Source organism: Chenopodium album, chromosome 24 (genome assembly GCF_948465745.1).
Source record: "Chenopodium album chromosome 24, dcCheAlbu1.1, whole genome shotgun sequence".
In the NCBI taxonomy this organism is placed as follows: Eukaryota; Viridiplantae; Streptophyta; class Magnoliopsida; order Caryophyllales; family Amaranthaceae; genus Chenopodium; species Chenopodium album.
Window position 1 is genome coordinate 22,213,337 of NC_137857.1, and position 72,089 is coordinate 22,285,425.

The 72,089-nt window shown below is 36.1% G+C and overlaps 4 protein-coding genes across 4 annotated transcripts; all 4 read right to left on the reverse strand.

Moving 5' to 3' along the window:
• Positions 1-1,553: 1,553 nt before the first annotated feature.
• On the reverse strand, positions 1,554-10,896 carry LOC145610651 (uncharacterized). The gene is made up of 2 exons (XM_081665957.1): positions 10,405-10,896; positions 1,554-1,559 (listed from the first exon to the last, which is right to left on the reverse strand). The coding sequence occupies exons 1-2, from the start codon at positions 10,894-10,896 to the stop codon at positions 1,554-1,556; spliced, it is 498 nt and encodes a 165-aa protein (XP_081522083.1).
• Positions 10,897-21,882: 10,986 nt separating this feature from the next.
• Positions 21,883-42,403, reverse strand: LOC145610360 (obg-like ATPase 1). Its single transcript, XM_081665697.1, has 13 exons — positions 42,266-42,403; positions 41,555-41,663; positions 40,822-40,989; positions 37,409-37,532; positions 35,214-35,305; positions 32,467-32,565; positions 31,903-32,016; positions 30,972-31,036; positions 27,946-28,062; positions 27,457-27,532; positions 26,569-26,661; positions 24,162-24,212; positions 21,883-22,259 (listed from the first exon to the last, which is right to left on the reverse strand). Exons 2-13 carry the CDS (start codon positions 41,639-41,641, stop codon positions 22,161-22,163), a joined length of 1,185 nt encoding a protein of 394 aa, XP_081521823.1. The 5' UTR covers positions 41,642-41,663; positions 42,266-42,403; the 3' UTR covers positions 21,883-22,160.
• A 21,027-nt stretch (positions 42,404-63,430) lies between these two features.
• On the reverse strand, positions 63,431-65,129 carry LOC145610652 (uncharacterized). Its single transcript, XM_081665958.1, has 2 exons — positions 64,899-65,129; positions 63,431-64,786 (listed from the first exon to the last, which is right to left on the reverse strand). Exons 1-2 carry the CDS (start codon positions 65,127-65,129, stop codon positions 63,431-63,433), a joined length of 1,587 nt encoding a protein of 528 aa, XP_081522084.1.
• A 180-nt stretch (positions 65,130-65,309) lies between these two features.
• LOC145610653 (uncharacterized) lies at positions 65,310-66,155 on the reverse strand. The gene has a single exon (XM_081665959.1). The coding sequence runs from the start codon at positions 66,153-66,155 to the stop codon at positions 65,310-65,312; it is 846 nt and encodes a 281-aa protein (XP_081522085.1).
• Between the last annotated feature and the right edge of the window lie 5,934 nt (positions 66,156-72,089).

The window sequence follows — 72,089 nt, forward strand, 5'->3', positions numbered from 1 at the left end:
ATAATATATCTTGGGGAAGTGGGGGTAGAACTGCATAACTACACTTTTAATTGGTTATATTCAACAAGGTTACCTAAATCGTTTAGAACCTTGAAGCTAAGAGTAATAATTAAACATGCGATGGTTAATTATTCAACCAAGAATTACAAGAGTTGTAATCAGTAAAGAGTTTACTCACCTTGAAAATGTAATGGTTGATGCGGAGCTTCACTCTGGTTAATTATTGCACGAATAAAGGATCTTGGAATCATTTTATTCAATAGGGGTCAATTTAAAATTGAATAAAATGCTTTAAAGTTACCAATAAATTCTAAATTACTTATGGTACTTTAAATTTATTAAACATAATTATTGAATTTTGCCTCGTTTTGTTTTTGTTTGTAGATGAATAACTTATATGACAACACAGATTTACCAATGAAACTCAATTTAAGGCTTAATCTCAGAAACTACAGGCAATGGGAGGGCGAATTGAGAAATGTTCTCACAAGCTTCAAGCTTGATGCTCGCTTATATGTACCTGTTGAGAACAAGTGTGCTCCTGGTCAGGACCCTGAAATGCATGCAAAATTAGTTTTGGATGCAATAAAGGTCAAGAACCTAATACTGGAATCTATTCCAAACTGTTGGTACAATAGGTTCAGACGGTATGAGGTGACCAACTTATATCAATGTCTTCGTGCTATCTGTAGGGGTGGCATGGGGGCATTGGGTAGCGGAGGTTCAAACGATCCACATGTAAGAGAGATCGTTAACTCGATCCCTCAGATTTACTATTCCTGGGCTGACAGTTTAAGGTATGAGACTTACCGGATTCATGGTAAGATAATGGCAAAGAAACTCTTACCTGGTCAGTCAGTGAGGAACCATGTCAATGAATTGGTTGATATGATCAACCAAATGGATGTCCTCGGGAAACCGATCGATGATGACTTTGCGCGTGACATTATCTTGTTCTCGCTCCATGCTGGTTTTGACATTGTGAGACTTTCTCATAATGATGAGGGATCATCAGCGAATTTGATCAATATCTTACTTAACCATGCTGAGGAGTACCTGATTAGGAGAGATTGCCAGTGCTTCTATTGTGGTGGATGGCAAGTCCATACACCAGGGTGTCCCCATTATACACCAGTGAAAACAGAAGGTAAGGTGTTACTTGATGTTTTTGTTGTAGAAATTAATCTTACTTCATCTTCCACTTGGGTATTTGATACCGGTTGTGGTGCTCATATCGTTAATGACGTGCAGGGCTTGAAAGAAAGTAGGAGGCTAGATCCAGGAGAAGTGACACTTCGAGTAGGAAATGGAGCAAAAGTTGCTGCACTTGCTATTGGGAGTTATCATTTGAGACTTCCTTCTGGATTAATTTTAGTACTTAATAACTGTTATTTCGTTCCCAGCATTACTAAAAACATTATTTCAATTCCAGTTTTAGATACTGAAGGTTTTTCATTTGAAATAAGAGACAAACGTTGTTTTATTTCGAAAGAAAACATGTTATATGCTAATGCTAAGTTAATTAATGGTTTGTATGTTTTGGAATATACAACTTATGTCTACAACATAGATCATAAAAAGCAGAAAACAGATGGTTCAAACCCAACTTACCTATGGCATTGTAGGCTTGGACATATTAACCAAAAGCGCATCCAGAAATTACATAAGGATGGACTCCTTTCTTCTTTTGATTATGAATCATTTGAAAACTGTGAGTCATGCTTGCTTGGGAAAATGACTAAGTCACCCTTTACGGGTGTAGGTGAAAGAGCTAGTGACCTTTTGGGACTCATACATACAGATGTGTGTGGACCAATGAGTTCAAAAGCCAGGGGTGGATATAATTACTTCATTACTTTCACTGATGATTTAAGTAGATATGGTTACATTTACTTAATGAAGCTCAAGTCGGAAGCCTTTGAAAAGTTCAAAGAATTCCAGAATGAAGTACAAAACCAGCTTGGGAAGACAATTAAGGCACTACGATCTGATCGTGGTGGCGAATATTTAACCCAAGAATTTGATGAACATCTGATTAATTGTGGAATACTTTCACAATTAACCCCTCCAGGGACACCTCAATTAAATGGAGTGTCAGAAAGGAGAAATAGGACTCTACTAGATATGGTTCGGTCCATGATGAGCTTTACTGATCTTCCCATATCCTTTTGGGGATATGCATTAGGAGAAGCTTCCCGAGTACTAAACAGAAGCCCATCCAAAGCAGTTGAGAAGACACCATATGAATTATGGAAAGGAAAAGTTCCAAATTTGTCTTATCTCAAGATTTGGGGTTGTGAAGCCTATGTAAAACGTTTACAAAGCGATAAACTACACCCTAAATCAGACAAGTGTTTCTTTGTGGGCTATCCTAAAGAAACACAAGGGTATTACTTCTACAATCGCGAAGATAACAAAGCGTTTGTTGCTCGCAATGGTGTCTTTCTAGAAAAGGAATTTCTATCTAGAAAGCCAAGTGGGAGTAAAGTGGTTCTCGAAGAAATTCGAGACGAGCAACAAATGGATGTGGATAACACCACATCAGAGGCGAGGGCGCATGAAACGATTAATCATGCGTCGGAGCAAGCTAATTCCACCAGCGAGACTCCTATCGTCCCACTTGAATCTAATTCATGCGAAAATCTTCAAGGAGTTGGAGAGAAAATTTCTACTGTCGCTCCTACCCCACGTAGGTCTACCAGAATCAGAAACAAACAGTTTGTCGAGGTTCTATTAACTGAGGATTCTGAAATCTTCTTATTGGAGAATGAGGAACCCACAACCTACAAGCAAGCTTTGGTGAGCCCCAACTCAGATAAATGGCTTGAGGCCATGAAATCCGAAATGGAGTCAATGTCTGAAAATAAAGTGTGGACCCTAGTTGACTTGCCTAATGGGGTAAAACCCATTGGTTGCAAATGGGTCTACAAGATTAAAACAGACAAGGATGGAAATGCCTACATCCATAAAGCAAGACTAGTTGCAAAAGGGTTCAGACAGATTCATGGTATTGACTATGATGAAACTTTTTCCCCAGTAGCAATGCTTAAGTCCATTCGGATTCTTCTAGCGATCGCCGCATTTTTCGATTACGAAATATGGCAGATGGATGTCAAAACCGCATTCTTGAATGGGTTCTTGAAGGAGGAAGTGTATATGACACAACCTGAGGGTTTTGAAGATCCAGAAAATCCTAGAAGGGTATGCAAGCTTGAGAAATCCATTTATGGATTAAAGCAGGCATCCAAGAGTTGGAATCTTCGTTTTGATGAAGCAATCAAAAGGTTTGATTTTGTCAAAAGTGAAGAGGAACCTTGTGTATACAAGAAGTTTAGTGGGAGCAACATAGTCTTCTTAGTCTTGTATGTGGATGACATACTTCTCATGGGAAATGACATACCAATGCTTGAATCAGTCAAGGAATGGTTGAAAAGTTGTTTTTCCATGAAAGACTTAGGAGAGGCCGAATACATATTGGGGATCAAAATCCATCGAGATAGGTCTCGAAGGATGATTGGACTAAGTCAAGAGACTTATATTGATAAGGTTCTTGACAGGTTCGAGATGACAAACTCCAAGAGAGGTTTTCTCCCCATGTCCCATGGCATTACGCTCAGTAAATCTCAATCCCCGGTTATGCCAGATGAGATGAGACGTATGGCTATCATTCCTTATGCTTCTGCAATAGGATCGATAATGTATGCCATGATTTGTACAAGGCCGGATGTTGCATATGCTCTAAGCATGTGCAGCAGGTTTCAGGCAAATCCAGGTGAAGCACACTGGACAGCTGCCAAGAACATCCTTAAGTACTTGAGAAGGACGAAAGGAATGTTTCTAGTGTATGGTGGCGAAGATGAATTGGTTGTCAAAGGTTATACGGATGCGAGTTTCCAAACAGACAGGGATGACTTCAGATCTCAATCTGGATACATTTTCTGTCTGAATGGAGGAGCAGTGAGCTGGAAGAGTTCGAAGCAAAGCACTGTCGCAGACTCTACGACAGAATCAGAGTATTTGGCTGCTGTTGAAGCAGCTAAGGAAACTGTTTGGATAAAGAAGTTCCTGACTGAGCTGGATATAGTACCAAGTGCTCAAAAGGGTATCGAAATATACTGTGACAATAATGGAGCCATTGCTCAATCAAAGGAAGCTAGGTCACACTTCAAATCCAAACATGTAGAGAGGAAATTTCACCTCATTCGAGAGATCGTTGACAGAGGAGATGTCAAGATGAGCAAAATTCACACGGATGAGAACATTGCTGATCCGCTTACTAAACCCCTTCCAATGCCTAAGCATGAGAAGCATACTAGTGCAACTGGATTGAAGCGAATGGTGTAATTAGAAGTTGTTATTTGTTTTGAGAAAATAAATTACATATGTAATACATTCATTTGCAGAATTATGTTTAATCAGAAATTATATTTTCTCTTATTTAATTGTGGTTTCAATATTAAATAAAATGTCCAAAATAATTATGGATTGATGGGCTCATCAGGTTATCTGTTTTAGAGACCTGGTGTATGAAACCCCACAGGTGAACAAAATCCACATATTATTTAAGTTCCTAGTTCGAAATCATTAAAGTGGACATAAATGATTTCAATGAATGGACTAGCATGTAAGATTGATTGGATAGCTCGGTTTCATGGGCTATAGGAGCATAGTGATAATGCTCGGTCAATCACATGGATATGCATGAATGATGCAGGATCGAACTATAGACCTACTTTGAAGTTCAAGTATAGAACTTCCGGATATATTAGTGGATTCCTTTGACATGAGTGGAACATTGGTTTCATTCAATGGATGATATAACTGTGGTACATTCAAACGTCTTCCCGTAACTGGAGATTATAAAGGGTGTTTCCTGGTTATTTCAGAAGTTGAGTGGGAGCTTTGGTTGCCACAAGATTGGATAGAGTCTTCCTATTAAATTAGGAATGTGTCATGTTTTGGCCTCTTGAAGAGGGAGAATTCAGAAAATGCATGGTCGTGCTCAAATGTGTTATATAGTAACCATTTGTTTTGTAATTCTAACTCAGATTTCAAGAAATGATTTGAGGATTAATATTGATTACATATGATGCAATCATATTATCAAATCGACACAAAATGACTTAAGGAATTTGAATATTGCGCACTTGTCTCAGACAAGTGGGAGATTGAAGGAATTGTGTCTTCGATAAGTGCAATTACTAGATATATCAAGGATCACTATTATGGAGATAATAAGTTCATTCTATTGGGGCGTCATCATCTGTTGCTAGACTATGAGAGATGATCTTTGGGCTAGTCAAATAGCCCAAAGCCCTTTAGAATGGATCCTATATTGGTCACACACAAGGGTATTGGGTTAAGCAAGTTAGAGGCCCATTAATGGGCCTCATGAGCAATCAATTAGTCATAAGCATGAGTGGGCTAAGTATAGTTTGAGTGGGATTAGGAAGTGGGCTTGGATTTGGACTTGGGCTATTATTTAGAGATATGATCTATAAATAATAGCCTTGCCTAGGGTTGAATACACAAGTCACAATTGACAATACAGTGAATTGTGAATCAAGCAACCACCATCCAAAAGCCCTCATCCTCCCTCTCTCACACGCACGCCTCTCTCCTCCCCTCTCACCCACGGCCGGCCACCCCTAGTGGCCACGTGGTGTTGCGCGGTGGTTCTTGCCTGGTTGATCGTTCGTCCATCTCCGTAGAAGGTCGATAGAAGTGTTCTTTCGCGACTAACTAGCATTAGTGGAGGTCTTAATCTGTGCCCGTGGACCAAGTAGAGGAATCGCATTTGAGGTTCTTTATCTCCCCATTGTTCTTGCTCGATCATCGTGGAATCACGCTTCAAAGGTATAATTCTTACTTCTTTATGTGTTATGCATGAGATCCTTGGTTTGGTGCTATATGAATATGATTCATGTTAATTCCGCATTTAGTACCTATAATCTCCTACACCAGGGCCCTCGGGCCGAGTTTAGCCCTTCCTCCCACCTATTTCCCATTTTTGATCAAACCGAGGACGGTTTTTCGTTCAAGTGTGGGGGGGTGCTTTTTCATTGTTTCATTTAAGGGCTTTGTTCTATGGGGCATATTCATGGCCAATAGGTGTCTCTTGCATGCCTTTTTTTTTTCTCGATGTTGGTTGATGCTCACCTTCTATGTTCTCTAAAAAAAAAATTTTGATGATTTGATGATAACCTTGTGTTGTTTTTGCTCCCAATTTCAAAAATCCAAATTCCCCTTTAATCCAAACCTTTTCTTCTTTTCTTTGTTCTTTTTCTTTAGTAGTTTTTTTTTTCTTTATTTTGCTTTCTTTTCATTTCACTTTATATTTCTCTTGCTACTAACCGAATATTTGCCGAGTTGTGTTGGATTTTGACATTTTGTAGGGCTTATTGGCGCATTCCCCAAATTTTTCCAAGCAATGGAGCTTCATTGATAGTGGACTTGCGTTTTCTAAGCATATTTGGGTGACAAATTCCCCTTCTCAACTCTTTAAATATTTGAATGGTTGCATAGTTTAGTTTAGATTAGGAAGAAGTTGAATGGTTCGAGGTTGTTTGATTTGGTTCTAAGGAACCTGGGATCGTTGATGTTGTATTCAACGATCATTGTATGTCGATTGGGATTTATGTGATTTACATGCCTCTCTTATGAACCGTTTTGATTTCTTCCTTTTTCCTTTGTGTGTTGCTTTTCTTCTTTCCTTTTTGTGACATTCATAATCATGACAAGAGAAAATTTTTGAAAATTGAGAATTTGCTCGTTCATTTGGAAATGTGGACCTATATGCTTTTGTTATGACATATTTTTGAATGCTTACCTTCCTAGTTGAAGAGGGTCTTCACGGTTTGAGAGTGCTTAGGGTTGAACTAGACACATTTTAAGCTAAGGTAGCCCGATTTAGAACTCTTGAGGACGTTTGAACCCCTAGTTCACGGGAAAGTGGTAAGATGGTGTTGCTCTCCGTAGTGAATAGGATTCCCTTGGTTGGTAATTGCTTACTTTCATATCCCATGTGAGCGTTTATTGTTCAAGCCCCCATCACTTTTGTCGAGCGGCATTTTGGATCCTTAACTATGCATGTCTTAATCCTTGTGTTGGTATCTAGCTCCCAAGACCGTGATCATATAACTCTAGAGGAGGAAGAGGGCATCTCTTCTCATTTTTCTTTGTTTTCCTTGTGTTTTGTTACAAATTTGTTTTTTTTTTATTATTTTACATGTACCTTCTTGCTAGCCATGTTGAGCCTTATTTCCCCCTTTCTTGGTTAAACCACGTTACAAACCTAGCGGCCTATGTTCTACCAACCCTTGTAGTTAGTGAAGCATCGGCTTGTGAGGTTCGGGTTTGAGAGTTTTTATTTTAGGAAATTTTTACTTTTACCACCAAAAAATTTGGACAAATTGTTTTTTACCACCTACTCTTTTAAAAGTTGTATTTTACCACCAAATAAAGTTCTAAATATTGTTTTCACCACCTACAGTCAAGAAAACCGTTAAATCTAATGGTGTTAAAAAAAAATTCTTCGATTTTCGTGCCCAAAATATGTTTTTTATAGGTTTAGGGGGGCATTTTGGTCCTATGGGTCCAATTTGAGGTCAAAATTGATAAAAAATGATCCGAAATACCTCGTTTTGCGTGTTCACACAATTCGATGTATTTTTAAACACGCAAAACGAGGTATTTCCGATCATTTTTTATCAATTTTGACCTCAAATTGGACCCATAGGGCCCAAATGCCCCCCTAAACCTATGAAAAACATATTTTAGGCACGAAAATCGAAGACTTTAAAAAAATTCCGTCAGATTTAACGGTTTTCTAAACGGTAGGTGGTAAAAAACAATTTTTTGAGTTTATTTGGTGGTAAAATACAACTTTTAAAAGAGTAGGTGGTAAAAAACAATTTGTCCAAATTTTTTGGTGGTAAAAGTCAAAATTTCCTTTATTTTAAGCAAGGAAGTTGTGCAATTTGGTTCGAATGAGGTCTTGAAAGTCTATTCGTGAAAAAAGTGTACAAAAGGTTTGGCAAGGAAGTTGTAATCAAAAAAAAAAAAAAAAAAAAAAAAAAAAAAAAAAGGGGGAAAGAAAGAAAAGAAATTGAGAAGGAAAAATTGAGTTAAATGAAAATCTTGCAAAAAAAGAGAGTAGTATTGTCATGTAATTTGTATTGAAGGTTGTGATTTGAAACTTAGGTTAGATTCCTATGTTGTTATTGAGAGATGGCCACTCTTATGCTTCACTTAGGAGTTTCCACCAAAGTTTTCAAATTAATTCCCTACCTTAACCTTTAGCCATGACATTGCAACCCTAACTAAGACCCTTGGACTTTAGAGGGGCGTGGTCAAGGAAACGGTGGAGGGAGATGGATTTCAACCCTATGGAGAGAGTACGCATAGTTTAGATGTCAGGATAGCCTCATTGTTCCACATAGAATTATTTTTTTTCGGTTCCCTCGCGGAATCATGAGGAGCCAATTAGGGGATGAATTGAAGCTAGCGGAGAGAACGTGGACCGTCTTGGATGGGGCTAGGGTGGAGGATGAAATCATTAGTTCTCTATGCTTAGCTTAGGTTTGTCTCTTTCAACCTTGAGCATCTTAAAGCGTGTTTTCCCTCTTGAATTGAGAAAGGTAGGTATTCTTTGATCAATGTCATTATATTTGAGCCCGAATTGAGCATTTATCACCGTGGTACTTGATTGATTTTCATAAGCCTTGTCATGTTATGTTTGTTGTGTTTGCTCGTTGTTTTGATTCTTCTTGCTTGAGGACAAGCAAGAGGCAAGTGTGGGGGATTTTGATGAGTGGTATTTATACCACTCTTTTATCCTTTTCTTTAAGGATTTTTCCCTTCACTTGGCACTTGTTTGAGCTTTTTCAAGCACTTTGTTTTAGTTTGCTTTGCCTTGTTCCTTTTTGTGTTTTCCCCTCCTTTTTCCTTTGTTTTTGGCCTTGCTTTGTCGCTTTCCCTCTTTTCTATACTTATGTTTGTGTATGAGTGTTTGAGTAGGTTGAATGGAGTGCTCGTGTGATTCTGCTCGAGGCTTAGTCAACCTTTTTGAGTGCATTGGAATAGCGGAAAAGAGGAGCATGGATTTGGAGAAGAGTCCGGAGCTTTAAAGAGGAGCGGCCGCTCACCAGAGAGGAGCGCCCGCTCCATTTTCTCATCTGATCCCCTGTTTTCCAGACTTTTGGAGCGTCCGCTCCACCAGAGAGGAGCGCCCGCTCCACACCTGGAGCGCCCGCTCCTGTCAGGGAGAGCGCCCGCTCCAGTAAGGCGGCTGTTTTGATTAATACCCTCTAGAGCGTCCGCTCACCCTCGATGGAGCGGCCGCTCTCGTGGGTATTTCCGTGCATTTTAATCCATCTTTAGAGTAATGTGAGGGGCATATAAAGACCCCTAGGTTTGTAATGAGTTTATCATGTACATTTTAGCCCTAATCTAGTGAGAGAAACTTCATTAGTAGAGAGAGAAAGTGTGGATTTTCCATTGATGAACTTGGATATTGAAGAAGGAGCTTGATTGAATCTTTGTAAATCTTCATCTTCAATTAATGAGCAATCTCTTACTCTCTTTCTTTACTTTTGTATTTAGTTTCATTTGCTTATTTTGATTTTTCCTTCATTGCTTATTGATCATGTTGATGCTTATTGATTTGATGATTGATATTGTTTTCAATATGATTTGTGAGTAGTCACCTAGCCAAGGGTGTGGGGATGGTGTAGTTGTTGATTGATTCATGCTTATGATGTTGGGGTTTTGTTAATGGTGATTAAAGTCTTTGTATGTTTGATATTCTTTAATCTTCTTGCAAGTGCACATTGTTAGTTGATTAAAGGTGAATCTTTGCTAACAAGAAACGGAAGTTGACTTGGTTAAGGTTCATTGTTATCGATAGTTCTTTGATTGCACCTTCTAATATATGGTTCTAGTGTGGAAACATGGAGGCTATGTTAGGAGAAATTGATTAACCCCGGAAGGCGGTTAGATTGAGCTTTAATTCGATATTCTTGCATGCTTAGTTTACCATTGCTTTGCTTCCGTGTTATTGCATGATCAATTGGCAACTACATCTACCTACTTACCTTGGTGCTTAGTTATATTGATTTTTAATCATTCTTAATCTCTAGTTTAATTTCTTAGCTTTTCACACTTCTCGTTCCGAGGTAGCTTAAGTATTAAGTAGTGAATGTGGTGTTTATGCATGTCTCCTTGTGGTTCGACCCCTATGCTTACCTTATACTTGTATTAGGTTTGTTTAGGTGTATAAATTATATTTGATCTAGGGATAGACAATTGACGACACGTTTATTCCCTTGTCACCCGCCCATTTTTTAAGCCACCGGTTTTCAAAAACCGGTGGCCATAGAGCGGTGTTTTTTTGTATTTTTCTACTAGTGTCAGTTCCTCAGTGGGTACTACTTCAGGTGCAAACCTAGCAAGTGCCATAAACTTATTATAATACTCGGAGATTGTCATCTGCCCCATTTCCAGGTTTATGAACTCCTGAGCTTTTTGTTTCTTTAGGAAAGGAGAGTAGAATTTGTCTCTTAAAGCGGTTTTGAATACCTCCCACCCAAAGTTAGGCTTGGCTTTCACTAGCTCACAGTTATCTCTCCACCAAATGTCAGCTTCGTCCTTAAGATACATGGCTGCCTGATCCACCTTCAGATTATCAGGGCAGTTCAGTGCCACGAACAATTTGTCAAACTCGCGTATCCAGTTCTCTAAGAAGGTGGGGTCAGCACCTCCTTTGAACACTGGGGGTCTTACTTGTGCTAGTTTCTTGAACATTTCTGCCTGGGGGTCAAGCTGATCCCCTCGATTTTGGTTCAGATTCTCTGCCAACATTCGGATGGCCTCAGCAAGGGCGGCGTTATTGGCCATGGTAGTTTTACGCCTGAAAATATAGGGACATCATACTCTAGTTCAAATACCATACACATATACTCACAGAATCATCATAATAAATATCACATATATTGGTTCAAAAGGGCACCTTGCTTTGCACCCCTTTGTCCCAAGTAGAATCATACAAATATAAACACAATTCACACGCGAATTAAAATAAAGTTAAGAAAATATTCCCCATACCACGTCACTCTTACTAGCTTAATCATACCCAAAGGAAATATCCTAAAATCTTTATTTCACAAACTTTAACTTTCTTTGGCTCACAAATATTAGTAAAATGAAACTTTAATATAAAATAACAAGAATAAGAGAAGGAGAAATAAGAGGAAGGAGAAGGAAGAAGGCAAACTGCGTGGCAGCAGGTGGCTCGGCTGGCGGCAGCAGCGGTGGTGGACGGCTGGCGGCAGCAGTGGTGGTGGACGGCGGCAGGGGCAGCAGCGTTCAGCAGCAGGTTTGTGTTTTTTTTTTCTTTCTTCTCTTCATGAAAGCAGTAGGAGGAAAGGAGGAAGAAATTATGAAAGCCCCTTTTTTTTTACGTGAGAAGGAGAAGGGTTTGAGGGTTTTGGGGTTTTTATTTGGGCTTTAGTTTCCTAAATAGATTAGGAGTAGTATTTCTAATTAGATTAGAATTATTTGTAAATCAATAAAAATACACTAGTTTATTTTAAATCCTTCCATAAAATAATTTATTTAATGAAATTACCATTGCATAAATATAATTACAAGAATAATATATAAATAAATTATAATTAAATTAAAATATGGGGGATTACATTTGCGATACTGTAGACACCCATTTGTGTCTCCCCAAAACCAAACCCAGTGATGAATACCTGTCACGTCGAAACATAATCGAATGAGGTGAAAGTGTGAAAAGTCAAGTGTTGCGGTTAGTTTTTATCCTTCTTTCTGTTTTCGAAAACATGCTCTATTTTATGAAAACGTCCAATTCAGTTTATTTTGGTCCATGATAAAGGTCCAATAATAGTGTAGTTGGATGGGGCTTGAAAAGACCTTTCCAACGATATATTATAAGCCCAATTCCGATGAATAATGAGGAAGTTATGGCCAAAATACTAAACTGGGCCCAAACCGGATTTTACCTACGACCCAATGATCATAAGGAGGGTCCAAAGGTTTAATCCTATTCCTAAACTAATTAGGATTGATTAGAATCTTCTATAAGTTTCTAAAATATCTTAATTATCCTTTTTTGAAAAGATAAGATCATAGAATTTGATTTGAATATAAACTTTCCTTTTTTAAAACTTTCCTAATTCTATTCGGATTTAAAGATGTTCAAATATAGTCAGATATTATTTTCGTGCCTCATAATTTTTATCCAAATTTTATATGGCTGGATAGATCTTGAAATTATCTTTCCAATGATATATTATAATACTAAATCCGAGCTATAACGAAAAAGATATTAAAGATATACGAAACTCTATCCAAAACTGACACCCTTTCACTATTTCGGCTATATCTTTTTATCTACAAAATATTTTAATCTGATTCTAATTGCATTGGAAAGTAGACTTCAAGAGCTTTTCAACGACATATTATATGACTTATTTGGACTTCTAGATCAAAAGATATGATAAAAAAAAATCCGCAAAAACTGTTTCTGTCGCCAAACGACAGGTTTGTCGGCGACAGACTCTGTCGCTTGGCGACAAGGTCGGTTTGATTAGCGACAGAGTGGAGTTTTATTCCTTATCAAATTCTATGATTTTCCGGACTGTTTTCTTATAAATAGGGTCCGAACCTCTGTTTTTATTCATCAATTCTCCCAATCAACTCTCCTATCAATTATTATCTTTCATCAATTCTCATCAACTATCAATTCACAATTCCCTCTATCAACTCTCATCATCAATTCTCTCTATTCTCTCTCTAGCAATATAGCTTAATTCTTTCTCTCTCTTTCTAAACCAACTTTTTACAAACACAATTCCGCATTCACAAGATCTTGAATCTCTTAGCCAAGTTCGAAGTTGCCTTCGCCCTAGACGTGAAAGGTTGATATTTTCTGAGGGTTTGGTCCAAAACTAGTCAAAACTTTATTTAATTTGATTTCAATTTGATTCTTTAATTGTTCTTTATTATTTTCATTGAAGTTTACTAACTTGTGTATTTTGTTATTAGAAAGAGGTACGAGGCTTCAAAGTAAGTAGATTAGCTTACTCCCTATTTCTTTCACAATGTAGATTGCATGCTTATTATTGTTTATGATTCCTAGTATCATGTTAGGATGCTTTTAATGCTTTCTAGTATCATGTTAGGATGTTATTTTATGCTTTCTAGTATCATGTTTAGGGTGCCTTTATCCTTTCTAATAGCATGTTAGTACCATGTTAGGTTTAAAGCTTTGATCTTTATTGTTTAGTGACATGCTAGGATTTGTTATTAATCTTATTAGTATCATGCCTAGGATCTTGCTATTATTATCAAGCTTTATTATTGTTATCATGATTATTATTATTATTTAATATTGTTTATTATTATGTTGCTTGATATATTTTATTGTTATTGCTTGATCACACCTTTTATGATTGTTAAAGGGAATTTGTACTTGAAATCACGCTTAATAAGATAATTATTAATTTGGTTTAGGCTAATGTGATTTTAACTCAATTGATCGCCAATAATAGTCTTATTTGTACATTAATATTCAACCAACATAGATTAAACAGGGTAGGTTCAATACAATGTTTGTATGTTATTCGAAAAGCGCGCATGAATACGAGCAGAACAAAATAGAGGCCTGTTTTATAGGGCGGGTCCTTTCTTTTGTAGATTGGATTCGTACCCTCATCCCCGGACCTTGTTTGGTTCAAGACCTTATGGAGTAGTTGATGGTCCTTTTGGATTGTCTTTTGGGTTTACAAGTTCCTAAAACTTGTTGGCGACTCTTTTTGCTCTTTGTCTTTCCCTTTGGAACGCCACCGTACTTTAGTGTATGATCATAGTGGGGTTCAAGTTTGGGGTTATCATAATGCTTGAAATATTCCCTACAGATACTTACTTTCTACCTCATCTATTCATTCACACACAAACTAGTGTGTAAAGTAACTAACTTACTAACCAACTTACACAAACTAGTGTATAAGATAACAACTTTACTAACAAACTTACATAGAATAATGTGTAAACTATTAGACTATCTAACAAACTCACACTACTATTAGTGTAAGATTCAACTTTGGTAATAAACTTACACATCCTTGTGTATAAGACAAACAAACTAAATAACAAAATCAGTGTAAACTGACCAAAAAAGCACTTAAAATGCCAAAATTAAGGGAAAAGCGCCCAATTCTATTGCAACTACTCTCTCGCAGCTGGGTCTAGTGATAAAGGGAAAGTCAAAGCATAAAGCTTAGGGCGAACTCCTTTTAATGCCATGGTGCCAGTAAACACATTAAATGGTTTTGTGGATTAATGGTCACCTTAAATATTGGCAAGTCCGTAGCTACGAACTTTTCCGGTAAAGCAAGTGCTGCAGGAGGAGCAAACTTTTCTACGTCTAAGTAGTTGTTCCCCATTGTAGATTAAAGAACTAGTTCTCCAACAACTTTTCCTTGATGGACAATTGTTCCATCTTTTGTTGCAAGGCTAAGGCTTCAGCATTTTTCTTTTCAGCCTTTTCGAGTTTCTTAATTCTTTTTTCCTCGGCTTCTTGAGCCTTTTCCTCTCTGAGACGAATAATCTCCTCTTGAAGCTCTTCAATGGTCGACATTGTTGTTGGACTAGGACTAGTTGTTGAGGGAAGGTGGTTTGAAAGGGGTTGATTATTGGATGGTAAACGTAGGATGCGAGTGCCCGGGAGTCTTCGTTCCCAAGCTTGAAAACCGGCCCTAAAAGAAGTACGAAAGAATAAGTAAATCGATACGCTTGTTTAGAAGAAAGAAAATGAAACGACGCAAGATATATTCGACGGATAGCATCACCCTTAAACAATTCTTCAATTAAGATAGTTTTTGAACGAGCCAATTTGTATTTTAAAAAATCGAATTGACTCGTAACAGTGGGCGCAAGTAGGTGAGGTGCGCGCGGCTGGCGCAAGCATCCAAATCTCTTGCGCTGGTTAGGGTCGCGCAACTCAATGAGTTGCGCACGCCACCTGCTCGAAGGATTTTTTTTTAAATTCGAGCGTTTTTTATTTGTATTTATTTTTTTTGATTTTTTTTTATGTTACCCTTCAAATATGATTCAAAATTACGAAAGGACGACCTCATAATTAGGAACCTAAACCAAACTACAAAAAAAAAAGAGAGAAAGACTATCCTAACATGTCGCACATAGTCACATAATCACATAAACCATTCCATAAGCCAAGATTCACATAATGCCATTCTAAAGGTCAAAGGGTGTCTGCGGGTACCATATCTTAAGAAACGATGCAAAAATCAATCACTCAACGAGTTGACTCATGACATCGCTCTCCCAACTTTTTGTCGGCGATATGGGTTGGATGATTGTTATTGATTTCGGGATTGAAGCCTAGTGTTGGCAGCCCTTGATCAATGAGCCAATCCCCAATGGTTAAAGTGTGCTATGATTATACATGATACAATGTTGCTTGTTTGGTTTTTACTTTTGCGAAAAATGAAGATATTCTGCGTTCAAGTCTCACTCTCTAACTAGAGATTATCCAAGTTAATTCTCGGTACAACCCATAGGCAACCTGGTGTTGGAAACCTTGGACCATAACTACAAACTAATCCTGTAACCTCTAAGTCCCCAGTGGAGTCGCCACTGTTAGGAGGGTGTTCCCATCGTAGGGGATCCTTTTCCTTAGGTGCCCATGGCTCTTTAAAAGCCTAGGATTTTACACTTGTTAGGGTGTATTAGGATTTGAATTCCTGACCGTTTGGGAGACCTTGAATTAGAAATGATGCTTTCATCACGCTTTTTTTATAAGGAACAAGTAGGAGTCGCCAATGAGTTTTAGGAAAACCCATAAACCTCGTTCATGCCTTTCTCCCAAGTAGAGTTCAAGGGATATTTAGCATGAATCATAAGTTCACCCATGCCCAAATTGGTCTACATTAGCCAGAAAAGGGGGTCGGGAGCGAGGGTACTAAAATACGTTTCCTTTAAGGGGGAATCGCTACTTTAGCCCAAGTGCGGCCTCTATTAGCTCTTCCTTTTTCACAATTTCATTAGAAAACAAATATGCGCAATGTGATACCTAAAACTAAGTTAGTTAATTTTATTTACACGCATTAATCACGTAGGAATTACATTGTAACGTCGTTATTTTTTATTTAATCAAATTCGTGAAAAGGACAATAAATAAAACAAGTAGTCGCCTTGGCTTAAGTGATCAAACTACAATTAATTATTCAATTCTAATCTTATTTAACGCAAGATACTATGTGAAATTAATTAATTAATCATTTTAGGTGATCAAACAACACTAATTAATTAATTAAAGTTCTTTTAAACAAGAAAATAAAGATTATTTAACTAAGTGCTCAGGAATTTACCACTTCTCTTTGCTAGATCTCCGTTTAGAATACTTATGGACTCCTTCTTGTTCGGGAATCTCCACTGTAGTAACAAAATATCAAAGGGGTGAGTGTTTAGGACAAAAGGGGTTTGGTAGCACAAGTTCACAAGTTTTCTGCTAAGATTTAGGTTAATTTTCAGTGTCTTTAAGCCTCGAATTAAGCCTCTATTTATAGGGAATGAGTAGAGTTAGGGTTTTGAACATTCTTCCGTAGCAAGTTTCCCGCGCGGCAGTCGCGCATAAGTGAATTGGGGAAAAGCTCGAATGACCTTCAACAAAAGGGGGTGTCGTGCTCGCGGCATTATGGTAAGATTCAATTTTATATTTTTATAAAATTCTGAATCCTTCACGAGCGCATCTCTATCAGTTGCGCTGGGTGTCGCACGCAACTGTATTAGTTGCGCGCACCTGCCCAGCGCGACTCCTTGAGATGTGCCCGGCAGTTTTTCGCGGCAGTTTTTTATTTTAACCTAGGCACTTTTAAACCGTCATTATTGGGTTTTAAGCGCGGGCTTAAGCCTAATTATGATCGGATTTAGTTAGTCAGACCTTTGTTTTTTGGGTTTGGGCTAGTCTTTTGTGTTGATATGTCCATTTTATATAGTATTTTACCCCCGTCCCTTGGTCATAATTAGTAGTGTTTTTGGTTCTTTAGAGCCACTTTTGTTACTAATATGCATTTTCTAGTGTTTTCGTAGTTTCGGTTGAGTTTTGTAGGGAATTGCACCTTTGGAGTATTTTCCCGGGATTTTATGAAGCTAATACGAGCATTGGAGGAGTATGACCGTCATTGAAGCCCAAGGCCGGCTAGATCCATCGAGCCGGTGATTAAGGGCTCAGTATTTGGAATACCGAGGTTTGGACCGAGTATTCAAGACCCAAAGAGGAGATCCGGATTGGGCCGAGGAGTCGAGCCCAATCGGAAGTCCAAAACCTTGAGGAGCCACAAGGGCCCGATCGGGCAAGGCAAGGCATCATAGGGCCAACGTACTAGGCGCGCCCGATCGTGCGATGCTTAGCACGATCGGGCGAGGTGCGCAGCAAAGGACTACGAGCAAAAGGCGCGCCCGATCGGGCGGCCCTTAGCCCGATCGGGCGCGTGTTTCTGGAGGAGCTTGTTAGACAAGTACTTAGTTTCTATTTAGGAATTTTGATTAGAAGTTGTTTAAGTACGTTTTTAGGATAATTATTTTGATTACTCTTTTCCTTTCACTTTCTCTCTCTACTTAATATTTTCTCTCTCTAGACTTTTCTCTCTACCTTACTCTTGATCTTGACTACTTTGTAATTTCGCCGTCTTGGTACGATTTCTATTTCAATTAATTTGAGTAATTTCTTCCTTTCAATTCCTTACGGCTTACTTTATTATTATGCATGTTTTGGATTTAATTATATGTGAGTAGTTTAATTCTAGGGTTTATGGGGATCCATAATTAATATGAAGGGATAATTTATTATTGTTGATTATTGATATTGCATGATAATTTCTTATTGAATTGTTTTAATTCTTTGCAATTAGATTATGAATCGAGCAGATGTAATTTGATTGTGAATGTTTAGCAATATTGAATTGATGAATCGAGCAGATGTTAATTTGATATTAAAGGCTATTCTCAATAGGAACTTAGATCTAGTAAATTGCGAGAGCCTGTTAGATCTATGTTGGTTAATAAATTGCGAGAGCCTATTAACCATGTTATTGTGCAATGTTAATTAATTATTGATTGTTATGTTTTATCCCGGAATATTAATTATTGGTGAACCTGTGACCCTAGGCCTTCTTATTATTAATTTTCTCCCTAAACTTAATTTCCGTAGTATAGTTTCATATTAAACACAACAAATTGGTTACCTTAATAGTTTAGATTATATTAATTAATTAGGAGTAGAAAGACCAGTTTTCCTGTGGATTCGACCCTACTTCCCTACCTACTTTAGTTAGAGGACTTAGGTATTACTTTTGATTAGGGGATACGACTTTACCTTGTCATGTGTCTTTGCGGTTTAACCAGTTATCCATATGTATTCTTCACTTCGATTCAACACGAAGATGGTTTAATTATCTTCATTGCACAGCCTGTCGGGACAGGAGGCCAATACACCTTCCCACCCTAAGCAAATAGAAAAATGTTACTTGTGGTCCAAAATTGTAGCTAGAGAAAGTCTAGCTATACCTGATATTGATAAAAAATACACATGAAACCAAAATCGCATACTTGAAATAGAGGTGTTTATACGGCGGGATGGGCCGAAGAAAAAAAAGGCCGCAAATTTTTGGCTTACGTCGCGCCCAACTAGCGATGGCTGAGGTCACGCTCAGCAAATGATCATTTACTAGAAAAAATTGAACATTTATTATTAAAAAAAATGAATATTTTTTTCTGAGCACATTATATAAAATGAACATTTATAATAAAAAAAAAAGTAAAAAAAAAAAGATATTAAAAAAAAATTGTACATTTGATATAGACATATAATATGACTGAGCATTTCAGTTGTATATAAAAATGAACATATGATGTTATTGCTTATTCATCAATATTTTTAAAATTTCAAGCATTTTTTTATAGATACTACTATTTATTTTAAGCTACAGACTAAATGGTGAAGTTTCTCCATACTTAATGCCAATTCAGAGTTCACATTCATGTGAAAAGAACTGATAAAAAAATGAGCTTTATAAATGCTTTGTGGTAGATTTCACTTGTATCTTTGCTAGTTGACATATCAGACTATTCTGTTTTCTTTTTGGTTGATTTAGTTTCTCGACGGTACACTTATTGAATACTCCGTATGAGCATTTGCTAGACTCAAGAGCACCAAATGGAAAAAAATATAATTGAACATAATGCTAATGTTAATTGAACATCCTTTATTATAAAAACAAACATTTTATACAACTGAACAAACACAAAATGTATATCATCTGCATGAAAATGAACATTCAATTATTGAGAAGTACAAAATTATTGTAAAATATGTTCGGAAAATTTGCAAATTGCAGCCATTTAAAAAAAATTGCAAATTGCAGCCCGATTCAAATGTTTTATCGGTTTACATGTCGAAAATCTTCGGCTAAAGTTTTAGGGATCATTTTAGGCCTGAAGGAACCGAATTGAGCTCAAGGTTAGCAAAAAAAATAACATAAGTATCTCGTTTTTACATCAAAAAAAAGTTGCCCACAAATCGATACATTTTTATCACGCAAAACGAGGCACTTGCGTTATTATTTTGCTAATTCCGAGCTCAATTCGGATCTTTAGGGCTAAAATGGCCCCTAAAACCTTAACCAAAGATTTTTCGACATGTAAACTAGTGAAAAAGTTGAATTGGACTGCAATTTACAATTTATACAAACTTTTGGACTGCAATTTGCAATTTTTTTTTTAAGTGGCTACAATTTGCAAATTTTTCAATATGTTCAGTTAGGATATGTTCATTTTGGTTATACTAAATATTCATTTTGGCAGCAACCCCAGCCAACAATGGTTGAGGTCGACCCCAGCCATTAACAGCTAACAAAAGCCCACTTCCCGGGTTAAGTCGGGTTGGGCCAAGCTTTGGGGCAGGATTTTTGTGCCAAAACCAGCCCATAAATGGTCGGGCCTTGTGATATGTCTGTTTTATATAGTATTTTACCTCCGTCCCTTGGTCATAATTGGTAGTGTTTTTGGCTCTTTAGAGCCACTTTTATTACTAATTGGTGTTTTTTAGTGTGTTTCGTAGTTTTGGTTGACTTTTGTAGGGAATTGCGCTTTTGGAGCATTTTCCCCGGATTTTGTGAAGTGACTACGAGCATTGGAGAAGCACGATCACTTTTCATAGCCCAAGGCCGGTTAGAGTCATTGAACCGGTGATTAAGGGCTCGGTATATGTGATACCGGGGCATTTGGACGAGTATTCAAGACCCGAAAAGGAAATCCGGATTGGGCCGAAGAATCGGGGCCCAATCGAAGTCCAAGCTTGCCCAAGTGGCCTTGCCCGGCCAAAGGAGCTCTCACCCGAAGGCGCGCCCGACCGGGCGGGACTAATGAAGAAAAAGGTCTCGCGCCCAAGCTTGCGCCCGGCCGGGCGCGAGAGAAGACCCCTGATGAGAAAAGGCGGGCCTGATCGGGCATTGCCTCACCCGATCGGAGCGTGTTTTGAACAGTTAATTTCGGCGTTTTTTACTTAGTTTCTAATTCGGATTTTAGGAGTTTAGTATAAATACGTTTTAAGTCGTTTTGATACGATTATTCTTTCTCTTACACTTTCTCTCTCTACTTAGTTTATTTTCTCTCTCTACAACTTTACAATTTGTTCTTAACTCAACTCTTTATTTTCGATTACTTTGGTAATAATTTCTTCTTCTTTAATCTCAGTTATTTATTTTATTTCTTCTATCATGACTTGTTTAATTGCTTTGATTAGTTTAGATTTAATTATGCGTGAGTAGTTTTCTTTTTAGGGTTTATGGGAATCCATGAATAATATGAAGGGATAATTTATTGTTGTTGATTGTCAATGCTAGATTAATTTCCTATTGATCGATTTAATGCTCTGTAACAAGATTAGTACTGGTCTTTTATGCATGAGTTTGGCAATATTAATTCGAGATTCGAGAGATGAGAATTAATATTTAGGCTTAGTTTCAATAGGCAGGTTAATTTATAATTGGTGAAGTCGAGATTCGAGAGATGAGATTTAATACCGGTAGATTAATTCTGTGATTGTAATACATAACGAAAGTCCTTTATAATCTGGTTAATTGATGCATTGATGATTGACTGTTATTGGTTATTGATATTAAACGATAATTTCTTATTGAATTGTTTTAACGCTTTACAACCGAATTATGAATCAACCAAATGTGATTCACTTGTAAAAGTATAGCAATATTAAATTGATGAATCTAACAGATGTTAATTTGATATTAAAGGCTATTTTCAATAGGAACTTACATCTAGTAAATTGCGATAACATGTAAGATCTATGTTATTTATGCAATGTTAATTGATGATTGTTATGTTTTACCCTGGAGCATTATTTATTGGTGAACCTATGCCCTATGTCTTTTATTCATTGATTTTTCTCTATCCTTAATCTTTCCTACTTTACTCTCCTTAGATATCTGCTACAATAATAATTTGATTACTTAATAATTTAAATTATAATAAATAATCAGTAATAGAAAGACCAATTTCCTTGTGGATTTAACCCTATTTCCCTATCTATTATTAGTCAATGGTTTTAGAAATTACTTTTGATTAGGTGATACGACTTTAGCTTGTCACCTTGCGAGCCATATTCAGATCAAGCATAAAAAAAGCTACTAAATATGCATAAAAATGCATTCCCAAACCCGCTCAAAAAAATAAATTTTCGGGCCGGGTCGGGCTAGGCTAACTTTAATCACCTCTAACTTGAAACCAGTAATTGATCAAAATCAAATACTAACAGACTTCTATGGCCACAATCTTCTCAAAACCAATTCCATTCAGAAACAATACTTGTCTTCTAATAATTTATGTCACAAAGCACATTCGCCCACCTCAGCATAGGTAGTCAATGAACAGATCGTGAACGATTAAAGAAAAAACCTATGATGTGCTAGGTAATTTTTACTTATGCATATCAGGAAATGTTGCGTAAACAAATTAGTGCCATGATAAACCAGTTTGTATCACAACTAAGTTGATTTGCATATTCTCTGTTCTCTAAGATTATAGCAATCACAGGCTCACTTCTTTCCACCACCAGAAACATTGAACTTGAAAAAGATTATATCACCATCTTGAACCACGTATGTCTTACCCTCCTGCCTATACTTCCCAGCGGCCTGTACCATACCAACAAATTCGAGGCATTAAACTACAAGGAAAAGCAATTCAACAAGGGAGTAAATAGAGCCGCCTTCAGCAAAATACAAAGTAAATATCCATCTGTACGACATAATAGGCGTTGAACCCCCAAATGACAGCTACATGGTAAGCATGAAGAAAGTCCCCACACCCATCAAATGCAATTACATATATTGCTTGATGTAAAGCTCAGGACATGTCGAGGACAAAAACATACTCTCTTTGTCCCATAATTCTTGACACAGTTCACATTTTTCATCCGTACCACAATACTTGACACGTTACTAAATATAGAATAGACCACAAATAAAATAACATATTCCCACATTTTCTCTCTCCTCACAACCCCCACCCCCAATTGTTTTTTTTTTACAATATAAAAATACAAAAGAGAATCTTTTATATAATAAATAAATGTTTTAAATGGATCCACTTGTAGTTTTCTCAAACTACATGTCCACCTCAACATCCCAAGTATTGTAGGACGGAGGGAGTAGATGATAGTTGTGAAGCTTAGAAAATTAGAACACGGTTTACTTAGTATATATCAGAAATTAAAGTGGATCTACATCACTGAACACATCTATATCTATACTTAGTATTTAAAAACTATAACCAAGAAACAAAGAAAGACACATGTCCCCATCCATTCTATTACACTTCTCTAACCATAGTGCCACATGTCATTTTACACTTAATTTTTTATAGCACCATTTTTTTTTTTAATTCTTTCATTAAAGTTGTATTTAATCTTTCATACACACTTTATCTCTTAATCTTCATCTCTCCCCTTTAATTCAACCTTTTCCTATTCTCTCTTTAATTTTAGCCCTTCCACCTACCTCTCTTTCGATTAAAGTTCCATAATTTTAATTTCTTTAATCATGTTTCCGATTACATATTATACCCTATAATGACTTGCTGATATTTCCTCACTTATCTCTCAATACAATTTTATATGAATAACCCGTGCATTTAGTTAATAAAATAATGTAACTAGCAATGTTAATTGGTGAAAAATTATGGATACTGCACATCTTTTCACTTGTGAATAAATAAAATTGTGATACAAAAACAAGTATAAAAATCAACTTTCCAACTAAGGCAAAAACCCCGAGACCAATATCATCAATACCGTATTCTAAAACATGGAAAAAAATCATTGACCTGTCAAATTCTCTATCGAGCCGTGAAAAAGTCTCAACAGAAGAAAACCTTACAATGGTTTTTCAACCACTTTGGATACTGATCATGAATTCTATTCAGTTTTTAAGACCCAAGGAACAACATAGCAGATAGCAAGATAATGACTTCAAAACTCAACCAAATTGTATCTGTATCACATGCAACTTCCAGAGTTTGGACCCCACATCAGAATCTTAGAATAGAGCTCTAAAATCTATATGACTGACATTGATGTCAAGGGTGAAATTGAAAAATAATATAAAATAAATAATAACATAACATCTATGTTCAAGATCCACAATCCCCAACCACAAAATGACTTCATTTCTGAAAAAAAAATATATATATATACCCTAGATATATGGACAAAAAAGTCACAACTCAAGACCAACATAAAAATAAATTTCTTAGAATCAGATAGCATAAATGGATGAAAACTAGCATGATTCCATGGAATGCACAAAATATATTCTTCATTCAGCAAGGTAAGTAGGATTTTTTCGCCAGCATGGTAATGCAAGTGACGGTCAAATCTTCACAACTTGGGACCAATGTAGAAATAAAATTCATCAAATCAGAAGCATAAATGAATGACGACTGCCATGATTTTATGGAATGCACAAAATATATATTCTACATCCAGTAAGGTATGCAGTATGTTTTCTCCAGCATAGTAATGCAAGTGGTGCTTATACCTTTACAGCTGACTCACTGCCAAGTTCCTTTAGATCCTCAAATTTCATGACCTGTAAACAGCAAAATACATAATCACGTAATTGAAAAACCATGCCAAAGTCTCCCATATTTGTGGTGACAGAGAAAAGGAGAGAGAGGGGGGGGGGGGGGGGGGGGGGGGGGGTTGGGGTTGAGTACAAAACAAAAAAGATTAAAAGAACAAACATATACAAGGAAAGACTAATACAATGGGTTTGGCCATGGTTTATACTTCCTCCGTTTCTTATTTCTTGCAACAAAGGGGGGTTGCACATTTCCCAAGTCAAAAGTTTTTAAGCATAATTATTAAAAAGGGCATGTAAATAATGTAATTAAGGAGAGAGAGTGAATAATTAATTAAACAACTAAATGTTCAGCACCACCACTGATCACCGCACACGCAACCAGAACCACCAGCAACGACCAGCTACCACCTAGAACCACCAACAAAACTACCCGAAACCACCTAGAACCACCAACAAAACCACCCGAAACCACCTAGAACCACTCGAAATCACCCAACGAAACCACTTCTACCCGAAACCACCCAGATCTAGAACCCACGCCACCCACAACCACCACCCAGACCCACCACACCAAACCCACGAAACCACCAAAATCTCTCCTCCACCCCTGCGACACCACCAACACCACCAACACTACCAGATCTAAACCCACCGACACCACCAACACCATTGAAAACCACCAGCTCAAGACCCACGCCGCCAAACCCACGACCCTCCTCCACCCCTGCGAAACCAAAAACCAAAAAAAACCACCTTTACCACCGATCCACAAAAACCCATTGACGACCCACGCACCAGAACCACCCACGACACCGCCAAAATCACCGACGACCTACCAGAAACACCCACGACACCTCCTGCAAAATCATCGACGAACCACCAAACTCACCAACAATCAGATTTGAAACCCACTAAAAGGTGGTTTGAAATTTGATTATGAAAGAGGAAGATGAAGATGAAGATGATGAAATGATAGATGAAGGAGGAGAGAGAAAGATAATGGGTTTGATTATTTGGGGGTGATTTCATAGATTATTAATTTAGATTAAGGTTATAATGGATTGTTATTATGTGTAGTATTATGTGTTAAAAAATTTTAAGTAAGGGTATATGGGTCATTTTGACAGAAAAAAGTTTCCAAATAAGGAAAAAAATAAGTTTGTTGCAAGAAATGTGAACCACCCCAAAATGGCAAATGTTGCAAGAAATAAGAAACGGAGGGAGTACTAAATATACCCCACATGAAGGAACCTCTTTATTCAGGTAATGTTTCTTAACTTACACTTTCAATTGTTAAAGGATCAGAATTCCATGATAACAGCAACATGATTAGAGGCTTAGAGCAACATTTAAGCTAATGAAGATAGGTGAAGTTCTTTTTGCAAGAGACGAGGCAGAGATGCTCATAAAAAGATATTCAACTACGTTCATTTTACTAGGTGAGAATCTCACGAATCCTGAAAAATAAGTTGGAGATGCCTATCTATGAGATTTGAGCAGAATGCTTGTTGCCCACCTTTTTATTAATATAAGGGAAAAAAAGGCCTAATCAGCAGATTCCTAAGCTTTACTCCAAGAGAAAAGCCAGTGAAAGTTGGTAGCTTAGACATTTAGTCACTGGTGCAGTACTAGGATTTCCGAAATTCACTAGTTTCCATCTATAGTTGTTCCACATATATACTACCTCCGTTTCATATTATTTGCAACAATTTGACATAAAGTAAAGAGGAAAAATGTCTAATCGTTGCAAATAATATGAAACGAAGGTAGTATATGTTTTCTTATTCACACATATACTCCCTTTTTATAATAAATGTCTCTATCGCCTATGGAATCCTATGACACCTTGAATCCCCTACAAGTTGCAGTAAAAATAGCAGTGGAAGTACAATATGATGCAAGTCATACTACTTTTGTGCTGAATCAAAAGGGAAACCAAGCGCTTAATAAAGTCTACAAAAAAACTACTCAACAATCAAGTATTGGAGTTGAACATAGATCGTCTAGCCTAAAAAGAGAACCTGTAACAGAAACAAATCTAGAATAAACGACCAACTCTAAAATTCAAAGCAGAGAAAGGAATAAAAGAATCAAAAATACATTTCACATAATACTGAAAGTTTTGAGAGTTTTATCTTAGGGTATGCCAAAACACAATTTATGCTCGCACTTTCCCACTTGAAACATTAACCTGATTTTTAGGGTTCAGCCAAATTTGTAATTTTTGCTACCTTTTCGAGTACATTTCCCAGATATTAGAGTTTTGCTATTCAAACTTTAGGGATATGGTAATATACAAGCCATAAGGATTATCAGACTTCATAGTCCATCATGCAAGTTAAGAATTGCATAAAAGAGTTACCTCAGCACAAATAAATCCTCTCTCAAAATCAGTATGGATTGCCCCTGCAGCTTGTGGAGCCTTTGATTGCCTTCTAATTTGCCAACACTTTACCTGAAATGATATTCAGTCCAATAGTTGGAATGAGAATAAATCAAATCTGTTATTTACAAAAAAATATTATTTCTTGAAAATCAAATGAATTGTACACCCTATACATCTAAAGTCAGGAAGTAGAATTTTTTCTAGCAAAAGTAATTTGCCACATTATTGTACTTCCTAATAAAGCTCATTCTCTTTACCTTTTTAATATTAATCAAAGTCTAGCAAAAATAATTTAAGTTCAACCAAAATAAGTTCAGTTTAGTAAAAAAATAAGTTCAAATCAATAAAAATCAGTAACTTCAAAGAACAAACAGAATATAATAAATTTGGTTCAATAAGGTGAATATTAAAGGCCTTAGTGTTAAGCATGGAATTAAAAATCAGTATCTCAAAAAAATCGTTATGTAACGGGTTTTGGTCTTCCTTTTACTGAAACTCCATTATCAATTATCATCATGACATATGAACATCAATCATGTTGTGTTATAATGCTTTTTTAACTGTCTTCCTTTTATTTATTATTTTAAAATTAAATTTTTAAGAATCAAGATTGTTTTTTTAACCACATAGTTAAATCGGTACAGAGTTTACATTTTCAAACATAATAAAATGTTAATACATGAAAATTTCTCAACCTAATATGATTATTATACCAACTTCTTAAGACTCATATTATTGCATGAAAATACATTTGCAAAATGCATTACAGGTTATAATTATATACAACTAGCCAGCATCCAAAACAAGATAGTCACAAGCTGTAAACGTATCATATAAAGCAATATGTGGATAGAAGATGGTTACCTCATCTGGGCCTGCAGTAAAGAAGTAAATCAGATTAATAGCCGTGAACCCAGTCTTAATAATCTTTGGAATAGCACTGCAACAACACAAATGCAACCACAACCAAATGATCATTCTCAAAATTACCACTTCTACTACAGATGATTAATTATAAAAATAACAATAACATTAACAATAACAATAATAAATATAAAAATATTAAATAATTTTTAGAATAAAGACAGTATCAATTCCATTGACATAATTTTGTATGGAAAAGAGAGATATACTACTTAGAGGTCAGAAGTAGCGTAATCTCCATATAATAGAAGCTTTGGGTAATGAAGAAGGGGTTTTTATTCAATATCTTGAAGAGAAGCCTAAGTGGGGTAAAGCAAAAACTCAAGTAACGGGAAGTTTTTTAATTCCTCCAAGTTATATCTAGGCAATGTGTTCAACCAATTTGTTTCTCCATTACTTAAATGAGGGGGACTCAGTACTAAAACTAACCTCTGAACCATATTTGTCTCACAGTATTTAGCAGCTTCATCTTCTGGCATGTCACAAAGATTTTTCTCAAAAATGCCACTGAACGGGATAATCGGTTCACCTCCATGTTCTTGCACCCTGATTGCCGCAACAACAATGAAAGTGAATAAATTAATAAATTTAAGTGTATGAGTTCATGCATACACAACATGTGGCTTATGCATGTATGCACAGACACAACTATACCCTTGCACAAGACAATAATAAGACCAACCAAAATCACAATTACAGAAAGAGTAAGAATAAATTTAATCAAAGAGCATGTGCACTTGAGTGAGCCAGCAGGCCCAGCACTCCAAAATCTCGGAGTAACAATTTCCAGAATGACGCAAAGATCTGAGTTCATTTATCCTAACTGAAAGAAAGTTAAACTATTTTGTGATTTATAATAATTAATGAAAAAATATAGTCATATGGGATCTTGTTAGATTCGTTTCAATGTCTACTTTATTAAAATCTAATTTTTATAATTTGATATAAATGATTAAAGTTATGCATTGGCAAAAATGACCAACACATTATGACCTTCTTAAGAGAGGTATTATCGAGCTTCCATTTAATTAAGGTTCCAGTCCTGACTTCCAATCTTAAGAAGTTAAGATATGACTAGGGCTATGTAACTAAGGCTATATCTTAATAAAGTAATTTAAATCCATGAAATATAAGATCTACTATAATAACAATACTACAAGAAGTTGGTGAAAAGGTTACTGTATTTCTGAATTACGAACCAATTTTCAGAGAAATTACTACATCAAGATGCTTTAGTATAAATGATCCAGAATCTTTAATTACTTGCCTTCAGTAAATATTTGGTTGTAGGATGAAACAATTATTACCAACACCCAAGCAACTTACTTTCGCATGAAAATCTCCCAGTAGTATGTTTTAAAGAATTTGGAATTATACGGAATCGATAAAAGTTTGCACTGATTTGGCATCAAACCTACTCCCTCTTAACGATCGATAATAATGTTTATTGACCAATAATTAAGGCATTCGAATCATATAGAAGCTCGCAATTAAATCCTCTCATTTATCAAAAACAAACACACCAGTATGTCAACATCATATCTTTCAACATAAACCCACGAACCATAGATAAGATGAATATACCCATTACTTGTGAAATTACGCCCCTGCTAAAACTTGAGAATGGAAGAATTAAATAAAATCAATTTCATTCCATAACCAAACTATTGCAAATTCCTAATGTCCTTGATTTAGAATTTTCTTTGTCTGGCCCTTGGGTCCAAACCCGAGTCAGATACTCAAACCCTATCTCCTAACCAAGTTTTCAAACATTTATTTCTAAAATCATAGGAAAAGATCTATAACCAAATGGATGGGAGTTTTCATGAATTCTTGATACACATTACATTTAACGATTTGGAATTGACTTTCAGAAAATCAGGACAAAAAGAGAAAACAAGAAGACACCAAATAAAGGAATGTGAAAGACAGTTCACAATAAGGTATATGAAATTTCGGGAGCTAATTCCTATGACATGAATCGATAGATGTTAAAAACGAATAAGTTATTTGCTCGCCAGTGATCGATCTATAATTTCCTGCACATATATTTCATCCTTCAATAAGATTGATGTATCTTCAGCCTCCACAATTTATAATAAATTGAGTGAGTCTAGAATAGAATAAGTTACCTTAATTTATTTTTAATAAAATGAGTGAGTCTAGAATAGAATAAGTTCTTAGTTTAAAAAAGCGCGCCTAGGCGCAGTTGAGGTGCAAGGCGACACGAGGCGCAGGCCAAAACGCCTTGGCCTTCCTAGGCGTCGCGCATTCAGACCGCCTCCACCAAGGCATAAGGCGCAGCGCCTGAGCCGCCTTACATTTAGAGGCGTGAGAAAAAGGGGATTTGGATTAATTTTTGTAAAAAAAAACACATTTTTTTTCCAAATTAAAGCTTACCCAGTCTTTAGAGAGATAATTCGAGCAAAAGCCCCTTGTTAATTGAATGAAATCACCTCAATTTGACCCCAATTTAAAAGCCCTAATTTTTTTAAAAACCTTAATTTTCGGGTTGCTTTGCAATTGAATATTGGTGGGTTCTGCTGCGGCAGACAGCCGGAGATCAATCCCCATTTCTAGATATACCGGCGGCCGGTGAAGCAACCCAGGTATGTTTTTTTTATTTTTTTTTTTTTGCTTCTATTCTCTCTCCTCGATCCAGACTCTTCTCCATTCTTTCTTTTTCTGCTGTTCTTTTTCTCTCTCCTCTGCGGTCTCTGACTCTCTAATCGCTTTTTGGTAGTATTATTATTATTACCAAAAAGCCTGCTCCTCCTTTATTTTCTGTTAATCACGTGACCCGACCACCTTCCCTTTTTTTTACCAAAAAAAAATAGTTTAATTTATTTACTATGCTTAAAATTAAGTATTTTAAGAAAAATAATAACAAAAAGGCTGTAAAATTTCTTCAAAACAGCACTACGTAAAATAAAATAAAATAAATATCATTTTAATTTGATTTTTAAATACATTTTTAATGTCAATTGTCAAAAATGAAGTTAAATAAAAATAAATTCACATTAAAAAATTTGCGCCTCATATATAAGAGGCGTGCGCTTTCGCTTTGCGCCTAGGCTCCAGGGACCCTCTGCGCCTCGGTGCGCCTCGCGTTTTACAACTAAGAATAAGTTATAGATACACATTACAAGCATAAATTTGCTCCTTCGGATGAACATTTAATTTGAAACCTTCAAAACTGCATTAAAGTTTGGCTGTGTATATGCATACATGAACAGGAATTTAAAAGTATATTAATCATTAACGCATCCATGAAATTTGGGAATTTAGATTATGTTTAGTTTGTGACTATTAGTAATATCGACTAAGGTGACTACAGAAAAAACTATATGTCTGTATTACATACGTAGTTTGCTATGCATAATAGAAATGTTACCAATATAGATAGACAAAAATAAGCAAGATGCACAACACAAAAACAAAATAATGCTACATACCAGGCATGAATTTTTGGGAGAAACTTGTTCTTTTTTCTTTGGTAATCTTTCTCAGTCATATTAACCTGGCCATGATAATAGTCAGCACCAGGAAAAAAAAAAAAAAAAAAAAAAAAATTGTTAAAACCAAAGCTTCATAAATTGCTGAACAGAAATAGGAATGGGGATTGCTAATTTTCACAGAATGACAAAGACTATGTTTGTCAACTTTACAAAAACCACTGCTCAAACGTTTATAAAAACCAGCATTCTTCTATTCTATTCGCAAATATAATGTAGCGTCCATTTCATTTCACGTGAACCACTATCCACCCTACCTTCTTCCAAAATTCATAACCTAGTTTATAGATTATCAAAATTTCTAAGCTTGCTCCCAATGATGATCCACGTGATAGCAATCAAATAAATATTGACAAGACTTAAACATGATATTCTCAACCATGGGCATATTCTGGCGACCCTTAACAATCTCACAATTCAACTCATTTCTAGAAATAGTTCAATGTGCAAGACACCTAGTCCAATTTACCATTAAAAGGGAGTAGTGAAATGCACTTGGCCTTTTGCATCCATATCTAATGGATCCACTCCTTTTCATATAATCATATTTTAAAATTGTCCAACAGGACAAGAAACTCATAAGATTTGTGTAAGATGAGCACTTTACCAACTACGGTGACCCCGCAGAGGTATATTATCACCAGTTTTAAAGTCCAAGTTCCAAATTTTACTATATGGGTGGAGAAAAAGAATCAACAAAGAATCATAAATGCACTGAGAGCATTATTTTTTAATTTTTTTGCTACTTTCTCAACAAATGAACACAGAAGTGTAGCCAGCTGAGCTCAGAATTTTTTTTTTTTTTTTTTTTTTTGAGCCAATAGTACAGCTATTTAGATCTTACATTCTATGGCAAAAAAAAATTGCTTACCAAATAAACAACAGGCTTTGCAGTAAGCAACTGAAAAGTATTCAGGACCTCAACATCAGCGATTTTCCAGTCCCCTAAACGAATATCTTTCCCTTCAAGAAGCCATGCTTTAATCTGTAAAACCAATTGCACAATGCATAGATTCTCATATTTTCCCATACATACACAGAAATGTGCTTCAGTAGAGCTAGGTAGCATATGAGATGGCAACCGAGAATGCACTTGCCCTAGTAAGGAAACATAATATTTAAGAGCAAAGGTTTGGCAAAACTGTTTCACAATCTTCCTTCCAGAGAAGGGAAAGAGTGACAAGAAGAAGATAGGTTCCAAAAGCATATAAAAAATATTGCAAACTCTACACAGGCAATTATTTCAGTTAGGAAGAATCCACATCCTTAGTCTCTAATTAAATTGTGGTGAGTCTGTTAACCACATATTTCTCTAAACAAACATATTCTTACAAAGATATATAACTCAGAAGAAACAAAGTCAATTTAGCACAATGCAACATACTGACTAATAACACTAAGAAACAGTATGACTAGAGTAAGGAAAGACTGACACCTTCATACAGATTTCATGCTCCAATTTTATCTGCTTGTCAGTGCTCCTCTTCATGCTTTTCTCCAGATCCTCAATCTTTCTTTCCACGAATTCAATATCCTGTCATAAGATAGCATATGATGTCAGTAACAAAAATAGAATTCATCTTGTTGGATTTGAATATTAAATTTTTCAGCAGTTATACATGCTAAAAAATGCCTCCTTTGAAACTCTTGCCCGATTATCCTACACTAAGCAGTGTAAAAAGTGATGACAGAGAACAAGGCCCAAACTTTGTACCCAATAGAGCCTAACAAAGCCGGCAAGGGTAAGCATTTGCATTAATAGTTCCAAGGCTGGAAGGAGACAGATTGCTTTAAATTACCAGAGTAATCTCCCCTTTGTCTGCACAGTTTGGGCCAAGCCAAATAAATGAGAACTGTTACAGCTTATAACGACGTTCTACTCTTATTGAGGAGCTTCATGCAAACCCATCTATATTCCCCCAATTTACGAAGTAATACTTCCTCCGTTCTTATATACTTGACCCGCTTTGACTTTTACACTATTCATCATCCCTCCTTTGACCGTCTTTTGTGAATAATATGTTGGGAAAAATAAATGCATGTAGGATCTTTTTGAATTCATCTCAATAAGTACTATCATAATATTTAACTTTTATAATTTTTACTTATGTAGAATTAAAGTTATTGATCGTTAAAGTTTTGTATTGGCAAGCGTGATAAAAGAAACAAGTCAAGTAAAAAAGAACCGAGGAAGTATGGGGGCATTTTCAATTGTTTTCGGGGAAGTGAATATATAAAAGTAATGCATGTGGGGTTAGTGAGAGAAAGAAACAATAAAAACAATAGTAGTACATGCAAAAATTGGTAGTTTTGTAAGTATTTAGAAATTGAGGAAAGAGGCAACTACTGCAAGTATCCACAAACAAAATGAGTAATAAATAGACACAAAAATGTAACAACATCAATTACATTTGCAATTACAATAATCTCTATTATAATTCTTGCGTTCATATCAGTTGCAGCAGTTTCACTTTTACACTATTTAGACAAAAATAAAATAATGATTCATACTTTAAGAGGGGGACAAGCGATGAGGTAGTGAGTTTAGAAAGGAAGGATTTGACCATGAGTGACTATTTTAAATAACTTGGGTCGATCATCCAAAAGAATGGTGACATTGATCAAGACGTGGCCCACGGGAGAAAAGATGGGGTGGCTGGTTGTGTTATGTGACCGAAGCATTCCTTTAGAATTGAAGGGAAAATTCTATAATATCATAAGACCGATGTTGCTTAATGGTTCAACATGTTGAGCTTCTAAGAAGCACATTAAAAAGATGTTGATAAAGGAAATGCGCATGTTAAGGTGGATATGTGGAATACTCTAAGAGATAGAATTAGAAATGAAGTTATTCGCAAGAAATCAGTGTTGCAAGCATTGCAAACAAACTAAGGGAAAACCGCTTGTTGGTTCGGGCATGTAAGACGAAGACCCCCACCGGTACAAAGAGTGGAAGAGTGGGATCACCCAGAGGTTACACAAGGTAAAGGGAGACCGATATTGAATTGATTGGAAGAAGTTAGGAAGGACATGAAGCATATGAATTTGCATGAGAATGAGATATTTGATTGTAAGGGATGGAGGAGGAAGATTTTTGTGGATGACATAATAATCACTTTTGGTTCATATAGCCTATCCCACTTATGGGATTAAGGCTTGATTTGATTGATTGATTAAAGAAAAGTATAGTTAATTCTTCTCAATTTATACTGTTTCAAAATATCAAATCAATAAAATTCATACATATTATTAATAAGAATTACGTGATTGAAATAACGGGTTAGAAAAATGAGAATTGTTACAACTAATATCAATAAAGTATAAATGAAGGGGGAAGGGAGTAGTGTCCATCTAAAATTCCTGAATTGTCCACAGAAAATTACAATCATAGCCCAAAATCTTCAACACAAATAGGCAAGTCATGTTAAAAATAAGAACAAATAAACTAAAGCATATAAAAAAATAAAAAAGATAAAATATATATATGCTCAGATTTGCCCAATAATTAGAATATTATACCTATAATATATATTGATCTTAGCTAAACTAATATTATGTGGTCTGCTAGTCTGATCTCTTTTTCCTTTTTTTAATTGCGACATTGGAGTTTTCACGCTAGCCAATGTACATTTTATAACATTGACATCTTTAATCATACTCCCTCCGTCCCAGATTGCAAAAGAGATTCCTCAAGTTGAGTTAAAGATATCTCATCTATTCAGAGTATTAAATTTTGTGTTAATTATTTATGATTAACTTTACATTCCATCGACCAATATTCCATTGACTCATTTTCATCCACCATTGGCATAGCTGGTTAGGCATAAACATATGTTTACCAATGCATACATGTTCAATAGCTCAAACAAATCCATAACTGCCAACATCAGATATTATTAGAGGATAACCTCTTCCTGAGTTAAAAAATATAGCTCATATTTCTATAGTACACAACAATTAGATTTGACATCATTCTTTAGAAGGCAACAAGAAGAAGAAAGTGCATGCATAAACATTTTACATAACTGAGCACGATAATCTGTCATAAGATGCAGTACTAAAAAGCAAAGTGCTTCCAGATGCCTAAAAAGCATTGAATTGAAGCTTTGAAGCTCAAAAACCAATTTAATCAAAAGCAAACAAAAATACCAACAAAAGACGGATAAGATTGAGAAAATATACCTTCAGCCTTAGTTCTTCGCTTATGGTCTCCAAGTCTCTCACAGGATCCACAATATCATCAACATGAATTATATCAGGATCATCGAATGCACCTAACAACAAAATAAAACCAACAACCAGTTTAAAAATTGAGTTTGGCACCCTACTATAGTTTGATGCCTCCATAATCTCTCTCCTCATACTGAAGACTGATTAATATTCATATACCATAAAAATTGCATTCATAAGTAGGTATGATTGGTCACTAAAAAGCTTCATTATTTTGAACTAAACTAAAAATAATTTTGTAAGTAGGGCAATGAAGACACTTGGTAATTATATATTTTATCTGTTGCTTTAGTTGAGACGGTTGTGACTTTAGCACTGTTCACACAATCCCTTTGACCATTTATTGTGGCTTATATATAATGAAAAGCATAGTCACACAAGGTCTTGTTAGATTCACCTTGATAAATAAATTCAAAACATCAACTTTTTCAATTTTTTGTTATTAAAGATAGTAATGATTGAATTTATAATTTGGTAAACGTGACTAAGGAAATATATCAACTAAATACAAATGGAGAAAGTATAAGCGTAGCAAAAAGAGGATAACAACACTATCCTGATCCTGCTGCTAATCCGAACAAGAAAATACAAGATAACATTTAACATGTGAATGATGTGATCATAGGATGACCATGCGATCCCACGGGAGAAGGGAGAACCTACCCGATGGCTCTATAGTTAACTATGTGAGCATGCCTTGTTAATTTGTTATATCTTCATCAAACATAATTATAGTATTATACGTCTTCTGATCCTTACTACCACCAAACTTCTGATCCTTACTATCACCAAACTGGACAGAGAATCTGGAGGCAGAAAAGCATGTTTAATAGATTAAAAAGAAATTCGCCTCTAACATAAAAAAATACCTTAATCAATGCAAAAATTCTATGTATATCATATTGCCTTTGAAGGATTGTAGTTTTGCAAGATTTTACTAATTTTAGCTTATCAAGTGCAAAAATCATAACATTAAAAACAGAACCCTTGGCCTAGTTTAAGGTTCTAGCCTTCTTCACAACCCAGCTGCTAATAAGAATACAATATGCAACATAAATAAGGATCTAACAAAGGAGATACAAGAGAATATGTCAAATGGTTTCAGCTTATCCAATGCGGCAATCCAAACAAAAACCTAAATGTTCATTATAATTTAAGCCTTCTAATCAGATAAGAATAAAGAAAGCGAGGAAGACATGAAGCTTTACAGGTTTATAGGAAGGATCTACAAGAAAAAACACTGGAGGTATCAACTTCCACTCATACTCTCACATCAGAGTTACGGAATGAGAAGGTCAATAATCCATGAAAACCAAATTCCCACTAAGAGCACTAACTAGGGAGAAGAAATCAAAATAACAATCTATCTGTTCTTTTAAAAAGGAGTTAAAAAAGGCATTTTTCTCTTATATACCCACTTAGAGCACTAACTAGGGACAAGATTGGAATCTTGTACGAAGCAACAGGTTCTGCCAACAAACACTCATGATTCCTATGAAGATCATATAGCTCAGACCAAACTTCACAATAAAACAGCCAAAGCCAATTCTTCAAGACGAGGATTACAACCCCTAACACTAGGAACCCATTTAGTCGAATAAAATACCTCCATAAAGGGTCTTACTCAAGAAACAAGGATGGCAATGGAAAACTGGAAATCACCTCCAAAGCATCCAAGGCTGTCTCAGAAAGAGTTTCAAGTGTTTTTAGCACTTTAGAGATGACTTTTTTTTTGGTTCATGGTTACAGTTTTAATCTATGACAACTTAATTTTAACAACTCATGGTTCTTAGGGTGTTCACAGGACATCATATATCATGGGATGGAACAGTCAGCAACATGTACTGGGAAGTGTGGAAACAATATGGAAGACATATTTTATTACAGGGATCACGGTTACAGATGCATCTTATAAAGCAACAAATCACCCTTTAGAGTATTTCGACTGACATATACCTAAACAGAAGCAAAAGGATAGAATTCCCTAAATCATGATGATATATAGTATGGTCTAGAGTGCTAGTCACACACGCACGCACGCACGCACGCGCGCACACACACACACACACACACACACACACACATATATTTCATACTAATATCACAATGCTTGTTCCATATATAGGTGTAAAATCTTAACATCTTACGTAGAACATGAAAAATTCCATCCACCGCTCGAATATGGGATAAGAAATTGTTTCCCAACCCTTCCCCTTGATGGGCACCTCGAACAAGTCCGGCTATGTCATGAATTTCCAAAAAAGCCGATACCTAAACAACACCAAAATAAGGAACATTGAAACACAATAAAAGGGACAAATGAAAAAGAAAAAGAAACAAATGTATAAAATTTAAAGCTAATCATTACGAAGTGAAATTGTGTGTGTGTGTGTGTGTGTGTGTGTGTGTGAGATAGAGAGCAAGAGAAAAGAGAGATAACAAACAATGAATATAGCTTAATGCCAAATTCCTAAAGAAATAATCGAGTATTATAGCAACTAAATCAAAAGAGATAATATAATTTCTCAATGATTGAATAAAATCTAGTTTAAAAAGCACAAACTATCACCCTACACCCTGGAGTATACGCTTCCTCATTTCTTATTTCACATTTGCCAACAAATGAGTTCAACAGTTAATATTTCTTTTTAATAAATAAGTAAACATTATAAAAATTTGATGCTATAAAAATATACATTGAGACCATATTTTTAACATAAATATAAATCAAGAAGATCCTCCTCCTCCAATACTTTTATTTTTGTTATGGGTTTTTCATCAATATGATGCAACTACGGTGGAACGATAGATTGTTTTTGATTTGGCAATGCTTGCTCACATCATACAGTTGGTTCTAATATGCCTTTTTAGAACTATAATTATTCATCCCTAGTTCCTAGTCCCTAGTCCCTAGACCTCTCAAGAGCATTGATGAAGCATCTGTATCAGCTACATATGTTTACCTAAGGTTGCCTATAAACAAATAGAAAAGATTATATGGTTTGGCTATTTGGTAGAGAAGGTAATTTTCCATGAGAAGATTACAACAGAAGTATTTTAGCCTTGCCTATCTACATCTTTTACCTAAGGTTGCCTAATGCATGTTTCTTTGCCTAGCAACTATTAGAAAAAGGAAAAAATTACAACAAAAGTATTTTAGCCTTGCCACAACATTTAGCATTAAGTATCAACAAGTTATAAGAAGATTCTAACACTTTCTATTGTGGCAATTAGCACTAAGAATTGTTTGATCAAACAAAGTAAAATGAAAGTTGTTTTAGTAGCTTGAAAGGAAAGGTAGTTTGTAAAAATGTTGAAGTCAGTTACTTTTTTAACTCCTTGACAAGTGTACAAGGAAACAAAAGCTGGCAACATTTGAGAAAAAATTTGTATCACTCCAAATCCCTAAATTCTACTTTATATAAAAAAATATATTGTGTAGTCAAAGTCAAGCACTTGGTAGTTTGTATAAATTAAAGCCCATATTGTGGTAGTAATTGAAAAGGGAGGCTAAAAAAACAAAAGTAATTGATAAGGTGGATAATAAGGGGTGGGGATAGAAAAGGTGGTGGGGTCAACTGGTAAGGTCAAAATTTCAAAGGAAAAATTAAAAGTGGTATATAAAAAATTTGGAAAAGTAAGAGAGAGAAATATGAATGGGGGACCACTAGGTAATATGTGAGGGAGAAATATTATAAGATGGTAGTGAATCAAAATGAAGAGAGAGAAATAATAAACAATGTGAGTGAGGTTTCTAAATTTGGAAATGGGATACTTAAAAAAACGGTCGCTTTTGAAAAGTAAGTCACTTGAAAAAAAACAAGGGAGTAACTTCTAGTAGTCATAAAGTCAACCCCATTAATTCTCACATACATGATATCATTGATGCATCCTTGGAAAAATAGTAATGTTATCACACTAGATTTGAGAAGCTTTTATCACATATAAACTAAAATGTATCTTGGCATTACTATTTTTTTGCTGTTCAATCACATCATTTTCCTTTTACTAATGCTAGTGATTAATTTCTTTAGTCATATTCGTTCTAGCTTCACTTTAATGTATCTTTGCCCTCACAAGAATAGTCAAATAATAAAAAAAAATTAAAAAATAAAAAATCCATAAAAATCAAACCTACATAATATTTTATGGCAGCTTCCTAACAAACATATTTATTATAATGTTTGAAATGTCATAAGAAATTGAAGCTCTTATCAACTTAATAGAGTGGTTGTCCATTTCATTATGGGATGTTTTAATTTAAATTTTCTAATTTTTCATTCTTTTCTATACATTTAATACACTATTCAATATTCTTATTGTTGTCAAGTAGGATAATTATCATATAATTGTAATGATATTTTTACTTTTACCAACTTTAAAAGGCACGGTTATTATTTTAACTGCCATAAATATATTTTATTGTACCACCTTAAAAATGATACGGAGTAAAAATAAGATATTGTCACTACTTACAATTTGTGTGATAAACTGTTAAGTGGTGGCAAATCCAAAGAAAAAAAATTAAGGTAGTGCTCCCTATATTCTGTTTGTTTTAGGTCATTCTTTCATGTTTTACTCACTTTGTTTTATTTTTTTATGACATCTCTTTTACAATCTTTCCCCTCTAGCTCCACAATTATTACTCCTTTTCATACTCTTTCTCTCTCTCTCTTGAAATTGTTTTAATGTTATTACTACCTTAAAAGGTTTGTTTTTACCACCAACTAACAACTTCGTCCATAAAGATGTTAAGTGGCGGCAAAATCAAAAGTTTTCATTTTTAAAGTTGGTAAATAAAATAAAACATTATTTTAAGTAGTTAAATTAAAATTGTGCTTTAAAGGAGGTAAAAGTCAAATAGTCATGATTTTAAAACAGTTGAAACAAAAATGCCCACATAAAAGATTTGCTAAGATACATCCTAGAGACGTTAAAATAGTTAACTTTACATTGATGATGGAACTTGGTAATTCTTCAAATGTAAGGAAAAATTGAAATTTAAAAAGCCTTAACAATTGATCATGGGTATATGGATCAATGAACTAAATATAAAGGTATGTTGGGATTAAAGATAATTTATTATAAGTTTAAAATTTTCAAACAAAATAAAATGAAGGTCATAAGAATTGATTGTAAGGAAGATGGAGTAATGAAAGTGTAATGAGAAAGAAGAGAATGGGAAACTATTATCCTAATAATTACTAACATCCTTCCCTCTCCTGCATACTAACACTGCCTTATTCCCTAGGCCACAACTTCATCTCATTAATCACCACCTCAACTCACCAATATTTTTAATTGGACTTTTTAAAATCCCTTAATGTATTACCCTTGATGAAAAAATGCCCTAACAAGTAACACAGTATGGTCTAATGTTTGTAAATTCGCCCATAATAGCACAAGGAGAAACTTTACACATCCAACCTGATGTGGGTTCTTACCATTTAGGCCATTATTGCAAATTATCATAGAAAACATCAAAAGAACAAAATCGAGCAATAAATAAGGTCAAGACATCTAATAAAAGCTACAGGGAACAGAAATTTTATTCACAAACCTCGCTCTTAGGCTTGAACAATTGTACAAGCCAATCAAATCGTTCATCGGGAATATTAACACGAGCTTCATTAGGCTCAATGGTACAAAATGGAAAATTTTCGGCTGGAATTGCCAGCTTTGTAAGCGTATTGAAAAGAGTCGACTTGCCAACATTTGGCAGCCCAACCTAAAAACAATAAATCAACAATATCATCAGCAATACAACCATGAAAATATAATAGCTCAACAGCTTACAATGACATAATGATCTATAAAGTATACAATGTTACAAAATCAGATTTAAGTGAACTCTATCAGCAGTTCTAACTCAGTAGGGGAATCTTGATGACAAATATCTTATTTATTCGCATGAAAGTATATAAATCACTGCGACATCTGAGTATCAACTACATAAATTATTTTGAAACCATCCAGAAAATCCAATAGTTCAGATTTCAGAATTTAGATGATAGTTGATATTAGAAGTTAAAATTGTCTTTTAAGAAATCAGTTTGTATATACAGTGTCACAGTAATACTAAAATTCAGCTACTAAAATCTGAAAATAGCATCAAAATCCTTAAAATGAAAATAATTACAGTCGAAAAGATTAAAAATGGGGAGAATATATAAAAGAATAAATAACAGGGAAAAAATCCTATATTGAAAATAAAAGGAAGCATCAGGAATGAATCGAATACAGCAAGAAGAGATGCAATTGAATATAAATGATAAGCAAGATAAAAATCTCACAATTCCCATCTTAAGGTGAGAAGAAAATCGGCCAAGAATGGGTCGCTCAGCTGGGGCATCTTTCGATTTGGCGGACTTTGGAGGCATCTTCCTTCCGATGGGATAGCAACTGAAAAGTAAGAGCAGAGATGGAAGAAATTACAGAGAGTCAATTACATAGGGTGCTCCCACAAAAATATGGCAATTTCCTAACTCTTAAAAATAACCAATGCAGTACAACCCTGCACAACATGGACACCATAAGTCCATACTCCATAATAACAATAGGTTGGTAAAAATTACTACTTCGTATTACAACACTATCCTGCCAACTAAGCCAAACAGCTTTGCCTTTCATTTTCAAAGCCAATAAACTTCCAAATTAAAAATTTATAACCAAACCAATACAATTACACATTACATAGACATCACAAGAGTTATAATAGTATGTAGTTTTCAGCTGTATTATAACCACAAAGCCAGTAAGCTGGGACATACAGGTAAAGAGATTTGATTTCATATTGAATTATCTCGACAAATACATAATTTTAGGGATATTTGATTCAATAATCAAATTACGCTCATAATTTTCTTATCTTTTGGATATGATGTTTCATAATCTAAGAATTTAGGAACCCTAAACTTAAAGCACTGATAGTTAAATTAGATTAGATCAAAGATAAACCCTAGATTGTGAAATTGATATGATGATGACAACAACAAACTACTAACCTTAGTTGCTGCTTCAATGGAGGATACAAGGATAAGATTCAACAGAGAAAGCTTCAATGGAGAACGTTGAGTGCGCTTCAACGAATAACTGAGAGACTGAGAGAGGTAGGAAATAGGAACGGAGGCCTTTAAAAGCCATGACCCGCCATAGTTATAATATGGGTTAGGGTTAGATCCGTCTGATAAATAAATGAGCGGGTCTTTAGGGAGGACCTGTGTTTGATCTCCGCAACAATAATTTGGGGTACTTAAACCTAACCACTCAGAACTAATCTCCGAATCTGGATTAGCCCAAAGGGTGAACCGGGTAAAACACCAAGAAAAAAAAAATCAATAATCAATCAATAATCATCAATCAATAAATATAAAAAGTTGGCTTAAATAATTTTTATCCTGGTATGTCCTTCAATAATTTTTTTTATTTCCTTCTCGAAAATCTTTTATAAATAACGACTTTTATTATAATAGATTAATTATTGTGTAAATCTTTAGTTATAGAAAGAAGAATAAACAATCACATCTTTAGGAAAATATCACATAGATTATCAACATAAGATTTATATATATTATTTTTGCCAAGCAAATTACCTTGATAATCAATATCTATGTAGAAAAAATCAATGATTGATTATCTATAGCTATATACTAAATGTGAAACCAGAAATGACACGTGTCATCCATTTATTAAAAAAAATTTCTCCAAAGCTTTTTCTTTTCTCTTTTTTTTTTGTTTTTTTTTAATAATAAGTTATTTTGTTTTTACTAGATTATATTTAATATGGAGTATTATACTGTAATTAATCCCTTCCTATGAAGTAAGTATATTTTACTTATACACATTCCACAAATATAATACTCTTTTATTTAATACGAGTACTATATACCATAAAATAATATTTTTCTATGTATAACTTTTTGATGTATGTAATTCATAATTACTTCCTCCATCCCTTAATTAGATTCATATTTCCTTCATTTATTACTAACATAATAGAGAGAAGTAGAAATCTAATAAGGGGACGAAGGGAGTATTTTTATTAGTTGTGTATGTAATTGATAAGTCTGTTTTATATATATTTTATTCCCCGTCCCACGGTCGTATTTGTGCTAATTTGAGCTCTACGGAGCTATTTTTATTACTAATATACGTTTTCTAGTGTTTTTGTAGAGTTGGTATTATTTTGTAGGAATTTGCAGATTTATGATAATTCCCGAGTGTATATATTGAGCCACTACAAAAATATTGGAGTCAGATCGTATTTTATGACCGATTATCTAAAGTCCAAGGCCGTGCTAAATAAATTGGAAAATTTGTCAAAAATAAGCCAACCTTTAAGCTGTTAGCTCAAAATAAGCCAACCTTTTAATTAACTAAGAATAAGTCAATCTTTTGGAGGTATTATCTTTAATTGAGTATTCACCTGTTTAAAACTGGTAAAACAAGTTAAAATGACATGTGTTTTGATTTTATTGGTTTGGATTTTAAGATTTTAATTTTGATTTTTTACTTACTTTCAATTCAGTTTTAGTTTAATTTTTTAATTTTCTTACCCCATTCTCTGCCTCCTTCCTCCTTCCTCCTTCCACCGTCCCCTTCTTTCTCCTCTCCCAACACCACTCTCTTCTCTCTCCTTCTTAATGCCAATATTGACCATAATCCATGGTATGTGAAAGTGTAAGCCTTTAGGTTTTTTATTTTTATTATAATTTTTTTTTATTACCCAATTCGTGCCCCACCTTCCCTCTTCAACAAACCCAAATTAAAAAGTTGGAAGTGTGGAGTGGAAAGACAGAGAACCAGAGACGATTGTATTGATTATCTCAAGGAGTTTGAGGGTGACGCGTGCGATGAAGAGTTGGAAAAGTTAATGGATTTCTAGTGGTTGATTGATGATTTGTTTTGTACTTTTGTGTGTGTGTGGGTAAAGTAGTTGTTTTGTGGTGGTTGCAGAGAAAAATGGTGAGACAGTGGGCGGCGGTGGAGGCAAGGTTGCGCTTCAAGGGGGCATGTTGCTATGAGGCGATTGGGGTGATGGGGTAATTGGTTGGCAGACGGCAATGGTGGTTGGGTGGCTTGAAGATGGTGGCTGTGTAGATAGTGGTTTTTGGGTGGAGGATTTTTCAATAAAATAAATAAAGTGACTTGTTGTGAAGGTTGTAGGTAATTTGGCCTAATTAAAAATAATGTCATATAAAAGTTGACTTATTCTTAGTTAATTAAAAGGTTGACTTATTTTGAGCTAACCGCTTAAAGGTTGACTTATTTTTGACAAATTTTCCAAATAAATTTAGTTCGGTGATTAAGAGCTCGATTAAATACGAAGGTCCAAGTTACTACCATGAGTTATAAACAAGTATGACGGACCAATTATTATTATAATGGACGAATTAGTGATAGGCCCAAGTGAAAAATGGCCCATTTGCAAGAGACGATGCGCGCCGTGAAAGAAGCGGGCCCGATCGGGCGGCTCAATGCCCGATCGGTAGAGTGTGCTACAAATAGTCGGTTATGTGATGTTTTTGACTGCTATAAATACTCGAGTGGGGCAGCTTTTTAGAAGGGAGTCAGATTATCTTTTCTTTTTAGTCTTTAGAACTTTGTTTTTCGTAGATTCGTTTTTAGTGATTTCTTAATTAGTACTTCCTCCGTTCTTTTTTACTTGACCTGCTTTGACTTTTACACTATTCACCACCTCTCTGTTGACCGTGTTTTGTGAATAATATGTAAGGAAAAACATATTCATGTTGGATCATTTTGAATTCGTCACAATAAGTACTATCATAATATATCATTTTTATATTTTTTATTACGGAGAATTAAAGTTATTGACCATTAAAATTTTGCATTGACAAGCGTGATAAAAGAAACAGGTCAAATAAAAAAGAACAGAGGAAATATTTATCATGCTTTTTGATTGTTAGTTTGGGAACAGCTTTTCTTTGTTTCAAGTGGACTTAGTTTTAGTTTTATTTGTTTCTGACTTTCTTGGGTTCGTTTGGCATTGCTGTGGTTTTCTGTTTTCTGGTTTTTTGTTGTATAAAAGTATATGATATATGTCATATAATAAATCAAAAGTTGTTTAAACTTATTAAAATCATAATCATTTTGAAAACTGACAACAAAAAAGTGGAAACACCTTTTTGGTTTTTAGTTTTCAAAAAAAACTGAAAACCGAAAACCAAAAATGATGCCTTAGCTTTTGGATTTCATGAATTATATACTTCGTACTACGTTACTTCTCACTATTTGAGTTCTTGAGTTCTTTAATTGAAGCTTTTCTTTAATTACAATATTTTAGATCTTATTAGTTATTAGCTTTAGAATTATTTTCGTCCAGCTTCGTAATTTTGTAGTCTCACTGCTATTACTTTTATTAATCCCTTTGTTTTTACTTTTGTTTATTTCTATTGTTTCTTATTTGTTTCGTTATTATTGTCTTTATTATGCTTTATTTAATTGCTTTGTTTAGTTTAGTTTTAATTATGCGCGAGTAGTTTAATTCTAGGGTTGTGGGGATCCATAAATAATATGAAGGGGTAATTTATTATTGTTGACTGTCAATGCTAGATTAATTTCCTATTGATTGATTTAACGCTATGCAACTAGATTAGCGTTGGTCTATTGTATGAGTTTGGCAATATTGATTCGAGATTCGAGAGATGAGAATTAATGTTTAGGCTTAGTTTCAATAGGCGGACTAATTTATAAATGGTTAGGTCGAGATTCAAGAGATGAGATTTAATAGCGGCAAATTAACTTTGTGATTGTAATACGTAGCGAAAGTCCTTTATGATCTGATTAATTGATGCATTGATGATTGATTGTTATGTTTTACCCTATAATATTGTGATTGGTGAACCTATGCGGGCTATGCGCTAGGCCTTTTATTTATTGATTTCGTCCTACTTTTATTTCTCCCTACTTTTATTCTTCAAGAAAATAAAAAGAAAGCGAGGAATATAAAGAAAGAAAAACTATTCTAGAGAATGAAAATCACGGGAATCAGGTAGCATAAACCATGGGAAAGATAGCATGAGTGAATCGGAATCAGAGAATCATCAGAAAGCAATAGAGCAATGATCGAGAGAAACAACCAACGACATAAAGCATAAACAGACAAGCATCAACAAGAAGCCGACATCAACGGCGCAGACCAACAGAGAAGCATGAAACATCAACCATCAACACTGATAAAGAAAAGAGACAAAGAGTGAATCATAGAAGCAAAGGGGGCAAGTAAAGCCCACATCACATAAAAATTAAACCCCTAAGCCTCAAAAGAACTACCCCCCCCCCCACTCAAAACTAAACACTAAATGCATAAAAACAACACCAAAGAAACAACCAAGAGGGGGGGGGGGGTAGCCACGACGGGATCACTCGGCACTATGGTAAGGGGTAGAATGGGTACTCCCCTCACCGGTCTCCAAAATGGCATGATTAGAGCTAAGTAAACCGCCCACCTCTACGGGAGCCTTACCCTTCAATCTACCCAATCTCCTTACCTTATCCGCCTCGAAAAAATGAGACCAATCATCTAAGATTGGCGCACCCGATAAACCCACCTACCAAATGTCTCGGGGTTAGGAAAAGGGAAGGGTTCGCAAGGTCATAAGTGTTATCACAACGGCCGGGCTTCCTATAGTCATAAGTGGCCGGGGAAGTGCCCACAATAGCACTATGGGGAACATGGGGGCCTTCCCCATGAGGGTAACAAGGCCGAGGACCTATGGAGGGGTCAAAGGGTTCCCATTGAGGGATAGGTACTTGTTGGACCGGGAGATAAGGATAGTTAAGGTATGGTTCGATCTCTTCCCTCCTAACATGCAAATTATACACTTGGCGAGCATGGTACTCATAGCCAAGAACAAAGTCTTGCCCCAAAGGCATAGGAGATAAGTGACTCACAGGCATACAAGACGAAACATTGACAATAGAATCCAGCTTATCATGCAAAGTAGCTAGCTCAATTGAAGAAGAAGAAGAAGAAGTAGAGGAAGGGATAGATGTACCTCCCCGATCAATCGGGGGCAAAGCTTGGAAAAAATTCGACAAAGGGGCATCATCGGAGTTGGCACGCGATCGATTAGTCCTCCGCCGAAGAAAAGGATCAATGCTACACTTCAGGGGCCACCAAATAATAGTATTGTTCTTCTTCTTTGTCCTTTCGGTGGTCTCCTTACTTGGAATCAAGCACCAATCCGCAACCCGATTGACCTTACATATGAAAAGATCGGGCCTCGTTGTTCGCTCAAGAAACTTTTGATTGACAAGTGCGTAGATGTTGAGGGAGTGCGAAGGAGACTTTTCCATTGGGTCCACAATTGGTGAAAGATTACCAATCAATGTCTTGTAAGAATCATCTAGGCCCATGGAAAGAATTGAGATCATGCCCCCAAGTTGAATGCTTCCCAAGAGCGTAACACCATCTCTAATATCAAGAAAACGGTTTATCAAATGTTGAGTGAAGTCTACCAATTCAAGCTCTCCTTGGTCATGGCTAGCCATCCATAGCCAACACAACTCTTCACGAGAAATAGCACCCAAAGAGTCCTTGGAACAAAGAGCATAAGTGAGGATGCGATTGAAATAGTGCATGGCCGGATGAACAATGGAAGCGGCCTTGGAAGTTTGTGCCTCATAGTAATCCTCCTTGGCAATGCTACACCACCATTTTTGCTCGTCATATTGATAAGAATTGCTCATCTTGACCTTTGCCGGGTAAACAAAATGATCTTCATCCGTGGAGGTAGGAAATTGAAAGAAAGCACAAAGTTGAGATTCTGAAATTCGATGGTCAATATTGAAGAGTTGAAATGTTAAGACCCTCGAACCATCATTATCTTCATCATTTTCCCGTACCACCTCGAGAGATGAAAGAAACTCAAAAGTCAAACGAGCATACGTGGGAGCAATAAGGTCCAAGAAGTCCAAAAGGCCCAAATTTTTTGCAAGAAGTCGGACATCTCAGTCAATACCAAGCATCGTAGTTGTTTCACGATGATAAAATTCTGTAGACTTGAGCTTTCTCTTTGATAGTTGAATGAACCTCACCCAATGAAGTTCCTTTGAAAATTCGATTCTGTAAGTCTCAACAACCTCGGGAGGAGGAGGAACAACATGCCGGGATTCACTAGTGCTTGGCCTAGCTCTTTTCTTACGACGTAAAGGGGCCATCTACGAGAATAAGAGCCAAGTATGAGCAATTTGCCATGAAATTGGCACACAAACAAGTGCACAAAATATACAAGAAATCACCACCAATTACAAATGGATAATTGCTAATGAAATTACAAGCTTAAAATTAAGCACACCAAAGCAATAGCAATTCACCATGAATTTGGTTCACATACAAGTGCACAAGAAATACAAGAAATCCTCACCAAATAAAAATAGAAAATTGCTAATGAAATTGCAAGCACAAAATTAATCACACCAAAGCAATAGCAATTCACCATGAATTTGGTTCACATACAAGTGCACAAGAAATACAAGAAATCCTCACCAAATAAAAATAGAGAATTGGTAATGAAATTGCAAGCACAAAATTAATCCCAACATGAATGAGACAAGGATTTGGTGCAAAGAACTAATGTTATGTTCATAGAAGCAACATAAAGATTTGCAATTGGAATAATGAAGCAACTAATAACAAATCAAAGGCAAAAGTCCATTGAAATCATACCTCAATGATGCTTGAAAGCACTTGAAATTGGAATGAAAGAATGAAATAAACTAATTAGAAGACCAATTTGCAAGCTTCAAAACCAAATTTCAAAACCCCAAAAATCGAATTTTTTTTTTATGAGGGTCGAGAACTGCAGTAATTATGAGGGGGAAATTGTGTCTTTTTTTCTGCTGTAATTCGCAAGAAGGAAGGGGGAAAAGAAAAGAAAATGGAGGAGAAGGGGAAAGGGGAAAGTCGGGGAGAGAGAAAGAGGGTGAAATGAGGGGAAAGAAGGAGTGAAAAGAAAAAAAAATAAAGTGGAGTCGGGGTGGGCTGTGCGTGTGTGCACACCCTTGTGTGCGCACGCACAGCAGCAGGGGAGGATGGGGCTGCGTGGGTGTGTGATGGAAGTGCGAGGGATGCGAGGGGAGGTGTGAGGAGGGCAGGCACGCTGGGCCGTGCATGCGTGCACACCCAGTTGTGCGCGCGCACAGCCCAGGTAGGGTGTGGGTGAGTTAGTGCCGGCTAAGAGGCTGTGCAACCAGCCCCTCAGCACAGGGCCTCCAAGGTGTTAGGGCCCCCAAATATGAGCCCAATTGAATTTTTTTTTTTTTTTTTTTTTTTTTTTTTTTTTTTTTGAAAAAACGTTGATTCCTCTAATCCTCTCTTCCTCACTCACCTCCATTAAACCAACAATTATATTCATGATCCATCCTCTAATTAATCACTCTCCCTATTAATATTGCATTTCCCAAAAGGCATTAATATTGCAATCCCCAAAAGGCATTAATATTAATTGGGTTGTTTAAAAAAAAATCCATCAAACACTCATTCTTACCTCATTCGTATAAATCAACAATGGCATATTGATAATATTCTTGATCTTTGAACCATCATGCATCCATGGAAGAATACAGTTCTGTTACTTCTCAATTGAGTTTGTGTTTGATTTCTTTTCTTCAATTTTTGCTAGTGGGCTATTACCTTGGTAATTGTTGATTTTTTAATTTTTTTTAAGGAGAATTAAAATATGTCTAGACTTATTACCCTAAAATAATGTCTAGCCATATAGGCTGATCAAAGTTAATGTGTTTTAATTTGGTCTTTTTTTTCAATAATTAGTTTCACTTAAAATATTAATTTGGAGTTTAGAGTCAAAATCACCTTGTGACTCTTTTTTTTGTTGTGTAGAGGGTCATAAGGGTAAATTATGAGAATCGGCAAGCTCTAACCACTTGAAATATCCCTAACTCCCACCTTATGACTATTGTGTAAAGCAATTTACATTTTTAGTAATTTACATTTACACGGACTAGAAGATTATTGGAATATGTTTTTTAAATCAAAATTTTATTTTTAGGGCCCAATTTTTAAAATTAGAACATGGCCTCTAAATTGCTTAAGACGGCCCTGGGGTGAGTGAGGGGAGGGCGTGCTAAGCTTAAGGTGGGGGCTGTTGTGGTGGAGGATGGAGGGAAGGCGGGGTGTAGCTTAAGGCTTGCAGCCAAAATAAATTAAAGTAAAATAAAATAAAGTAAAATAAAATAAAATAAAATAGAATAAAATAATGCCTTGGACCTCGAACTCGAACCTACACACAAATGAACCCGAGGGTGAGACAAATAAAATAAAATAAAATGCAAATAAATAAAATAAATAGACAAAAGAGAAGTAAAGCTAAAACTAACAAAAATAAAACAAAAACTAAACAAACAAATAAAGTAAAATAAAATAACAAAGAAAAGAGTTAGAAAACCGGGTTGCCTCCCGGGTAGCGCTTTTGTTTATCATCGTTAGCTCGACGTTCCTTGAGCAAATCAAGGAGGGTCATATCGATGATGCACATCAAGAAGAGTTACGAAAATTGGTTCATCACTCGGGAATCCTTCGTAATAGGGCTTGAGACGGTGGCCGTTGACCTTGAAAGGAGAGTGGCCGTCTTGGGAAATTTCATAGGCTCCATATGGGAATGCTTCCGTGATAGTGTATGGTCCACTCCACCTTGATCGAAGTTTCCCCGGGAAGAGTTTCAATCGCGAGTTGAAGAGGAGCACCTTTTGTCCCTTGACAAAATCTTTCTTGACGATTTGGGCATCGTGTCAAGCTTTGGTTCTCGCCTTATACATGCATGCATTCTCGTAGGCATTCAACCTTAACTCCTCTAACTCGTGTAACTTTAAAAGCCTTTGTTCTCCCGCATTATGGAGATCCAAGTTGACTTGCTTGATTGCCCAATGCGCACGATGCTCCATTTCCACGGGCAAATGACAATTCTTTCCATAGACGAGCTTGTAGGGGGTGGTCCCTATTGGGGTCTTAAAGGCGGTCCTATAAGCCCATAGAGAATCAATGAGTTTGGAGGACTAATCCTTCCTCGTTCTAGCAATCGTCTTCTCCAAGATCACCTTAAGTTCTCTATTGGTGATCTCCGCTTGACCACTCGTTTGAGGGTGGTAAGCAAGCCCTCGTTTGTGAGACACCCTATACTTATCAAGAAGTCGAACGAAGGTGTGGTGCTTGAAATGCGACCCCCCATCACTAATTATTGCTCTCGGAACACCAAATCTCAGGAAGATCACTTTCTTAAAAAGATTGACCACCACCTTAGAGTCATTCGTTGGAGAAGCTACAGCCTCCACCCACTTGGATATGTAGTCAATGACAACTAAAATATACTTGTTCCCATGTGAAGAAATAAAAGGGCCCATGATGTCTATAGCCCACACATCAAAAACTTCAAGCTCAAGGATGGGGTTTTGCGTCATTTCATCCCTTCTAAAATATTCCCCATCCGCTGACATCTATCAAAAGTCTTGACAAATATCCAAGCATCCTTGAATAGAGAAGGCCAAAAGAGCATAGATTGAAGAACTTTTGAGGCGGTCTTTTGAGCACTCATATGCCCACCACAAGGAGAAGAGTGGCACATATGGAGAACACTTTGAATCCCGTCGTTGGGGATACATCTCCTCAACAAACCATCGACCCCTCTCTTCAACAAAACCGGATCATCCCAAATGTATCTCTTTACCTCATGCTTGAGCTTTCGACGTTGTTGTGAAGTGAAGTCCGGAGGTATGGCACCACAAGCCAAATAATTCACAATATCCGTATACCATGGCGCCGACTTCACTTCAAGAACATATAGCACATCATCCCTTAGCATCCTCTATTGGTAAACCATCATCCTTGAACCTTGCACCGCCCAACCTTGAAAAGTGATCCGCCACCACATTCTCGGCTCCCTTCTTGTCTCTCATTTTAAAATCAAAGTCTTGGAGAACTAAAACCCATCTCAACAACCTCTGTTTAGCTTCCTTCTTTCCTATCAAATATTTGAGAGCCGAGTGGTCGGTATACACAATCGTCCTAGAACCAATGAGGTAGGTTCTAAACTTCTCAAATGAGTGAATAACCGCTAGGAACTCCTTCTCGGTAGTTGTGTAGTTTCGTTGGGCATCATTGAGAGTTTTAGACAAATAATGTACCACATGAAGTTTTCCATCCTTTCGTTGCCCAAGAACCAAACCTATAGCCTCGTCGCTTGCATCGCACATGAGCTCAAATGGAATAGACCAATCTGGACCTTGGACAATAGGAGCGGTGCAAAGGGCTTCTTTCAACCTACAAAAAGACTCTTGACAAGCATCATTAAACACAAACTCTTTATCTTGTTGCAATAAGGATGTGAGAGGCTTAGCAATCAATGAAAAATCTTTTATAAAACGCCGATAGAACCAGGCATGGCCAAGAAAGGATTTCACTTCCCTCACGTTGGTGGGGGGAGGGAGTTTCTCAATGACCTCTACCTTGGCTCTATCTACCTCAATGCCAGCATGGGAAATTTTGTGCCAAGAACAATCCCACTTTGCACCATAAAATGGCACTTTTCCCAATTCAACACGAGGTTAGCCCTCTCACATCTTTCTAAGCAATGAGATAAATTAGATAGAAAATCTTCATAGGTGGCTCCTCCAACAGAGAAGTCATCCATGAAGACCTCTATCTCATCCTCAATCATATCACTAAAAATGTACATCATGCAACGTTGGAATGTTGCGGGGGCATTACAAAGCCCGAAAGGCATCCTACGATACGCATAAATACCGTAGAGGCATGTGAAAGTCGTCTTCTCTTGATCCTTGGGGTCAATCGGGATTTGGAAAAATCCAGAGTAACCATCAAGGAAACAATAGAAGGAATGCTTTGTAAGCTTTTCCAACATTTGATCGATGAACGGTAGTGGAAAATGATCTTTGCATGTACTTGTGTTAAGTTGGCGATAATCAATACACATGCGCCAACCGGTAACAAGCCTAGTGGGCACTAGTTGATCATGATCATTTTTCACTACCGTCATGCCCCCTTTCTTAGACACAACTTGTACGGGAGATACCCAATCACTATGAGCAATTGGGTATATAATTCCCGCATCAAGGAGCTTAGCCACTTCCTTCCGCACAACATCTTGCCTGGAAGGGCTAAGCTTCCTTTGCCTTTGTCTAACGGGTTTGGCATCTCCCTCTAGATCAATTTTGTGCATGCATAAAGAAGGGCTTACACCTTTAATATCATCAATGGTATAACCCAAAGCTTTCTTGTGTTTTCTTAAAACATTGAACAAGAGAGAGGTTTGCTCCTCCGTTAGGTTAAAATTGACAATCACGGGGAAAGATTCATTGAAACCAAGAAATGCATACCTCAAGCCCAAAGGTAGAGATTTTAAGTCTACCTTTGGTGCTCCCTTACCGTTGGTGCTCTCTTCTCTTTCTTCACCTTGAAAGAGATCATGGATGTAAAAAGCCTCTTCCTCCATGCTCGCATCCATGCGCTCACTCTTGCTTTCCTTAAGCAAATCGTCATAAAATTGTATGTCTTCCTTGTGAGCACCTGTAATACCCCGTATTTTTATACGTATTTTATTTAAAATATGTATTTTATAAAATATTTAAATAGTTATAATAATTTTAATAAAAGCATTTTAATTAATATTTTTATAGAAGGAAAGTTTATTTAATTATTTTTATTTAAAAGATGGGGTTTTAATTTAAGAAAGTTTAATTTTTAACAAGTTTTATTTGGGAAGGGATTAGGAAAATTAAAAGAGGAAAGTTTAGGGTAAAAGGGTTAGTAGAGAAGGGGTATAAATATCCCACTTATGAGGCAAATCAACTTTGCCCAGAGTGGAGAAAACCCAAGGTAAGCTTCTCCCCTTTTCTCCTTACTTTTCTTTCTTTTTTTTTCCCTTCCTCTTCCCCTTCCCCTATGCACGGCCGGCCACCACCGCACACCACCGCAAGCCGCCAGCGCACGGCCAGCAGCTGCGGCGGCAGGCGGCAGCAGCCCAGCCTTGCCGCGGTGGCTGCTGCTGCCGTGTTATGCTCTCGAAAAAAAAAAAAACTTAATCTTTCTTCTCTATTTTTAATCTATGCTTAGATCTAATTCTAAATTATGAGTTTTTGGATTAAATTTTGATATTTGAATGATGTAATTATATTAATAAATTTTCAGATTTAGTTTTAATTAAAAAACCCCAATTTTTGAAACCCTATGTTATTGATTTATGAAATTATGAAAGTATATGATGTATTAATGTTTAGATCTTCAATTTAAGTGCTTTAAGACTAAATTTCAGCAAGTTTTAATTAGAAAAATAGTGCAGGAATTTTATGTAGAACCCTAAATATTATGTTTTTAAAGGAAACTAAAATTACCCATTAAGGGGGACTTAATTATGGTGTTCTAAATATAATTTCAGCTTATTCTAATTAATTTATGAAGGGTTTTAAAATAGTATATATTGCTGGAAATTTGTTTAGAGTGGACTTTGATACACTATTATAATTTTAATGTGTAGGAGACTTTGAAGTAAGCAATTTTTACTAGTCGTGGCGATTTTAAGATCATATTCAAGGTACGTTCGCGTACTTAGCATATTTTGATGATGTAGAATCATGCTAGGTTTGGTTTCAATCAATTACAAGTAGTATCTTGCTAAGGTTTATGTATTAAATTGTGAATTATTGGTGTTGGTGATTGAATTGTGAAGCATGAATTATTTGTGATGATTTATGGATTGGAAATTATATTTTGGCATGAGTATATGGACTACATATTTATTTATGGCATGATAGAGAGCATGTTTAATTAAACTAATTGTTTAATTATGTTTAGAATATTGAAAAGGAATTTTATTATAGTCCATATAACTTTTATTGATGCATTAAGCTTGAGGAAGGAGCTATATAAGTGTTTATGTACACAAGGAATAAATAGGATGTTGGTGCCTTTATGCACTTAAGGTGTTTTTAACACCGAGGGATAGGATTGTTGGCGCTTTATGCGTTTAAGGTGTCTTTGACACTGAGGCAGTTTTAAAAAGGGTTCAACATTAAATTATATGTGGTCACTAATTATTCAAGAATTAAATTGGTATGTTTGTTTGATTTAATAATTATTGTTGATTGAATTATTATGCTTTGGGAGTCATCACCAAGTTTAATAATATGTAAATAACGTAAAGTGAAAGAGATTACGCACCAAAACTCTTGGAACGTATATACCTTGAGTATGAATAATGGGGGGAGTTATGGGGTTTTATATTTAACCATAACTTCTAATGGAGTACAGGACGCTGTATATTCCCTTTTATTATTATGCGCTGGAATTCCGCCACCAATGTGTGGCATAGGTGATGCTGGCACGGTTAGCTCCCGTGTCAGTGGACCTCAATTTATTGAGGTAGGTTTAGTCGGAAACCCGTTTGATGCGTAATCAACGCTAAATGAATCATTTTGTGTCCAGTTAAAGAATCTTGTTGTTTGTTGTGTGTGCTTGTAAACAGGTGCAATGAGGTAAGTATGTGTGATGCTAGGAGTTGCATGTTAGTGTGTTTAAATACGCTTATGTACTCAGCTTTGCTGATTGTGTGTGTTGTTTGTGTCTGGCTATGTCTTTATCTTGGCCCTACGATGATCCATTTTAATGGAGAGTAGTAGGGGCAAGTAGAGATTTTCTTTTCAGGTATTGAGGCATGTTCATGATGGGGCATGAGTGAAGAGAGAACTATGTTTAGTTTCCACTAGGATGTGTAATAATTATGTTTTGGATATTTTGTTTTATTATTTGTTGGACTAACACTATTATTTGATTGATCGGTTTTTGAATAAGGGCCCTAAGTGGTTCCAAGTTGTAGTGGATTTTATTTAACTTGGTTTTGTTGATTTTCAACTTTACTTTTGTTAGTTCGGTTTTTAAATTGTGTCATTTCTTAGTTTTGACTTTCAAGTCTTCCGCTGTGTATCTTTGATTGTTGCCTTAGCCGTTCTCACGGTGACGGTAATGTCTTAGATATTCCTAAAACGTATTTTCAAGAAGGGAAAGTGAATTTTAAGGAAAAGGAATTTCTAGGGTGTTACAAAGTGGTATCTGGGAGCTTTGGTTGAGATTTTAAATTACCACTAACACGAAAACGTTTTTTTATTATGATTTAAACTTGGCCAAGTGCTTATTTAATTTTTTTTATTATGTTTATTTCATTCCGATTTGATTTTCACTACTACAAAAATAAGCAAAGAGACCCGTTGAAATACCCATTACAAACCGCCTATCAACGGGTCTCTATCTAAGGGGTCTGTCAGATAAACAGACCGCCTCTATGGATGGGGTCTGTATTTAAAAGATAACAGACCCGTTATGCAAAATACCAGGTTTGTTAGATTACTTCTTTTAGAATAAAATATTAAAGATAAGAGACCCGTAGTAAAAGAAATGGGGTATATTTGCTATATTAAACAGACCCGTTAAAAGAGAAATAAGGTCCTTTTGAAATTTAACTTCAGACCCTATATCAAAGATATGGGGTCTCTTTGATATATTTTTTTATTTATTTAATTCATCAACCTGTAAGATCCCTTCTTCACCTAACAGGTCTGTTAGCATACACGTTTTTTTTTTTCTAAAATCAATAAAAATTTTGTAAATGGTTTTTTTTTTTTTTCCAGCAATTTCTTCGATAATTACCTATTAATTTTCTTTTAGAACTAACCTGCATAATATGTAATTCAACAAAATTTGTTAACATAAATTTTTAGACCTACTTCATATATAATTCAATCAATCCCATTACAAAAACTCACCCATATAATGTTGTGCCACCCACAATTACACCATTACAAAAAAAGACTAACTCTTGATTTTCTCCCATTCTACCATGTACACCATTACAAAAAAAAAACCATGGCACTATACATCAACCATTGTTTCCAAAAACATCAGCATTCTACCATGTACACCATTACAAAAAAAAACCATGGCACTATACATCAACCATTGTTTCCAAAAACATCAGCATTCTACCATGTACATCATTAGACAAAAAAACCATGGCACTAAACATCAATCATGGCGCACATATGTTCCAAAGTGTATGTGTTGAATAAAAATTTGAACAAAACGCAAGCAATTACCATACTGTCTTTGACTTCTTCATCAGCTTAGTTTAGTTGCTTAAGCAAATACTCAACCCAAATATCTCGTATCTCATCAATTGCTTAAGATGAATAAGCTTCTTGAGTAAAGAACTGCAATGTAAATAGCAGAAAAAGAATTAAATAGGATCATGGAAGTAGTGAACCAAAGCTGAAAACTGAATTTCAGAACCAAAGCACAAAACTGAATTTCAAATCTAAATTCAATATGTGAACCAAAGCTCAACTGAATTTCAAAACCAAACAAAAATAGAATTTCAGAACTTATTTTCAGAACTGAATATCATAACTAAGCCTCAGAACTATTATACGATAACATTATACAAGACACCTCAAGGTAGCGGCTCCTACCCTGCCAAGGCAAGGCGGCTGCTGCTGCTGCCCTGCCCTGCCAAGGCATGGCGGCTGCTGCTGCTGCCCTGCCCTGCCAAGGCATGGCGGCTGCTGCTGCTGCCCTGCCCTGCCAAGGCAAGGCGGCTGCTGCTGCTGCTGCCCTGCCCTGCCCTGCCAAGGCATGGCGGCTGCTGATGCTGCCCTGCCCTGCCAAGGCAAGGCGGCTGCTGCTGCTGCTGCCTTGCCCTGCCAAGGCAAGGTTCTGTATTTATTTTACTACAACTTTACTAGATTAATAGAAATTTTACTACAGTCAGCCATTTACAGCATCATATGGCAGTGCGTACAATGAAAGATCAAGAAAATAGATATAAGTGACACAAATCCAATAGCAGCGATAAATTTGTTACAAATTGATATCCCATCATTTGTGCATTCATAGAATTCGTAGTAATTATGTTACACTGTAATAAATCAATAATGCTTGTACGTTTCAATCATACAACACTTCCTTTGTTTCATTTGTGATCTACTTTTGCTTCTACTCTTCTACATCACAGGTATATAACTACTGAGCTTGGACGCTAATTATGGGGTAGTTTGGACGCTATAACCCATCTGACATATAAAAACCCAAATGATGAGCAGGCAATCAGTTTTTTTGTTGATACCCCAAACAAAGTGCAGATTTTAAGGATGGGATTGCTGAAGAGTTTTGATGACAGATGAGATCTTTTGCGTTCTTGAATTTCAATCAAAGCCTTATGGGATTAAGGCTTTGATTATTTGATTGATTGATTGATGCATTAGTTGTATATAATAGGAATTGTGCAGAGAGCAAAGTTAAAAAAAATAAATAAACGAATCTTATATGTATGAATCAAACGAGTCTACTCTTTAGTGCATGTATTAAATACTGGTAAATGGCTGTAACATTGCTATTAAAGCCTAAGTATATGAATGAAAATTCAGGGCGATTTACAGCTCCTAAAAGACTAGTATACATCTCAAAACAGGTCAGAAATATTGAGTTGAAACAACCAAGTTATTCGAAGTGCATAAGTTCTTACCTTGTCGGTAATCCATAACACCCTTTTTTCCAAAATCTCGAGCATGTACCGGCACAAAACGTATCCGTAATCCTTCTTGTGTTTAGGATGGCTAGGACACTACAACAAATCAGTCATGAGTTACTTTATCATGTCCAAGACCTACAACATATCATTATATGCTAAATTTAAAAAGAAAAAGTGAATACCTTTGGTTGCTTCCACCCAATATATGCATCCTTTTTTATTTTCTTGATATCCTTGCGATGGACAACGCTAAATTGTTTGATTCCCCTACATAATTATGACAAGATCAAATGATAATAATGACAAAAATACCCATTACTTGAACATCAATACAAATATAATGATGTCATAAAATGATTACGCAATTGCTTACTCATTGATGATTGTTTTAGCAAACTCAGGTATGCTGTCTGCTCCACTTGGGTCCAACCAATAGACTATCCCATTCCAAGGGCTAATAACAGCTAACATCCAATTCCGACTACATACAAATAACACGAAAAGTTAATAAAGTAACATATCAATAATTATCAGCTTTTGTAGAGAAACACATAATGCACGTACTTTTCATTATAAGGTGCAAAGAATAATTGGTTACGATTCTTTCCCTCATTGCACCCAAACACACGAGCTAAGTATGTAGACGGGTTTTCCTCTTCTATTGTTGGATTCATTGGGGATAGAACATTGGAATCGCAAAATCCAAACATACCCGAAATTCCTTCTTCTTCACATTGCTCTTTCAAGTACCTTTCCCCGCCATCCATAAAAGGTCAAACATGTAAGAAGATACTAAAAATAGAAATTCTCAAATCTTAAAAATGTAAATGAACTTACTTCATGAAAATATTCAAGTGAGCAGCTCCGATCTTCTTCTGGAAACACCAATTAAGCAAATCTTCGTAGTCAAGAGTAATATTAACCACATGTTCAGTCAGAAATACAGTTTTCTGGAAACTTAAGGAGATGGATTCACTCCTCTTTTTCATTCCCAAAGCATGAGTTTTTAACGACTGTAACCAATTAGTAGTCACTTTTTCACAATCTTCAGCACTGAAAAGATGCATGTCAGTGGTTGATGTTTGGGATGATGCCGATCTTGGGGATGGAGTAGTCACGTCTTTTTCCAGGTGCACATCAGCCTTTCATACAAACAAACAATATATATCAAGTAAATGCAACTCTTAACTAAAAATCAATTCTGAACTAAATTCAGTTGGTAAAAAAACTGATATAACAATACCTTAACTGGAAGAATCAAGTGAATTGGCCAAGCAGTGTAACTCTTCTTAGCTTGGCAAACAAAGATTAATTCTTCGTTTGGACATGGCAAGGGAGCATTCGGCACAATATCTTCTACAATAGAGACTCGGCGGTGACCAGGGGGTAGCGATTGGGCATGATTTCTGATGACTTCTTCTGCCTTCTCTTGATAGACTTTCCCTTTAGCAACAATTACATGTCCTTTATCGCTGTCCTCAATGGCTAGTTGACAATCACTCCAGCCCTATACAAGTCATGACAGAATCAAATTTCATATACATAATTTACATTCGAAGATGTATGACTTTTAATACAATACCTCAGGAAAACTGATATTGCTCTGTTTGAGGCCAAGATCAGTTGAGATATCATCATGATTGTTCAGAAATGCATGGTCAGGTTGATTAATTTGCTCTGTTTGAGGCCAAGAAACATGGTACATCTCAGCCTCAGAGCTTTGAAGATGATCCTGTTGCACGGGAGGACTTATGTGAGCCTCATGACCACGTGAAACATTAGCAGCATCCTGAAATTGAGACTCCAACAATTGATGACCTTCACTTTGTTGTCGCTCAACCCCTCTAGTCAGCAGTTGTGTAAGTGGGATGTTAAGCATTCCATGGTCAACAAAATTATTTAATTGGGTAAAACCTAACCTATTACCATCAAGACCACCAAAACCTCCGAATTCAGCTTGACCACCAAAACCAAAACCACTCTGACCTCCCAAACTAGTCTGAACAGAAGAACCAACCTGTTGACCATGACCAAACTGACCACCAGTAGCAGGCTGACTAGCACCATTGCCAAATTGGCTAACCAGCCCACCCAATATAGACTGACCAGACTGACCACCATTGCCAAATTGACCAACCAGCCCACCCAAACTGCCAAATTGACCAAAAGCATTTGATTGCCCAAAGATGGCCATGAACGATTTCAATTGCTCCTGATTTAAGCATGACATGATGAAAGACAATAATAAATTCAGATTATTTTTCATAGTTCCCATCTCTGATTGCATCATGCCGATTTTTGCATACAATTGGCTTGGTGCAGTTGGTTTGTTAAAGCCAAAATATTCCTTATTTGTGATACCTGATCCAACTGCCCTCACTGAACCACCATGCTCACGCTAATTCAATGCTCTTGCTAATATGTCATCCCGACCATTGCACACGAATTCTCCTCTTTGAGCTTGAGCCTCCACTGCAATCTGCAATACAAAATTTCAAGGGACGTAATAGATGAAACCAAGTAAAGTAAATTCAAATTAAGGTAATCATTCACAAGAATATAAGGACATAAAATTTGTGCAGAAGAGTCTTCATTAGATTTCTTACTATAGCTTCATGGATTTCCCTATCGACTGGATTATCAAAAAAAATGATTCCATCTTTGACCTGAGAGTGAGCTTTGATCCAAGTCAAGTGTCGAGGCACTTGTGACACATGGACTTCCTGTTTTTCAAGTTCTTTTTCCTGCCATTGTACAAAATTAATTTAGACTAATGTTCGAAGTATATGAATAGAAATTTTCAACACCAATATTGTATATATGGTAGTTACATATAGAATATTAGCCAAACTTACTATTTGTTCTTCAAAATATTGATACCCAAGTCGGCCTCCTCGATACTTTGAGGTCTTCTTCTTTGCCCTCACACGATTTTTTTCACTCAATTCCTACAAAAAATCAAAACTAATAAACTTATAAAGCATCAAAACTGAACGCAGAACTGAACTCCAGGACTGAACTCAGAACTGAACTCAGAACGGAGCTTTAGAACTGAACTCTAGGACTGAACTCAGAACTGAACTCAGAACGGAGCTTTAGAACTGAACTCCAGGACTGAACTCAGGACTGAACTCAGAACTGAACTCAGAACGGAGCTTCAGAACTGAACTCCAGAACTGAATTCAGAACTGAGTTATTGGACTGAATTTAGAACTGAGGTTCAAGATTGAATTCAGAACTGAGGTTCAGGACTGAATTCAAAAATGAGGTTCAGAACTGAATTTAGAACTGAGCCTCAGAACTGAGCTTCAGAACTGAACTCAGAACTGAGCTTAAGGAGTGAACTGAGCTACCTGAAACTCCTTTGAAGTACAATATTTAACGAAGATCTCCCAATCTGTATCTTTTATGAAAGGATATTTCCATGGGGGTTGTTGTCTGACAGCTCCATCTTCTAGATACATCCATTCAAGTCTTAGCCTAGTCTTGAAAGCTTTCCATCGCTTAGAAGCTTGTGTCAGTATCCAATTTCTGCGATTCTCGATGACATAAATCCCTTCTGCATTGTTGGTACAGAAACATTAAACCTTCCTACATAAAAGCATATTGTATGACTTATTCAAATGTCTTAGAACTGAATATGTATGCTTACTGTGATAGCATTGTAGACTTCGTCTAAGACTCCATTTGGAAGGTCAGACCACTCCTTATAAGTGATCGTTACTCTTTCACGGGCAACAACACCAATGTAGGTGGAGAAATGAGACTTGTGCTCTCCTACTGGAACTCTTTTAATAGGATGCCATTCCAAACGAATCTTGGTGCCTTCTTGGATCGCCTTCCCCACCACAGCAAGTACAGTACGACCCCTCTCATCCTCACGCCTAATTTTCTCAGAATCCTCAGGATGTAGTGTGTCACCTTCATTGGATGGGCGTACACGTTTTCTCTTTCTAGCCATCAACCTATAAAAAAAATCAGAAAAATAAATTTAATAGGTTAGTTAAATGCAAAAATTGTAATAATATTGCCAAAATTTTAAGTAGGACATCCTAAGGAAAAACCAATAATAATAATAAAAAAAGTTAGTACTTTAAAAAAAAATAAAAATTTACATTTGTTACGAGATCGCTTTCGCTTGACAGATTTTCGCTTCTTTGTATCTTCAACCCATGTAACCTCATTATGATCATCTCTCACATATATTGAAGAGTCATCAACATTATCGTCCACTACTTTTCTTGTCAAAGAAGGAATCTCCAGCACACTATAAAAAGTACAATCATCAATGGAGTGTCGAGGCCTTGGTGTTATGACAACTGACCTTCGCTTATCTAAGGGATCAGTCATATAAAAAATTTGTTTTGCTTGGGTAACTAAAATAAAAGGATCCTCTTTGTGACCAACCTTGTTAAGATTGACTAAAATAAGTCCCAAGTTACTTTCTTCAACACCGTTGTTGCTGTCAACCCATTGGCATTTGAAAAGAGGAATCGAAAACATGGTGTAATGCAACTCACAAATCTCTTCAATGACTCCATAGTATCTCATAGTACCACATACGGGATTCTTATCTTTTGCACTAGCAAAGTGAATAGCTTAAGCCTCTAAAGTGAGCCCACTGTTTTGCATAGTGCTGTGCTCATCTTGGAACTTTGTGTAAAAAGTGCAACCATTTATAACATATCCTGAATAGTATGTTGCACTAAAGTCAGGTCCATATGCTAAACTCTTGACTCGATCTGAGATTACTATTGAAGAGTCATCGAGCTCCCTCATTACTTCATCTTTGAACCAAGAAATGAATGATTTGCTATGTTTGTCAGCCAATGCCTTTTCGCTTGCTCTTGGATTGTACTTTCTCAAGTGTCTCATATGTCTTTCAACATAGGGTGCAACTTCATCCTCATTATGCAGAATGTATGAGTGTGCCTTGTGCCAATTGTCATAAGACATATCACGTTGCTTACGACCTAAGGTTCCCACACCATCCATTCGTCCACTATGACGAGATGTAGGAATCCCTATTCTCATTGAATTTATCATAAAATCACCAGCATATTGTAGTACTTCTTCATAGAAAAGTTGCTCAGCAATACAACCTTCAGGTCGATAAGCATTCTTCACATACCCTTGGTATGTTCTCATTTGTCTTTCAAAAGCCCATTGAACTCTCAAATATATTGGACCACAAAATCTTATCTCTCTTACCAAGTGAACCGTCAAATGAACCATGATATCAAAAAAAGATGGAGGAAAGTACATCTCTAATTGACATAAAATTATAACAATTTCTTCCTCCAAAGAATTCAAATGTTCGGGATCAATGACTTTACTATAGATTGCATTAAAAAACAAACAAAGTCTAGTAATGGCATATCGAACATTTTTAGGCAATATTGAACGAATAGCTACGGGCAACAAATTTTGCATCAAAACATGACAATCATGAGACTTAAGGCCCATAAGTTTCAAACTTTCCATGTTTACCAGGTTGCGAATGTTAGAAGAATAACCTTCCGGCACTTTCACTCCGGCCAAGCTCTGACATAACTCGATTTTCTCTTTTCTAGAGAGCGTATAAGCAGCCGGTGGCAAGTACTTTCGACCATTCTCATTCTCAACCACATGGAGTTCATCTCTAATCCCCATTTCCTTCAAGTCATCTCTAGCTTTCTCCCCATCTTTGGTCTTTCCACTAATATTCAATAGTGTACCAATAACACTATCACACACATTTTTCTCAATATGCATCACATCAAGTGTATGTCTCACAAAAAGGAATTTCCAATATGGTAAGCTCCACAAAATTGAACACTTTTTGAATCCTTGCTGAGGAAGAAGTTTTTTGTGCTTCTTACCATATGTGATCTTCAAATCTTTGATCTTTTCAAACACCTCTACTCCAGATAGTATCTTAGGGCGCACCCTAAACTCTTGATGTCCATTGAAAGCCTTTTTCAAGTTGCGATAGTGATGAGTACATGGCAAAAATATACGATTCCCATAAAAAAACATTCTTCTTAGATGCACTTAACCACCTTCCTGGAAAAACCTCCATGCATACGGGACAAGCAGTTTTCCCGTAAACTGTGTATCTTGATAGATTTCCATATGCTGGAAAATCTTGAATAGTACAAAACAACAATGCTTTCAAATTGAAATTCTCGTTACGATGTGCATCGAACACCTCTACACCTGTTTCCCACAACATCTTCAAATCAACAATTAGTGGAGCCAGATACACATCAATATCATTACCAGGCTGCCTTGGACCAGAAATTAGTAGTGATAACATCATATACCTTCTTTTCATGCAAAGTGTAGGAGGTAAGTTGTAGGTAATCAAAACAACAGGCCATGTACTATAAGTGCTACTCAATGATCCAAATGGATTGAAACCATCTGTAGACAAAGCAAGGCGTAAATTACGCTTTTCTTTGGCAAATTCTGGAAATTCTCCATCAATAAACCTCCATTATGGGGAATCAGCAGGATGTCTAAGCATTCCATCATCCTCTCGACCATAGACATGCCATGTTAACTTTTCAGCATCTCCGGCATTAGAAAATAGCCTTTTAAACCTAGGTATTATTGGAAAGTACCATAATACCTTAGCAGACACTCGTCCTTCATCTTTTTTGTATCGCGAGGCATTACAAATTGCGCATCTCTCTAACGATTCATTCTCGTTTTGATACAACATGCAATCGTTAGGGCAAGCATGAATTCTCTCATAAGGTAAACCCATGACACTTAGTGTCTTTTTTGCCTCATATGTACAACTTGGAAGGACATTATCATCCGGAAGCATGTCTTTTACCAATTCTAGGATCATATTAAAGCTTTGATCACTTAAACCATGACCCGCCTTCAAGTTGTACAACTTAAGTATGGCAGACAACCTTGTGTATTTGGTGCAACTTTCATACAAAGGCTTTTCAGAGTCACTTAATAAGCTCTCAAATTTAGTGGGATCTTCATCAAAATTCTCCTGTACTACATGGAGCATTTCCTCTAATCTATCTCCCTCATTTGTATCTTGACCTTCATTAGCATTATCTGAAAAGTTACTCACCGAAGCTCCATCTCTACATTCTCCATGCCAAATCCAACACGTATATGTTTTATCAAATTCCCATTTCTCCAAGTGATTAAGTATCTCTTCGGGTCTCTTGTACAAGAAATTATGGCACATGTGACAAGGGCATGGTAGCTTATGGCGGCCTCCACTATTCTTAACTGCAAACTTAACAAATTCTCTAATACCTACTTGATATTTTGGGTCACCTGGCTTAGTTGTTGTTATCCAACTTCGATCCATTTAATATTTTCTACACAACAACAACTAAAATAATTAATCCCATTCTAATGATTTTATAAAATTTTATACACTCCTGCCCTGCCCCTCTCCCCACACCGTTCCCCTCATATTCTAATAATTAATTTAACAAAAAATATAACTCAGGAACCAATTAGCAACAAAACTCACTATTTTATCTACATGCATGAATCCATAGTGCATTTTTAATAAATAAAAAAAAATCAATCTGGAAATCCCAACCAACATTAAATATGTCAGTATATCTAAAATAATGAAGAATTTAAAGGGAAATTCAAACAACAAATTATATCTCTCTTCATCACAATAAAACCTAAAAAGAAAACCCAGAACATTACACATCATGAAGCACAGAATTACAACCCAGAAAATCAAACGACAAACCAACACTTGATATGAAATTTCAAGCAGCCAAAATTAAATAGACTAACAACTTTTAGTAAGTAACCCAACATTAACCGAAATAATAGCATACTTACTGCTGCGATTTCTAATTTATTTCTATAATTGCAGATCTCCAACAAATGTCGAACAAAATAAAAAATTTATTTCAATAGAACTTCATCTCCGCAAACAAACCAATAAGTCACAAACAAATAAATAATCCATACACAAAACCCTAACAAAGCATGCATGCATCAATTGAGCCAAAATTCTAACCTTTAATTGTGTGGTGGAGCCGTGGAGGAGCTGTGGAGGAGCCGTTGAGGTTCTTTCTTTTTTCTTTTTTTTTTGTTTTTTTGAAGAAAACCCAAAGATGGCAGCTTGCAGCAATATCACCTTGCAAAATTCATTCGGGAACTTGATGAAATCCAAATTGCATTCGGGAATTTGAAGAAAATTGGAAGAGATGAAATCTACAGCCGGCAATGAATAAAAATTGGAAGAGATGAAATCCAAATCCTACAGCACCGCAGCAATGAAAGTAATGAAAATAAAAATTTGATGAAAAATTGAAAAGGGTTATTTGATGAAATTGAAGGGTTTATTTTGGGTAGGAGTAGGAATTTGGGAGGGAATTGGAAAATAAGAGGCGGCAGAAAGAACTCTGTAGAAATTTTTTTTTGTTTTTTAGCTTGTATGTATGAGACCCGTTGTAACTAACAACAGGTCTCTTACCTAAGAGATCCGTTGTGAATAATAACGGGTCTTTAAAATTACCTTGTTATTTAAATCCGCAAAAATAATATTTTGGCGCCTATTATTACAGACCCGTTATGTGTAATGTAGGGTCTTGTATATATAATAGACCCGTTAAATTGTACAACGGGTCTCTTAAAAGGGGTCCTTTTGCCACTTTTTGTAGTAGTGTTTATTTTATTTTATCTTATTTTATTTTATTTTTTTTAGGGAGGTCCGAAAATTTTTTTTTATTATTTATTTTGGTCCGAAATTTTTTTTTATTTTAATTGGTCCGAATATTTTTTTTAGACACTCGAAATTTTTTTCAAGTGTCCGAAATTTTTTTTAGAGGGCCGAAAATTTTGCCTCCCTATAGTTTCAAATTTTTTTTTTTTTTAGCAGGGTAAAATATTTTTAGTTTGTTAATTTTTGCAGGGAGCAAGGATATGATTGAGGTAAGAATTATGTGTTAAAAGCTTTTATTAATATATTGGTGAGCTTGGGTAGGAAAGGAAAGGGCATATAGGCTAGAATTTAATTTCTTCCCTGCGTGCATAAATTTTATTTTAGGGTGTTCAAGCATGTTGTATTATTAAATGTTTTTTTATTGAAGCATGAAATATATGTATTGTTTTGTGGGAATTATTCAAATTGTATGATTGAATACCAAACTTAAATTTTTGCAAGAATTGTATTATTTATTTTATTTCTTTGGGAAAGGGAATTCTTTTCTAAGTCTTTTTCCTCTACAGGATGCCTAACTTTCCTAGTAAATACACACAAATGGGGTCACTAATAAAGAAAAACGATGAGCACCCCTATGACTTCATAGAGAAAATCAGATATTATTGTTCTTATAGGAGTAATGTCTTGCGGGATAAAATATTTGAGACCCCTGATCGTATCTCAGCAATGATTGTGCACTGTCTGCCAGAGGAGCCTCCTTATATTGCTATCAAGGAAAAATTTGCTGACTTTTACCTTCCAGGAGATGTTCCAAACTACTACAAGTACAAAAACTATTATGGCCAGTGGTACCCTGATTATGTTTATTTAACTAACTACATTGTAAGGGTGGAAAGAGCTCACTATCAGCGTTTAAATCTTCCCTACCCAAACTACTACTATGACAACCCAGTAGGGAACAACCCACCTTTAAATCAACAACCAGAAAGTTCCTCTTCTGCATCATCAGGGGGTAACCAAGCGAAGAATGGAGAACAACAAGAGGGGGACAGTTCAATGATGGAGATATCCGATCCTAACCCACCTCCAACTCCAATTATAATCGACATATCATCAGATGAAGGAGAGGAGGGAGAATTCATCCAAGTAGAACCTGAACCTGAGTCACCTGAACCAATGGAGGATTCTAATGACAATGATTTCGATCCTTCGAGTTATAAGCAATCTACTGACAAAAGGGACAACGTTCGAAAGGATTGATTATTATAATTTCTTTTATTAGGACTCTTAGTTCATTTTCAGTATTCTTATTATTTGCAGTTTAAGTAATAAGTGGTATTGCCACAAACATTCAGTGATCTTATGAACACTTGCTAGTGATTATGCTCATTTATATTCCAGTATTCATTCTTTATTCATATCAATAAAATTCCACTTTTTCTTTCCTTACTACTTCCTATTAATTTATTTATTTCAATTACAACAACCACTCCATCTCCAAATAATTTTAACTTGTATTGCCATTTCAATTCTACAAACCATATCCCAACAAAATTTAATTCTAGTCTCAAATCTCGAGGGTTAACGGGAAATATTTTATTTATTTATGTGATGCTTTATTAAATGCTTGGTTGGTTAGCAATCAATAATTAGTTGATAAAGCTATGAACTTTGAATTTGGTAAATCCAATTCAAAATTTATTAGCTTCAAAAAGAATTGTGCAAGCTTTAATAATTCTAAACTTAGATGAGTGAATGCCTTGGGAGCTAACCTAAACCATATTTAATTTAGAACCTGATTCTTTTAATTCAGGAGAAGAAAGATGGCAGGAGGAAACAGTACCAACACTGGTGGAAATGAACTTAGTGAAGTAGTAAGACAATTAGCAGCAGTTGCCCAGCAGCTGGCTAGAAACACGTCTGGCAATGGGAATGCTCAGGGGGAGCTCTTTAAGAAAGTGGCACAGAGTAAGCCACCCACTTATCAAGGGGAGCCTGACCCTACCATTCTAGAAAACTGGTTGAGGGAGTTCGAAAAACTGTTTGGGGCGGTGGGATGCCCTGAAGATTCGAAAGTGGGCTGTGCTACCTACTACCTAAGGGGTGAAGCTGACCTTTGGTGGCAGCAAAATGAAGCTACCATTAGGACTCTACCTGGATTCAACTGGACCAAGTTCCAAGAGAAAATGAGGGATAAGTTTTATCCTAGCTTTTTGCAAAAGCAGAAAGCTGAGGAGTTCTCAAACCTCAGAATGGAAAAGATGTCAGTTACGGAGTACTACACCAAGTTTATAGAGTTGTCCCGTTTTGCTGAGGAGACTGTTGCTACTGAAAAAGCAAAGGCTAGGAAGTTTGAGAGTGGTTTAACTACGGATCTGCAATTAAAGCTGTGCGGGCAAGTATTTGAAACTCTGGATGAGGTGTATGGAAGAGCCGTACACCTTTATGCGTTGGAGGAGAAGAAGAAGAAGGAGCTAACTGAGATGGAAGGGAGAGAGAAGAGAAAGGAGGTGGTGCAAGTTTCTGGTAACCAGCAGGGAAACCAGAATGGTTTTAAGAAGCAGAAGTACCACCATAACAATAACTTCTCCAATAATAATAATTTCCAGAATAATAACCGTCAAGGTGGACGTGGCAACAATGGAGGGGTTAGAAACAATAACCAGGGGAATAACAGAAAATGTAAGGTATTATCATTGCAGGAGGTGTAGGAACAATCACCCTGGGAAGGATTGCGGAGGCAATATGGTTACTTGTCGCGCTTGTAACAAACTGGGGCATAGGGAGTACGAGTGTTACTCTAAAAATGCTAATGGGAATAGGCAGAACAACTTTAACTCAGGAGGGAACCAGAAGAGTTTCTAAGGGAACAACAAAAACAACAACTTTACTGGGAACAAGGGAGTACAACAGTTCTATTTGTGAAGAAAAAGGATGGAAGCATGCGATTGTGTATAGATTACAGGGAATTAAATAAGGTGACAATAAAGAATAAGTATCCTTTACCACGAATAGAGCATTGTTTGACCAATTGAAGGGAGCCACAGTGTTCTCGAAAATTGACTTGAGGTCTGGGTATCACCAATTGAGGATTGCCGATGAGGACATCCCTAAAACAGCATTTAGGACAAGATATGGACACTATGAGTTCACAGTTATGCCTTTTGGATTGACTAATGCTCCAGCAATCTTTATGGATCTGATGAATAGGGTGTTTCATCAATTTATGGATAAGTTTGTAGTGGTGTTCATAGATGACATTTTAGTATACTCCAAGAACAAGGAAGAGCATGCAGAACACCTAAGGGCAATTCTGCAAACACTGAGAGAAAACCACCTTTATGCAAAGTTCTCTAAGTGTGAATTTTGGTTGGAAAAGGTAGCATTCCTAGGACACTTTGTGTCTAAGGATGGAGTAGAAGTAGACCCAGCCAAAATAGAAGCTGTGAAAAGTTGGCCTACACCCAAAACTGTATCTGATGTGAGAAGTTTCTTAGGTTTAGCAGGGTATTATAGGCGTTTTGTTAAAGATTTCTCCAAAATTGCTAAACCCATGACTACTCTAATGAAGAAGGACAAGAAGTTTGAGTGGGATGAGAAGTGTGAAGAGGCATTTCAACTCTTAAAGCACAAATTAGTTACAGCACCAGTGCTTACACTTCCAGATGATAGCGGGTTGTATGATGTATATAGTGATGCATCAAAGAATGGTTTGGGGTGCGTGCTTATGCAAAATGGAAAGGTAATAGCATACGCATCAAGGCAGCTTAAAACACACGAGGTAAACTATCCAACCCATGACCTGGAATTAGCTGCCATCATTTTTGCACTGAAAATTTGGCGTCACTATTTGTATGGAGTGAAATGTAGAATTTACACAGACCATAAGAGCTTAAAGTATATTTTCACTCAAAAGGACTTGAACTCTCGTCAAAGGAGGTGGCTAGAGTATACAACGGATTACGACTTAGACATACAATACCACGAAGGGAAGGCGAATGTAGTTGTGGATGCTTTAAGTCGTAAAAATAGTCATGGATTAAACTCGTTAATAGTAGCTAATGAGTTATGTAGAGAAATGGCAAAATTGAACTTAGAAGTCGTGGGGAGTACCAGCATGTATTCTTGCAAATCTGAGTGTCCAACCAACAATATTCGATGAGATTCGAGAAAACCAAGAGGGAGATGTGAAGTTGGACAGGATCCGTGAGAAGATTAAACAAGGAAAAGCTACAGACTTCAAAGTTCACGAAGATGGGAGTTTAAGGTATAAGGGTCGATGGTGTGTACCACAAAAATGTGAAGAAGTGAAGAGAAAGTTGATGGAAGAGGGCCACAATACACCTTACTCAGTACACCCGGGAGGAGACAAGTTATATAAGGATTTGAAGAAAATGTTTTGCTGGCCTAGGATGAAAAACGAGGTGGCTGAATTTGTGGCAAAATGCTTAACTTGTCAGAAAGTGAAGATAGAACACAAAAGGCCTCAAGGGACTGTACAGTCATTAGAAATCCCAAGCTGGAAGTGGGACTGCATTTCAATGGACTTTGTGACCTGCCTTCCTAAATCTAAGAGCGGCAATGACACCATTTGGGTAGTGGTGGATA

Coding starts and splice junctions, on each gene's coding strand:
- LOC145610651 (XM_081665957.1), bottom strand. CDS start 10,896: ATGGCCAATAACGCCGCCCTTGCTGAGGCCATCCGAATGTTGGCAGAG.
- LOC145610360 (XM_081665697.1), bottom strand. CDS start 41,641: ATGCCTCCAAAGTCCGCCAAATCGAAAGATGCCCCAGCTGAGCGACCC. Junction 35,306..37,408: donor TGGAATTTTTCATGTTCTAC/GTAAGATGTTAA, acceptor TTTTGTTGTTAG/GTGCATTCGATGATCCTGAT. Junction 24,213..26,568: donor GAGGATTTATTTGTGCTGAG/GTAACTCTTTTA, acceptor TGCTGTTTACAG/GTCATGAAATTTGAGGATCT.
- LOC145610652 (XM_081665958.1), bottom strand. CDS start 65,129: ATGTTATCACTACTAATTTCTGGTCCAAGGCAGCCTGGTAATGATATT. Junction 64,787..64,898: donor ACGGGAAAACTGCTTGTCCC/GTATGCATGGAG, acceptor AACTTGAAAAAG/GCTTTCAATGGACATCAAGA.
- LOC145610653 (XM_081665959.1), bottom strand. CDS start 66,155: ATGGATCGAAGTTGGATAACAACAACTAAGCCAGGTGACCCAAAATAT.